The sequence below is a fragment of the Sceloporus occidentalis genome, unplaced genomic scaffold, assembly GCF_023333645.1.
Source record: "Sceloporus occidentalis isolate IW3139 unplaced genomic scaffold, rSceOcc1.0.p SCAF_25, whole genome shotgun sequence".
In the NCBI taxonomy this organism is placed as follows: Eukaryota; Metazoa; Chordata; class Lepidosauria; order Squamata; family Phrynosomatidae; genus Sceloporus; species Sceloporus occidentalis.
Genome location: NW_028317005.1, coordinates 7,427,923 through 7,500,011, shown reverse-complemented (window position 1 = coordinate 7,500,011; position 72,089 = coordinate 7,427,923). Strand labels below are relative to the sequence as shown.

Genomic DNA, 72,089 nt, shown 5'->3' with positions numbered 1-72,089 from the left:
CCCGTTCCTTTTTATTTAATGGAAATAATTACGACACATTTTCAAGCAATCATCCACCAACGATTTTGTAGATTTTACTGTGTATTTGAAGGGAACATTGCTGTTCCAATATAAGATAATAGGTATTATTAAGTAAAGCATGCAGCGAAGGTCTGTAATGACAAATCTTGCATGCAATATTACTTGTCTCTCTGCTATTCAGTTTCCAATATTTACAAGAGACAGATGACTGTATTTGGTGTGTTAAGGAAACTGTAATTATTCATCACAAACATTTCAACAGAGATAAATCATGGGTTATTATTAACACATATAAGTCTCCTGACAGCAAAAAAAATGTCACTGAATAAGTTGAAAAAGCACGGTCATATGGGAAAATGTGGATAGTGGGAGAGAAGTAAAACGGTTACAGCATGGGGGACAGAGCACAACTGGTTAATTATTTTTGCTATAGTACAATATACATGTATGGAATTACAATGCTGTGAAATAGAATGGGTTATATAAATCAATACATAATAATTAAAGGAGATATTTGATGAATCAGCCACATTCGTTACAAACTGGATCAGGAAAATATGCAAAATAACAGAGAAATTGTCTGTATGTAAACTTAAATTGACAGCCCGGTATGTGGCGAAGAAGAAGGGAATGCTGGTACAAAAAGATTGCAAATAAACAGTATGATTATGTTATAACCAACATGTACCCAGCAAGCACACAATGAAGTTTAAAAGTGATTAGTGGTAGTAATGCTTTGTACTAGGATTATATTGTTACTAAGAATGCCGGGCATCAATTCAAAGATGTATCACAAATTCATTTTGAGAATTACTTGGGGACTTCCTAGTTAGTTCCAGAGCCTTTTTAATGCCCACAAAAACCGGTTTAAGGTCTCCTAACAGAAATCATCTCCATTTGAGCCCTTTGTTATCAATGGGATTTTGGCCTCAATTATATTTTTATATAATATATATATTATATTTATCTGAGGATATTTGATTCTTGACATATGACTTCAAATTAAGCTTCAATTATAAATGTCTTTTTCTGCCTACCGGTTTTGTAGCTGTCAACCAGCCTCAGCCATGGTCCTCTTTAGGGCCTCTTATGGTAAATTTGCCGATGGCCCACAGTTGGACTAACAATGTACTATTCATGAAGACGTAGTGAGTTTAAATTTAAACTATGTACTGTAAGTACCTCTGAAAAAGTAGAGTCAGCCCAATTATATGACATCTCTTCAGTCTTTACAATGATGAAGGACTCATTCCCAATGAGGAGGGTCCATCATCCAGGCAACTGCATAATTGATTGCAAAAGGCAGTGATGTACTTTAGCTGTTACCCCTGCTAGCCCACTCCAAAAAGGAACTAGGCTATTGGTATTGTGACCCCACGGAGTCAGTCTGAAACCTACAGAATTTGGTTCAAGATCAGCCGAGGCACTAGAAGCATATTGCTATATAGAGGAAGGAGAGTAGTGGGTTTAACCTTTGAACAATTTGAAATATTTACTTCCTATAAATTGTCTCTTTGGAGACTGGGAGTTTGGTTTGGTTCATCTTTCACTGGAATCGTAATTTCTTAGAAGTCCAGCCATCTGTCCAACCTCTAAAATGTAATTATCAAAATTAAGTTGTGGCCAGCCTCACCAACCCAAACGTATTTCAATAAACAGCCAATATTATGAGAAAATAATGTATCCAGAATGTGGAAAGAATCCAAAGCTTTAAGCAGTCTAACTTTTGCAAAATGAATAGATGAACTACATTATACTGCAAACAAAAACAACCAATACTATTGGTTATCAAAATTAATGAAAAAGGTAAAAAAAATGTGATACCAAAAAAATCTAATAGTGTTTTCTTTCTTTGAGAGAGACGTCTACATAGGGATCCTAGAATTGTGTTTTAAACTAAAATAAAGCATGTTGACTCATTATCTGTACAAAAAGGCGCTCAGTGAGAGAGACAGGGGAAACAGAGGAGTACGTACTCACTGGATACAAATATATCAATCATAAATGAGGAGAAAGTAGAAACATCAGCCAGGATAATAGTCAAAGCAGTTCTTTTCTTTATTTCTGAACACGCCGACCGGTTTCGGCGTGAACAAACGCCCCAATGTAAACATAATTTTTCTGTTTCCTTCAACAATCCTTTTATACGATGATAATATAAGATGATTTATGATTTAAAAATGTCTTGTATGAAAGGGACACAGACCTGTGTTGTCTTTTGCAGGTATATAGGAAGTGAAAAAACAAATAATTCACTAGATGCGCAGCATCTTATCATAACAGTCTCAATAAACTACTAAAATACATCAACACTATGCCTAAAAGAGGTAAAATTATAAAACACCCTGGTCTAGTGAAGGTGGTAGTCACCTGGAAGAGGTTTACCCTTCAATCAAAAGAAGACAATTGATGCCTTAGATGTTTTATTGGGTTTTTGGGTATAAGGTTCATTAGAGGTCTAACTAAGTAGTAAGGGTTACATGATAGGACCCATAACCTCCTTTTTTTTCTAAATATCTGTATGGAAGGGGAGGGATTCTTCAAAAGTCAATGGTGGTCTAGCATGATATGATTGACGGGTCTTTCTCCTTGGTGGATCCCTGCATCTGTGTGAGACACACAGAATCACAGAGCTGCTGGTCACTTTTGGTTTATGGGCTCAAAGGCAGGAGCACCCTAACAGTTTGGAGTTAGTCTTTGCATTTTTTAAATTAACATGGCATGTTACATAATGTATATTTTAAGCATGTTGAAATACTAAAACCGCAATTCATGTTGCCTGTTTATGTAAAGTGCAAAGCAGCCTCTGTCTTTGATGTGAGGAAGATATTGTCTCATGATTGCCATGACCTCAGGGCCGGCCTTTGGGCTGTGCGACCTGTGCGACCGCACAGGGCGCCACACTCCAGGGGGCGCCGCCGCGGGGTCCGAAGCTGGGGTTCATAGTCATACTGGGATTTGGAAAGTCCTCTATGTACGATTTCTTCCAGTTCACTTTAGGAGTTCTTCTGGCACGGTACACATGTAAATAATTCACAGGTAGTTTAATTAATCATATGTTGACATTTCTGTTATTACTGTGTATGAAACTGGAGGAATGAGATATTGACTGATGAACAATGCATGAGGATACAAATGTGTAGACAGGAAATTTACATAGTGAGATCTTTCAGCCAGAGAATATTAAGTTTGGTGACAAGATGTCCCTTTTAACTGCAAAATCTTAAAAAGTAATTTAAGGGAGTTCTGCTTTTCACAGACATCTCCAGAATTCTATCCTACCAACATTACAGCGAATAACCTTCTAAGTGCCGCAGTCCCTGTGTATGAAGGTGCTAGACAATCAGTGTAGCAAAGGAGACCACAATTTCCGTAGGGACTGGTAAGATTAGGGAGCAGAGTTCTCTATTGGGAAAAAGAAGAGGGCTAAAAGGCTTTGGAGGAGGTCGAAATGGCTGAAAAGGCTTGAAAAATGGAAATAAGACAGAGATGAATCATAGTCAGGTTTTACATTATATGTTTGTTTGTGGGACGATGACCAATAACATTAACCTAAATGCAGAGATTTCACAAATCAACGAAAATACAGCATATTCCCAGGGTGGTGAACATCTCTCTTGAATAAACTCAATTCTACAAATCAATTATTTCACCTGGAATATTGATTTCTGTTTCATATATTGGTTGTAAAGGACATGAAGTTCTACTGTATGTCCTGTTTGCAGAAAAGATGTATTTATGTATTTAAATTAATTTAGAATTGATTACTCAAAGTACCACTTCTTTAATCGGATCTATACACTACTAAATATAGCCCTTTTCTAAAGAAATAGGACATCGGAATTAGCATTCATTTTACTTCTGAACTCCTAAGCCTTGTCTTATAGGAGGAGGTATTCATAGGCAAGGCTTTAGTGTAAGTAAATCTTAATTTAACTATCTTAATTTAACAAATGTCCTTGTTTTTGAAAGAAAAGCACATTTTGCCCATTAAAATAACATGAAATAAATCAGAGATACAGTGTAGACATTGTTAATGTTGTTAGTGACTATTGCAGCTGGAAAAGGCAGATTTTTAATGAAATATCATCATAGGCTCTTTATCACTCCTGTGTTCCAATGGCAATGGAAAAGTAGTCTTATCACCATGGCAACCAATTAGCACAACTACTATGTTGGTTGTTCGAAGAATAAGACGATTTTTCAAACCAGAATCACTTTTTAAACACAACTCCCCAATGTTTTCACACAACATTGTCAGAATAATAGGACACACTGCAAAATATTTTATGCCCTCTAGTTAAAAGACAGAGACTATTAAATGCAAAGATAATGACGGTAAACATTTTCAAACTGATTTACGCTCCCGTTTTAAATCTTTTCAGAACCTAATTGATTCCGAAAATGATTCAACTGCAATTATATTTTATCAATCCTCTTTTTAAGAAGCAGATAAAGCTTAGACTTTTTTTTTTAAAGGAGAGATACAATCAATTAGTTCAAACACAAGTCTATGGCACATTTCCCAAGACAGCATTATGGAAACGATGACTTCCGTGCAAGCAGCTCATGTGCGTGACAGCTAATATTAGGCTGTTCTGCTATTTATTTCTCACACTTCGTTCTTGCAGTTGATCTAAACCCATTAAACCTTTAATTAGGAAAAATGCTACTAAAATATTTATGAAACAAAAAATGTTTGTTGCATATTTAAAATTATTTTGTGTCTGTTACTGACAACCCAGCATACACATGCATATATCTATTTATTTTTCCTGGAACAAGCGTGTACAACAGCATAAGAGGAGACAAGAATCAATACGTACGCAAGGCAAGAGAACATCTTGAAAGATCAATATATTTCCCTTAACAAAAGAAAGTAAACTAAAAATATCAACGTAGCCCAGGGGGCATTTACCAAAAGGTAATCCTGTTTATGGAATGAGGGGTTAGGAGCATAATTCTCCTTAAGGCTTTAAATGCAAAGGATAAATACACCTGGGGAGAAAATCACTAAACTATGGCAAGACGATCACTGTGAAATTTTAAAGGGCCAATCGAGATCTTCACTGAAATCCTGGCATGTTTCATTTAAACTAGTGATTGACAGGTGCTCCCAAAAAATCTTCCTTGCCAGGGCTTCCGCATTAGAGGTTCTTAAGTAGACTTGGGCGCCGGCCAACTCGTCGTGTTGCGCCAGGATTTTAAAGGTCCGTACGAGGAACTCCATTGGTTGCCGGCAGGGGCCTTCTCTGCAAGTACACTTCATTGGTTGATGGCAGACGAGCCCCCTGCTGGCGACCAATAGAGTTGCCCATACAGACTTTTAAAATCCTGGTGCCGCAATTGGTTGATGCCAGAGGAGGCCCCTGCAGGCCCGCACGGCCATTTAACTCCTGACGGCTAACCTACGGATTTCCGCTGCCGTTAACCCCTGCGATGCTGCATAATTAAGGTAGGCTAGATGGGGAAGGAACCAAGGAGATTAGTAAACGAAGATGAACACGAAGATTGTTCGGTATTCGGGCTGAACAACGAAAATGAACCCTTCGTGTTCATTTTCATGTCCGCCCGAATACGAATGCACAAGTCTAGTTTTAAGGAACCAACCTATTAGTGCAAAAACACACTTAATGGAATTAGACTGATGATTATTTTTTTTCTAAATATATGCAAATACATTCCATGCAGAGTTCTGTTTTATGCTACATATATAATGAGTAATAATGCAACAGATCGCAGTTCTTGTAATTAGATAACAAAAATCTATTGTGTTATAGTAGACATGACTTCTTTTCTGGATAGAGGTCATAAGAATTAGAATCCAATAACAGCTGAAAGAGGCCTAGCCTATATATGTGGTAATGTTTTCCGAGTAGGAAAATGAAATGAATGTGATATAAAGAATTCTCGTTTTTTAGATTCCTGGTGTAGAACTTGTTTTAGAGCATTTTTAATAACATGTAAAGAATGCCATTTTAGACAGCTTTGTACAGACAGTGCACAGTATTGTGCCCGAGCCAGAACACATGTCGTTTCAACTCAGAACATCTGAGTTTCCATGGGAATCAATGAAAGTATTGATGTACATCTACCACCAAGTCTCAAGACGACAGAACAATGACGCTTTCTAGATCCTGGCATTATTTCAATCCCACCTGAAATGCTCTTAAATCAGCCCCTATATTTGTATGTTTGTGAAGTGTACGTGCCTGAAAGTAACATTCCTTTTGGAATTCCAACAATATTTCTCCAGCAAAGAGGGTAAAGTGTAGGCGGCCTAAAGGACTGTTTGTTACAGTGAATACATAAACCTTTGTTCTTGGAAAATAAAATATAAGGGTTGTCTAAAATATACATGTTTCTACTCTTTCACGCTGATGAAAGGTCTGTCAGAAGTAATTCTCTGATCTCCCCATGAAGTTCATGGCCCAGTGGCCCACGATGGCTACCTGCTATTCCCAATGAAAACAAAACATACAGTACTGGATAGCACAATCAAGCACTTATTCTTGATTCTTTGATTATTTAAAACACGCACCTAATTAGTTTCATGTGCACCCAAAGCAGATATTACATGCATTTAAAGAACTAGCTGTCACCAGGTGTCCACATTATAAATATTGCTGAACATACTGTAATGTAATAGAAAATAAGGGTTGTTAAACCTGATGAAGAGTTCACAAGTATCAAAGAACTAAAAACAAAAAAACACATGAACATGCACAAAAAAACAATGAGAACAAAAACTAACAAGTAAGAAAGCCAGAAGGATTGTTAAAGAGACACCCAGCCATGTTGTCTTCTACACAAAACAACATTTGTGTGCGAGCCAAAAGGCCACATTCCAGCTGCCAACACCCACTTTCTTTTACGTCAACGGTTATTAAAAATGTATTTGGTTGCCAAGGAAATAGGAGTGATTGTAAAGGAACTGCAGGTGTGGGAGTACAAGCTCCATCTTGCTCTGAATGGAACCTCTTAAGGAGGAATCCTAGACAGGCGTATGTTTTTAAGATACTTATTCAGTCTTACACCAAACAGTCAAGCTCCACAAAACTGAAATCACTCTATTGAGGGAGATATTACACGTTTAGTTCGCCAGGGGCCAGCAACACGTAGCAAAACTTGAGTTATAGCAAGTTCTTCTGCTTCTTCAACAGGTATATTACAATACGGCCTCTTTATTCAACTTGTAAGCAAATCTAGTATCTATTTAACATCATGTAAACTAATACAGCATTTTGGTAGGCCTTCATCGGAGCCAAATGGGTATCGACATTTAATAGGTTTTGTCTAAACTGGTAAATCAAAGGATACGTTTGATATAATTGTATAAGGACATTTTTGACAATATTTAGCAATTCTGACATTTATTTACATTTAAAATGTTTGATCCAGCAATGTAATAAAAATTTACAAAGCGTATCTCTTTAGCACAAGAAGATTGTCTTTTGGACTCATGACATAGTTTTTCATTTCTCTAACTCACTTTAATCTCTTCCTCTGAAAAGCATATTTAAAACTGACATCTGCAGCTGACCAAGCCCTTTAGCTGGCAAGACCATATGTGAAGGAAGTTCCCAAGTCTGCCCAGCTGAGAAGCCGCGCAGAAGAGTTAAATAGTTAAAATGCAGATGAGATCACATATCACAGGCTGTCTTTGGCACAATATTCCTAACTTGCCTGGTGGCAAAAATTCCCTGTATACGGGATGCCTTTTTATCCTTATGTATGTTTAAATAAGTATGTTTTTTGGGGGGGCATTATTTTTAAAACGTAAAAAAAAATCAACAGTATGAAAAAATATTACAGAACATTAAAGACTATTAAGCTACAAAAATAACTTTAATTTGTGTTCTTTTATACTTTTAGAAAATGGATTCCCTCGAAGAAAATTGAAAGTATAGATCGGCATTAAAACTTCTGTCAGCAACGTTGTAAATGTCATCTCATGTAGTGTGCTCCCAGTAATTTTTAATGACAGGTAGGGATGAAATACACACCAGTTGAGTTATTAAAGGAGGCCTAATTGCAATCCCCGACCAACACCTATTATGACGTCAGAGGCACTCACCTGCTTCCCAGTGATGCTTTCAGTTTGAGAGCAGCTAAGGTCAACTGGGTAATTACAATGTATGGCACGGCCTGCAGGGAAATGTGTTTACTATCCCATTGCCCAGTTGACCCAATTAAAATCACAGTAGTGTTCACAGGTTCTAGAAAATTACGAAATGCCAAGTAATTGCAGTTTAGAATAACTAACACCTGCCCACAAGAGCAGTATTTTTAAGAATGCACCAAATTGCTTGTAATCTGTAATAGAGTTACAGACTTAATTGCAATGGGGTCTCAAAAAAACCTAGGCAGTCACCCTAAGGGGATGGTGCTTGGATTTTTATATAATTTCCTGAACATATGGTCAAATCGTGATAACCTCTTCAGGAACACAGCAGTTTTCATAACTTTAAAACCTCTGTGTTCCATAAGCAATGTTCACAATAAATGTGGTCAACCAACCATGAAGACATATTTACTGATTTTTAAATCTATACATTGGCACATAACAGAAATATATATTTTTTATTTTATACACAAGTAATGTGATTCTGGTGTGGACTGATCACTCTCCCTTTAGATAGCCCAGGGAAACCAAATCTTCGAGATTAGATACCTTTTCTCCTGTTTAGAAGTGTTTATTTTATTTTACACAGAAGGTGGGTATGTGGAACAGTCTTTCTTCAGAAGTGGTAAAGCCTAATACAGTAAGGGAAATTAGAAATGCATGGAATGGGCATTACCATACCTGGGAACTCTCCCGGTTTGACACACCCAAATCCTGCGGGTCGCGGGAGAGGGGTCTTGACACGCTCCGCTCCCCGCCCATTTTTTCCTTTAAATGGGGGTGTTTCTTATGATGTCAGCAAGAACACCCCCAATGTCAGCGGGAACACCCAGCATTTGTGGCAGGACCATCCACGGACGTCACGTGACCGCACACCAACGTCAATGAGACCACCTGCTGACATCAGTGGGCAGTCCTGCCCGCGTCCCACAAGGGAAGGCTCCGGGTAGCCGGAGCAAAGAAGTTCCCAGGTATGGGCATTACGTCTTTATAGACTAGGTGAGTCAAATGGTTTTCATATGCCGTCAAACTCTGTGTTTCTATTTTGTAAGTAGGACCCTCTCTAACCTTGAGTGTCTGATATTTAAGCCCATTGTCACGCATCAGAGACCTGCCAGCAGCCAAGCTACAGCTAACCAGAGCGAGGTCTCCATGGAGAAGATACTTATATACTTGACAGCGATTTCCTGCGCGGTCACGTCACACTTTACTGGCTGTACTGCCAGAGCTTCCGTGATGCACTAGGGGGTGAATCCGTGACTTGCCGTGGGAGGCAGGCTCTGCGCCGGATTTAAAAATCCAGAACTGCAGTATAGAGGCACCCTAGTGTGGCCTTGATTGTCACAAAGTATTCTCGTTCCTGTCCTTGTTTTCTGGCAAATCTGTATCCTCAAGCTGTGTATGAACCTTGGCTTATTTGGCTACTCTCTGCCTAGAGTTTTTATTTTTATAACTTTCTGCCTGCTCTGTGTACCATACCTGGCTTTCCTGACTACCTGCTCCGTGTACCGACCTTGTCTATGTCTGACTACCAGTTTAATGAACCAAACCTTGGCTGACTACCTGTCCTGTGTACCTGACCTAGCATCCTGTGGCTACCTATCCCGTGCACCTACTTGTGCCATCTCCTACCTACAGGCATCTAGCTCCCCGACAAACGTCTTTGCTATCTCCAACATAGTTCCTAAACATTTTTGCCTCTACCTGAGCCCTCACACTACTGGGATCATCAAAGTCCCAGGTCTTCTATCTTAGGACTCAACCCTTCAGTAAGTTAATCAGGGTGAATAACTTGTGTGTTGTGTGCTCCTGGGTTCTGGCATTTTTACACCCCCATAACTCGAGGGTCTGATTTCAATTTAAATAAATGTATAAAACACCATTGCATTATTGCAAGTAGGTTGCATACATTAAAGTGAGATTTCCAGAATCATAGTAGAATATCGGTGTATTTTTAACCTTCTGTTATAGATTACATAGCTGTTTAATCAGGGCACTCCGCAATTTTTTGTATGTCCAGACTGTTATGTGATGTACCATTTGTTATGTTCTGTTTGTACACTTGGTCTGGAAGTCTAGCGATGCTATGTTAGTTAAGTGTTTTTTCTCACCTCCCAAGATGTGCCTTGTCGAGGCAGGCAAGCTTGTGTGCTTTGGACAAAATCCAGTACTAAAGCTTCATGATTACTTAAAGTAAATTATTATACAGTTGACTGTAGTTTTAAAAGGATTAAAATCAACTTTGCCTCATGCCGCACCCATATAATGACCATGTTCTTATGGGGATACCAATTGTGTCACTGGCTTGAATCATGCCTGAAATAAACAGTGGGAATGTTCTGTATTAAAGGACACCAGGTTGGATCAAGTGTCTTTTTCCTTGAAAGTACCACATACTGAGATACCATGCTAGATGGGGAATTACGAAAGACATTGTGAATAACTTATCAGAAGATGGTCATTGCACGTGACGTTAAAAATGTAATGGGCATTGCGATTTTAAGTAGAAACGAGGGATGACAATGCAACCTTACATTCCACCCCTTGACAGAGACATTTCAGAAACGATGACGGCAGCAGGCGCACAGTCATTGTGTGCAGAGAAACTGGTGGCGTGATTGACACGTCTCATTCTTCAAGCGCAAGGGATTCCTTGTACGCTTAAAGACAGAACCCACAATAACAATTCATGAACATTCCTTTCCATGTAGTATACATATCGCTTCTCTCCCTTTTGCTAAAGCCAAGTGAGCACTTTTGTGAGAAGGAAAGCTTCGTCTCCCTGGCCTTCAGAGTAAAGTAGTAACAAGCCCAAGGTGTGAAGTATACTCCAGCCATAAATGCCATTATGCAGCCAAATCCTAGAAGATTCACCTTCTTATAGTGCGTTAAGCAGTGGTGCCTTTTGGTCCTCATCTCTCTTAAAAGACTTCCGGGTCCCCCTGATAGCACTTTTAAGGGGGACCAAGTATGATGGGGTGGCAAATCCTTTCAGGGAAGAGATATAATTTTGGGGTCTTGTTTACACTTATCAAGCACTTTGTGGACCCCCTTCCACTTCTTCACACGGAAGGCCCCAGCCTTCTAATTAAAAAAAAAATAATGCATGATTTTCTTTTAAAGAGGACAATGCCAATAAATATACCAAGGAAAACACAATACATACACCCTAATATGTTCTAGCACATAATAATGAGAACATTGAGGCAATGCTTCATTTATTTCTATGAGACTTGAGGGAGGCTGGGTTAGCGAATGCCCCTTGTTACTTTCCCAGCATAGAAAGGGAGACCTGACCCAGAGCCCTTAAGATCTTCTGTCTCTGTTTAAATATGTCAGTGAAGCTTCTATATAATTAAAAGGGAGAGAGAAAGAAAAGAAACTTAATGATTCCCTAATATCAAAACATTGCTGAATGTAGCAGTTCATCCCTCTACTGGGAAATAATTCCTGGCAGAGGAAATATTTTAATGCTACACTAATGCAACTGCATGTGGGTTATAAAACCAACCTTAAAAATATTTTTAAATATGCACATATTCTGTAATTAAAATAATAATTCATTCTACATATACATTAACATATGTTGATAAATAGAAAAGTAAATTTTAACACAGATAATTATTTTATTCATCAATTCTATACATGGTAGACATTTTGGCAGCAAACCTCTGGAGCATATGAGTATTTTGTCTGATGTTAAATGTCCCATTCAGCCCCACCAACAAAAAATACATATTAAAGTGCTTTTACCAAACTGGAGCACAATAGATTTTTTAAGTTCCAGGACTCCTTGTTCTTCTTTACACTGAGGATAGTTCTTAATAACTTTGGCTGTATGGGGTCATTGGCATTCTGCAGAATAAATCGAGCAGATGCCTCCCTGATGGTATTGCAAGTATCTGTCTGTACTGGAGGAGACCATTAATTCTGATCAAATCCCCAACCCCAAATGCAGCCCCAGATGTGCAAGGAACCTCCGCCATGCTTCACTGTTGTTTGTAAACACTCATTCTTGTACCACTCTGTAGCCCTCCGGTTATTCCAATCATCATGGAGAACTAACCACAGTTCTCCTGTGGATTTGGCAGCCTCAGATGCTTTTCTCTCCATGTAATCCCATACAGACTCGATGATGTTGAGATCAGGGCTCTGTGGGGGCCATATCATCAGTTCCAGGACTCCATGTTCTTCTTCACACTGAGGATAGTTCTTAATGACTTTGGCTGAATGTTTGGGGTTGTTGTCATTCTGCAGAATAAATCGAGCAGATGCCTCCCTGATAGTAATGCAAGTATCTGTCTGTACTTGAGGAGACCATTAATTCTGACCAAATCCCCAACTCCATTTGCAGAAATGCAGCCCCAGATGTGCAAGGAACCTCCGCCATGCTTCACTGTTGTTTGTAAACATTCATTCTTGTACCACTCTGTATCCCTCAGGCGAACAATCTGCTTTTTCAATATTTAAAATTTTGACTCCTCGGTCCAAAGCACCTGCTGCCATTTTTCTGCACCCCGGTTCCTGTGTTTTGAATTGCTGGACCTTGTTTCCCTATTTTTGGCCGCAAGTCTTCCATGAAGACCACTTATGAAGACCAGACTTCCCAGGAAGGTAGAAGGGTGTACCACGATCCCAATATTTTCTGCTAATGCTGAGCTCATACCACTACTGGATATCTTACAACTGCAAAGGTAAGTATTATGTATCATTCGTCTGCTGCATTAAGTTTCCTTGGCCGATCACTGCTCGTTTCTTTGTATGTCTTCAAAAGAGCTTGAACGGAACACCTGGAAACCCTTGTCTGCTGTGGAGAGACCTTGCTGTGCAGCATAACTACCTTGTGCCTTGTTGCTGTGCTCAGTCTTGCCATGGTGTATGACTTTTGACATTAAACTGTGTTAGTAACCTACACAGCTGTTTCTGTTAATTGAGACCTACCAATTTTGCTTGTTGTGGGCTGAAGGTAGATCCAAGATGTCTTTCGCGTTGTGCAGACAATTTTGCAGTCAAATGGGGAAGAACAAATACAAACAAACCAAGGGTGCCTCATTTGTAAGGCGTTCCATCGATTCTATCCATGTTTGCTCCACCTTTAGAAGGTGCAGATTCGGTACTGTTGTGGATTTCCAGTGCCGGGCAATGAGATGCTTGGCGGTAGTGAGGATATGAAATATAAGACATTTAGTCTTACTGTTATACCCCTTAGGGACAATGTCCAGCAAAGCAATGGTCAAAGATGGTGGGAGGCGGATGCCCAGAAGGGAAGAATTACCTCGCATTGTCACCATATGTGACTCATGTTTCTGAACGCGTCACCGCACCTCCAACAGCAGCTACGACAGTTAGGGCATATTTGCGCTAGCTTAGATGGGACCATATACCACCTTACAGTCTGTCTCCAGATGGTTGCTGGACCTAGAGACTCATATGTAGTTGGTTCTTGCACAATTCCATTCCCTGATGGTAAATTCTTGACTGAGTTCCTTTTTCCATTGCAGTATATATATATATAGAAATTTAAAGCGACAAGAGAATCAAAGTGGCACAAAATTGCACCCTTGGTACTTGTTGAACAAAAGGCTTGATTGATGGTGTGAGAATAATAATGCTGTTTTGAAGGCAAAGGGTGCATTTTTCTTTTGTTCACTCACTTTGCACACTTGGCACAAGAGGCAGACCAAATTGTCAGCCTTACAGAAGCTATGGATTGATGTTTGCCCTTACACATAAAAGCAGATATGTCATTTGGCATAAGCTTTATCCAATGTAGTGTGTTTCAGTTAATAAACTTTATTTACGTTAAAAAATCTGAATTGTACATTGCCATTTCTATTATACTGCTGTCCTTGATGTTAGTTGATGATTTGGTTGAGAAGAATTGCTTCTGAGCACTGCAGTTATTTTCTGCTTAACATCAGTAAGCGAAGATGCCCTGTTCCTTGGTGGATGTGGTGAAGGTATAGCAGGCAAACTTGGCACACTGCTCTGTCTGTGCTTATATGCTTTGTCTCCTACTCCATCTCCAGGTAGGCTCATTGGCTTGGATGTTTTTGATGATGGAAATGGAACACGTTCAACAGTTGATGTGTTAGATGGATGCCTCTCTTTAATTAATCGTTTTTGTGATGATGCAAAGGTTCCACTTGACTGATTTAATTCCAACAGCTGCTCTCTGGCCTGGGTCAAAGCCTCTCTGAGTTCATGGCGCTCTTCACACTCCATACGTACTGTGTCTTTAAGAAATGAGTTCTAAAAGTGGAAACATATTTCATTCATTTTATTTTTATAAATGTAACACATGGAATAACTTTGACTAAATATTAACTGTCACTTATAGATTTTCATTCCCACATTTCCCTGCGATGCAGACCTTTAAGGCCATTGTATTATTTTAAAAAGGGACACAAGGGAAACTGATGATATTGATGATATCAATAGACTGTATGCTATATCTGACTCCAACTGCTCTTATAATATTATTGAAGACTGCATACAGTTATAGCATAGAGAAACTCTACCCTGTATATGTGGTTCCTACTTCTATTTATTAGGTCCCATTTCTTAAAAACAATATTTTATATAGAAATACAGAATCTGCCAGTGCTGTACAAATGAAAGATTACACATATTAAAGAAAAATAACAGTCCTCCCTTTGATTCTCCAAGATTACCCTAAAGGCTTGTGTCCCAGTAAACACAAAAGCCTAATGTTGAGTCAACATGCAGCTATTACCTCTTGCTTTGCATGGTCCAGTTGATGTTTTAACTCTTCCATGTATTGCGTGAGCTCTTTAAGTTGTTCTGACTTTGTATACATATCTTTTCTCATGTCTTCTAAAGCTGATCTACTATTGTTTTGCTCCCTTTGTAACCGAAGTTCTAATTCAGAAATAATTTTTTTCAGGTTTCCAATTTCGCTTTCCTTTGCATGGTCTTTATCAGTAAGTCTTGCCTGAGCATCTTGTAGCTTCTTCTCTAAGACATTTATATCTGTATAAAGTTCAGCACGAGCCTTGGATAACAAGCTGGGTATCTGCGTATTTGTGAGAAAAAAACCCAACAAAAACGTAACATGAAACTCATCCCAGTTAATAATAGCAGAAATAACCGAACGGATGCAGAATAACAAAATAAAATACAGAAAATTGTTTGAGAATTGTTTGAGAAGTTTCCATGGCAACACCCTAAAAGGGATCTGCGATTGCGTCACATGGCCAGTAAGTGTTCCCGGCAAATAATATGAACGAGTCAAAATTTTACATGATTTAAACAATTACTTCTGGGAAGGTTCTGGGCATTCAACAGTGCAAGGAATTATGTGTCTAATACTGCATGTATTTACAAAAGTGTTAAATACAGGAATAGTAAGTGGGTAAGTAGGGCAGCTCTTTTAATAAAGAAGAACATAAAAATACAAATTTGTTTTATATGCAGATTTTTTAATCCAAACAGACACATATTTATAGGGACCTTGAACATGTATTATTGTTTCTGGGATTATTCTAAATTTGCAAATCTCTTTTGTTCAGAAAATGTCACTCTAATAAATCACAGCTTGATTTAGATTTTATCTAAGTGCACAATGTCTTCTGAATGTTCACTCCAGTAGTGATTTTGTTCTGTCATTCAGACTGCTTACTTATCCCTGCTTAAATATTCTCATTTATTTACACACAATACTAGAATACTAAGGAACACTTAGACTTCCTGAGTATCCTTTCCAGTAAAAGCTCAGCACAGCAGTAGATACCCTCTCTCATTTTATGCATATTGTAATTGTATACACTATATCTCCCAAATGTCCCTATTGAGGAGTCCCTTTAGAATGATGTCCATCTTGCTTACACTGTTCACAATGTTCACTGTGTGTCCTAGAGCCTTAAAAGTGACAATAATGTCTACAGAAACAGCAGTTTTAAATTAAATAATAAAATAAAATATTTTTTTTCTTCTTACTCCGTAAGGTCAAAAGTCACAAAAAATATCTTGATAAAGTCTAACCCTCATGTCACAGCGCTAACCCCCTACAAAGAAAAGTGTCCCTTTCTGGCCACTTGACATGTTGAGAGGTATGCAACGCTGCAGGGTCTACTGACAATATGTATAATATATTATAAGAACAATAATACACATACATACCGTGCCAGCAGACCCTGCAGTGTTGTACAATCACAATGTACATACAACGGAGAAACAGTAACACTTAAAATAAATCATATGAAATGTCAATCAATGAAGTTGTCATTATAGTGCTGGACTTTTGTATGCTCGTAGACATTGTGTTCACATAAGTATCCCACAGTGAGCTAATTAAAAAAAATCCAACTAGTTGTTTAGTGCATGCCCTTACTATGGTGATGCTTCCATTGTGCAATGCATCAGTATGGCACCAACATGATTTGAAACTGAGAAACATTTCCATTTGTGGTCTTGTTTCTACTGCCATTTTTATTTTCTTGTTTGCTTTTTTATTATTATTATTATTATTAATTGAAATTAAAGTTATTTTGGGCTCTTCACCAATCCCAGATTTTTGTAAACTAACATGTTGCGTTCAGGACCTTGAGTGAATTGATGAACCTTGAGCTACATGGAAGTGAAGGCTGTGAATGCTACTATACATTAAAACTACTGAACTGTTTTTTACCGAACAGGTGAGCGTTCCTCTTCATTTGGTTAACAACAAACCTGTGACTTCAGTTCCTCTTGTTGTTTTTGTAATTTTCTTATTAATTCTTCATGCTTTTGCCTTTCAATTTCTAGTTCCATCTTTGTCTCTTCCTTAAAATTCTTTTCTATTTCCTCCAGTCTCAGTAAGTATTTCTGGCGTTCGTTTTCAAGCTCATTTTCCAACTATAGTTGTGACAAAAGTACAAAATACGTTTAACATGACTCCATTTTATTATTAGTAGAAGTAGTAGTATCGCCAAGAGATTCTGCACCACAGCATAATGTGTAATAAGAAATATAACCAGGGATGGTCCATGTGGAGTTGTCTGGTTATCAGACCTTGCAATCTAAAGGTTATTACTTCAAAGAAAATCATTCTCAGAGATAAAAGATACAACTTTATTACACTGCTAAGTTATTAACCTGTTAAGTGCTCCCCAGTTAAAAAACAAGCTACAATACAATGATTCCATTCCTGCCCACCCAACAAAACCATACATTTACAGCATGTTCATAAACACAATGGAGATATGTATAAAAGGTGATTCTGATGTAAGCAGAAAGCAGAAACATTGGTTCATATTGTAAAATTACCACTTGCCAAACTTTGAACCAGGAGTACTTTTCATACACACAAGCTGATGTATTAGAACCTGTAAGGGTTCTCCGAAATATCTATGATTTGCTACCTAGCTAAATCTTACATCATTAACATCATCTAAAGTCTGTGTCCTGGATGCCATAACATAATATCGCACATAGTGGCATTTTCAGGCCAAAGGCCTATTACATCTAATTAGGGGGCAATCGTGTTATTATCCTCCCTGGTGCTCCACAGCTTTCAAAGTGCTGGCTGTGAAGATCAAAGATCTCCTTTGAAACAACCCAGTTATACTGAGGAGGACTGTGCTGACATCCACAACTACTAATCCTGGTGTGAAGTAGAGGAGCCCCTAGGTATGGTAGGCCTGGGAGGTGCTGTCTGGGTAATTCCTATAGCAGCAATCCCCATAATCACTGAACACTCTCACAGAAAGTCTATTCTTTATCACGTTGGCGAATAAAGCTTAACCCAATAGAATAACTTTTTCAGACATTTCCCCCCCCAGACAATTTAATTTACCGCTGTAAACCAAATCTTTAAAAGGTCCCTGTGATCTTCTTACATCAAATGCAGTTCAGATGTACACTTATTTGATAAAAAAATAATTCCCAGTGTAAAATCGGATTCTCTCTTGAAACAAGTTTACAAAACATGGCTTGTGGCAGACAAGGTGGAGATAATACCATCCAAAGATGAATAATGTATAAATGAAAAGTAAATTATTAATAATACGGCAGAGAAGTGTTTTTAATACCGTGAGAAATACGTAAGCGTCCAACTCAAATGTGCATATAAAATGGGAAATGATGCATGCTTTGGGATTTTGTTTTAGATAACACACTTGTTTTAGGGAATGGACTGCATACTGAGTAGACCAAGTACTGGAACATGCTGTCCGGAATTCCCAGTAACGTTTGGCAGAAACAAAGTCTAAAACAGTGTCTTCCTGTGCTCTCAGCTAAAAAAAACATTAAAAGAACGGGCATTTTATTTTGCCCAATATTTCTGGTTAATTTTCAATTACAAGTCTATATATTCCAACTTCTACGCATCAGATGGACAATGTTGCTGGATGTATATTCCAACTTCCGTGTTTCAGACGGGCAACGTTGCTGGATGTCCCGTGAAAAAATCATATAGTAAGAAAGATTATGCCCTCAAGGAGGATGATTTAAAACAATTCCTCAAATATACATATGAAATATTCCAAGAATTCCAAGACAGAAAATGAAAAGATGTGTCCTTGCATACAAGTGTTTAGGGAGCGGTAGGTCTGGTCTCTACGGTATTATGTGTGCATTAGAAGGGGTTAGATTTAATATCACAGCTCAGCATGTGTACACCTCCATTACTGGCAAATAGTGTACTTTCCTTACAGATGCATATTATTGCTTTACGCTTGAGTGAAAATCCACATAACCATGATTAATTGCAATATGGACTGATTAAAGACATCTCAAAAATATTTCAAAGCATCTGTAACGCAAAAGGAAATAAACTTAAAGGTCAAAAATACACGCAATGTGAGATATTTCATTCTCCCGTCAACAAAATATGTTAGCATGATTTATTTATAGGATGGGTGGCCATTTTCAGCCATTGTGCTTTACATACTGGTCTGTTTACCAACGTATCCCAGTTTTTATCATCATATGTCATCTTTTGCATTTAGTGCACTTAGAGCTGAGAAGTTTGTTACATACATGTTCACATACATGGTTCAATTCACTAAATAGTTGACAGTCGAGTTTGCAGTAGCAAATGTTCAACTGGCATATTCACAACTAACAGCTCATATAAACACTCTACCGGCAGTGAACACAACTCTGGTCAATTAGATTGTAACCCAGAAACCCCCTAATGATGAAGGACAGTAAGTGCCCTTCCTCTTTACCCACTCTGTGTGCAGCAGGAAACCATCATTTGAGTGCATAGAGCCAAAGTAATCCCCTTTCTGTGAACGGTAGGCTAAATATAATACAAATGTCTATAGGCAGGCATACACTCCTTCCTATAACCTATTGGGATGGAGGTGTAGGATGCATAACGCCCAAAAGCTATCCTTTAAAATGTCTGATTTTCAGCTTTCCATCAGTTTGGCTTCTCAACTGGCATGCATTGTGGTCTACAACATATAACATTCCCATTTTTTAAACTTCCTATTTTAACTGTTAATAATAGAAGCCACACTAATGCGAAGTCATGTCTCCCTAATTGCTCATGAAAAGTCACTCCCCTCAAAATGAATTTCAATATCATTACAACACATTTATAAGGTTGAAGCAGTTATTAACGATATTAATCACAGAAGTACAAAGCCTTATAAAAATCAGCCATGAGAAAAGCCCAGCAGTAAACATGCATAGACAAATACAATTCCAAATATGTCTTTTCAGAAGGAGAGCCTTCTATTTAGTTTTTCTATCAAGGCATTGGTCTCGGGATTCCTAAACAACTTTACTTATCGGGTTAAATTACACATGCGGAATGATCTTCATCAACAAGAGAATTTGGAACGCAGGTGTACAGTAATGTTAAGATGGCACCACTGTACAGGAACCAAAAAAATTTATATTTTTACCTTGGCCTCCCAATTATCATCACTCATTATCCTCTGTTTTAGGGCTACCTCCAGCTCTTCGATTCTGTTCTGATAAGCCATAGTTTTCAGTTCTCTGAAAAAGCACAGATTATTACTAAAATACCTAACAAAAAACACATGAAAATGGTATAAACAAAACACCCTAAGCAATTTTGCATAAATTATTCCATCTAATATTTTCAACTTAAAAAACTGCTCATAAATATCTTATTTCATTAGATTTAATCATTCTACCAGTGTTTTTCCCATGAATAACACTTTAAAAAAAATTTACAAAAAAAAATAAGGGCATCGGAACTCATAATTAGCCCATTTTACAGATTATGATTAAAAGCTGGGAAGCAACATGTAAATAATAAAAATAGTTATGAAAAGACTATATATACAGGAAAGATAAAAAAATGAATACACGTACCAATGCCATGCTGTAATATAAAACTATAAAGTTACCCCTAGGACCTCTACCCACGCACCTTTCATGCTGTAAGGTAGCTACTTCTTCTTGAGTTTGCTTTAACATTTCCTTTATTGTTTTCAGTTCCGTCTCCATGCGCTGAGTTTTTTGTCGACTATATTCTTCTGTTCTTTCCTTTTCAGCAATCACCTCCTGCAATGTTTTGCACTCTTGCTGTAAATGCGCCAATGTGTCCTCTTTATCTTCTAAATCCTTAGCGAGTCTGAGAAATAAAAAGCAAATCATTGTCAACTGCTATTTAGATAGAAAGGAAAATTCAAGGTTTCTAAGTTCAAGGTGCTGTTCCACTTAGACAAAGCCAACCCACCTTAGCCGATGGTTAGTTTTATTCCTATCCTTGAAGGTTTAATCACATAAAAGTAACAGACATTTTTTTAGAATCTTTTCTTTTTAACCGTTCTTGACAGAAATTATGAATAAGGCAAATTTATATTATTAAATTTTTTTTCATGTGCAGGGTTTGGGCATTCAACACTACTACAGCCACACGTATAGGACAGCAAGCTACGGTACTTGCCAAACAGTTACGCTGGTTTATCCCACACCCTGATGTTAAATGAATGGATTATTTACATTTATTTTTGGCTGTGGTATGACACTCTGTTCACATCTCCATAAGAGAGACAGAAATAGGAGAAAAGTATAGTTAAAATAATACCATTTATTGGCTAACTGAGAGTTTCATTGCGAGACCAAGTTGTTAGGTCCCTTCTTCAGGCATTAATTAAGCTAAAACAGAATTTTCTAAATACAAAATCAGCTTGTTATTTGCACCCCCCCACACACTTAAATAGCTAAACTGGATATCAGCTTAACCCTTTCGTGACCAGGAGTTTTACTCCCCTAAGAGACGACTGAAGCTTTTTTTTGCCATTTTTACCATATCTTTGTTCATCCCCTTTCACGTGTTTCGTGTACGCACACATGATATATTGTTTTTTCAAGTGCAGACGAGGCTTTCTCTGTATAGCACCTTTCTGTACAGCATTTCACCAAGTATAAACAATATATCACAAAACAGAAAGACATTAGAATTTTATTTTTTCTACAAATTAATTTCTCCCACAAATTGGGAGCCACCGATACAAATATCCCTGATTTATATCCAGCTACATCTCCTGAGTAGAATAATATCCCATATAAGTAGGTCTTTAATTTAATAAGGGAGCAGAATGCTTCCTTAAATACTACATTTATGCTTATTTGTATTGGTGGCAAAAAAGAGGTTATTTATTAATGTATATTTCTAGTGGGAGGAGTAAGAGGTGTTTAGGCACCTATTTTTACAAAATAAAATAAAACCAGTTTTTTTTTAACGACTATATTTCTGTATACAGCAGAAAATAGTGATATATTTTTTAAAAATATTTTTCCATGGGATAAAACAAGCCAGTAATTAACAAGCCACAAAAACATGGTGACACCTTCGATCTGTGGCAGATCAGGACATAAGGTTCTATGTCTTAATAAAAAAAAGCTCTACCAGAAATATCACTGCCAAACGGTGCTGTCTGTGGCATTCACATAATAACTAAAACAAACACCTCTAAGCAAGCAGAGCAGGTATTCAAAATATATTACAGTATTTTTAATATACCATACATAGTAACAGAAAACATTATATTGTAGTACTTATAGTACTGTCTCGTACACACTGTCAAGCTAATTAAGTGCATTTTGCCTTAGGAGCCTTATAGTCGGCATCTAAAGATAAATGTAACTATTTTTGCTATTTTCCCTAAGCATCTAGTAATCAAATCACACCGTAAAAGCTCAGATATATAGAAAACAAATATAATTTTCCAAGAATTACAAAAAAGAACAATAAAATCTATGTACATTTGCTAACAGATTAGGGCATCGGACTGTGAATATCTGAGGCTCATGCCAGTTCATGAGCATTATTCAGGGGATGGATTTAGTTAGGCGTAAAGAAGTCGTGATCAGACTCATGTTTCTGGGAGCAGAGTTGGGAATAAACATGAATTAATTGGTAGGATATTGCATGATCGCATATTACATATGTGCTCAGGCATCCGTGCATCTGTGGTCACAACGGTTATATGCAAGATACAGAACTATTTGGAATATAGGTGACCTAAAAAAACAACAACTCGTATTCCTGTTAAAATCAATTAAAAATAAAAATAGTTGATTAATTCTTTGTTAGCTTAATAATGAAGTGTGTAGAGTGCATTGTGAGATTGAGTCTCAAATAACACGGTATATTTCTGTTACACAGCTAACATGTAAGGTATTTAAATAAATAAAAGTGATCTTAAAAATATCTATCTATCTATCTATCTATCTATCTATCTATCTATCTATCTATGCCTAATAGGGTTTCACCCAATACATGATTGTCCATGCTGCAGGAGTTCAAAGACTGCTTGAAACTATACATTGCAGGTGGCATTTTGGGCACTGCATCCCTATGCATGTATGGAAAAACAATATTCCATATTTAATTATGGGTAAACAGCTCATTGATCCAAGGAAAAATATGACTGGTTAGTGCAAAATTGGAAAGAGCCAAACTGGGGGGTTTTTTTGCCTTCAACAAATTAACAGATATAGGAAAGGTCCATAATAACACCTGCAGAACTTGATGACAGATTAGAACCATTTGGCCCATGTTTCCTGCTGTAAATACTGTCTGTAAAACCTTAACCAGTCATTGGTCCTGTCATATATTCAGGATAGCCATGTTCCATATCATATGTCAATGACATACATTTAAATATCCAAGAAAAAAGGCAAGAGCCATACCGGGTTGTTTGCTTCTTCTTTACTAAATGAATTGAAACGTCAACCACAAGTTCCTGTCTATGTAAACGGTAGAAACACTTGATTTCTGACTAATAACAAACCAAAGAATAAAAACAACAAAAAAAAACAACCTAGTCTCTGTGCTCTCCTTATCACTCTCCATTCTTCTGAGTTTGCTTAGGAAATCATCAGCTTCCATTGTTTTCATTCTGCAGAAGAAAAAAAGGAAAACATAAGAATACTGTAAGAAATAATTATATAGAGTAATTGTTCTCATAATGTTGATGGTGGAACAATGCATACTCATGAAGATTTATAAGATCACAGTCAGTCTGATTTTATGACCATCATTTTAGCAAATGATGATTAGATAAGAAAGCCAGCCAAGCCATCTGTTAAATGACCACTTTCTTGTAAATACAGGGAGTAGCCCAGTTGCTAACAACACAGACTGTTACATTGAGTCTAAGCAGGGAATCCTCATCGGATTTCCATGCCAGCTTCTTGCATGTCTTAGGCAAGTTTTCCCTGGCACATCTGGCACTCAATACATGCGGTGGTGTTTATAAGGTAATGAATCACTGTACTTTATTAAGCTGTGTCTGTAGTACAGATCATATTAATAAAGTTTCAAAATTACAAAGTTACAAAAAACTGACTTTTGCTGATCCGGCGTGCAATTAAACTGAACATGTGAGATACTACAGTTCAGTATAAATAACGTCCAGATAAAATCACATATGGGAGTTAAGGTGGTAGCACGACAGCTGAAACCGTTTTCTAAAAGTAGTCTCCAAGCCGGCGACCGTCATTACAAGGTGGACCCTGGTAGCTGAAAGGTGATCATCACTTTGTATTGGGTAATGACACTCCCTACAGGAGCTAAAATGTAACTGCTAAGATCTTGTACATGTATTTGTTAATCACAATGAGCTAATTATTAACCACCTAATATATTATATTGTTACATTTGGAATATGTGCTCTCTTTCAAAACATCAGAAGAAACAACAGAAGCATGAATGCACTATACTAGCAGAATGTATCTTTTACAGTAAGCTTTGAAAGCCTCTCCTTCAGTCTCCTTGAACTCCTAGTTTTTCAGACTATGCGATGATGCAAAAAACTGAAAACAATCATAATTTAATGGTTGTGAAACAATATATTGCTCTATCGTTATAACTAAATAGGTCATAATTATATTAAATTAACAAGAAGATGTCACGTGGAGGACAGTTTCCAGTAAAATCAAAAGAGGAATTCAAATAAACTTTAGTAATATCTTTAAAAAAAGTTTGCAAAAATTACAAAAAAGAAAGTTACCTAAACAGGTTTTTCCTCTACATACTGTATATCTGTGTTTTTATCTAAATATTCATGTTATGGTGTTCCTTACCAAATAAGTGGAAGAAACATATATAGTTAAGAAGCAATTACATGCATTGAGGCTTATGTACAGTGTTCCCTCTAAGCTGTGCGCTTGTGCGCGCGCACATAGCTTTAAGAGGGAGCGCACACGAACAAAAATTGTGCGCACAACCAGTAGCGTACCGAACAGGGGGGCGGTCCGCTACTGGTTGTGTGCACAGCACCCCTCCAGAGACTGACAGTAATGTCCGCCGCTAGAGGTGCAGGCTCGGTTAGAGGGAGATCAAGGATCTCCCTCTAACCGTCTTAAAAAAAATCCTGCTCCCTTGCGACGCGCGCGGCAACTGATGTTGTGCTTCGGGATTTGATGTCATATCCCGGCGCACAGCACTGAAGCCATGCCCACCGCCTCCACTGCACTGGAAGAAGAGGACACAGAAGAGGAATAACGAAGAAAAGGAAAAGTGACAGTGACAGAGAAAAGGTAGGAAAACATTCTGTGAGAGTGAATTAGTAAGTGTGTGATAGTGGTGGGTGTAGTTTAAACTGAATGTTTGTGAATGAGTGTGTGTGTGTGTGTGATAGCATGGATGTGTAAGTGTGTGGGGGGGGATAGTATGGCATAGGGAGGCTGTAATCATAATCCTATCATGCTCAGGTTCCAGCATGTACTGGCTGCCTGAGCATGATAGGAGTGAGATTGCTGTTAGCAATTCAATTTTTTTGTTCAATTTTGGTGTGTTAACCACATCTTTATTAAAAGTAAGTAACACACCAAAATTGGAGGGAAAATCCCAGCAATCCCACTCCTGTCATGCCCAAGCAACCAGTACATGCTAGAACCTGGACATGATAGGAGTGTGATTGCTGTTTATCATATATATATATATATATATATATGTTATTGATTTTTTTGTCTAATTTTGGTGTGTTACTTTTAATAAAAGTGTTTTTGTTTTTAAAGGTGTGTGGGGGGGTCATTTTCGGTTTCAGTCAAGTGAATGCTAAATTTTCAGGTCCAGAATTTTCATTTCGGTGCATATATATATATATATATATATATATATATATATATATATATATATACATATAATACTAGGCCAGACACTAAAGTGGTAGGCCTACACCACATCAATGTTTGGCTTAGTATATAGTGATTGGGGTTATGCTGCATTATTGTCAATGTCTGGCTCAATGTATAGTGATAGGTGTTGTGTTGTACCACGGTCAGTGCGTGCGTCAGTATATAGCGATAGATGTTCTGCTGTACCACTGTCATTGTTTGCCTCAGTATATAATGATAGCAGTTATGCTGTACCACTGTCAATGTTTGCCTCACTATATAATGTTAGCAGTTATGCTGTACCACGGTCAATGTTTGCCTTAGTATATAATGATGGCAGTTATGCTGTACCACCGTCAATGTTTGCCTTAGTATATAATGATAGCAGTTATGCTGTAACACGGTCAATGTTTGCCTAACGATAGAAGCTATGCAGTTTTAAAGAGTGTGTGTGTGGGTGTCCCATGTACAGGATCCGCCCCAGGTGCCAAATACTCTAGGTACGCCCCTGCGCACAACAGTTTTTCCCAATTTTTTTTTTATCCTTTATGCGGCCTGGAGCCTCCGCTGGTGATTCGCTCATAATTTACTTATGCAGTGAGAATTTCACCTTTAAAAAAACATTACAGTAAGTAATACTGTTGTGTAACTAACACTACATTATCACACTATAATGTAGTGTTATTAACCATGAGCGAGCTGTACCAAAAATATAGAATAACAATTTAAATTTAACATTTGAAGAAGCATATTGTGCGCACAAAATTTGGGCTCTGGGAAAATTTTTGCACAATAGAAATTTCCTGCGCACACCACCTAAGAAACATTAGAGGGAACATTGCTTATGTATACAACATAAATCTAGTGCAGAGTTTCAGTCTTTTTTTGCCACCGTAATCCCATTAGATCAGAGACAATTTAATAGAACTGGTTGTATTTATTGCTATGTTGGGATAACAGAAGAAAAAAAAGATTTACATGCCAAATTAAAAAAAATATTGGCCACCCTATCCTAAAGTCTTTCATTAGGTTTAAACTCTCTCGTGGTTAATACTATTGTGTTGCCAACGTAGCTGCTGATGATGTACACAGCTGTTGGACCAGGAAATAGCAGTCTAAAAACATAAGTTGTTTGCGGTGCATGGATGCCTCTATGAGCAGGAAACAAACCACATATTCTCTATACATGCTGGAAGACGGAAAGTTTCTGCTCAACTCACAGACTTTAGAGAATTTACACTCAATAAATAGCTATTTCTCTCACACATGCATTTATTTAATTACGTGAAGACAAATAAATTCAGATTCCGATTACCACTGTGTTACAGATTTGATTTGTTACAGGTTGGAACAACATGAAAGGTTGCAGATATTGTATTCTGTCCTGGCATAATTCTACCGTATTTGCTCGATTATAAGACGACCCCCAAAATCTGAATATTAACTTAGGAAAAAAAGAAAAAGCCTGAATATAAGACGACCCTAAAGGAAAAAAGTTTTACCAGTAAATGTTAATTCATGTAAACTATTTTTTTAAATAAAAGCTATGATTGAGAAAAATATTTTTTTTGTTTTTATTTCCTTGTATTTTCCAACCTGTCCCCCAGTTACGCACATCTGCCCCCAGGCTTGCCACACCAATATGGCACTGTGGCCCATGATATGCCTTTTAACCCTCTATATGCCACTGTGCCCCATGGTATGCCTTTTGATCCCCTATGTGCCATTCTGCCTCCAGAAATGCCTTATACCCCTATATCCCATTCTGGCATTTAGGGGGTTAAAATGCATATTATGGGGCAGAGTGGCATATAGGGAGGTATAAGGCATTCCAGGAGGCAGAGTGGCATTAAGGGAGTTAAAAGGCATTGTATAGAGCACTCTGCCTCCAGAAATGCCTTATGCCCCCATTTAACACACACACGCACACACACACACACTTACCGGTGCTTCCAATTTCCTGCTGTATTGCCTGGGCAGCGGGTTGACGTCTCCTTCTGCTGCAGCCGGAAGGAGGTGGAGTTGGCAGCGGGGGTTTGTCTGCGTCCGTCGCGCATACCTTCCCCGGCTGTCAGAGATCAGACTTCCCCGCACCGGTGCGGCATCGGTGTGGGGAACTCTGATCTCTGACAGTCGGGGAAGGTATGCGCAACGGATGCAGACAACCCCTCCTTCCGGCTGCAGCGGACGTTGTCTACGCGCATTGCGTAGACGTCAACCCGCTGCCCCGGCAATACAGCAGGAAGCACCGGTAAGTGTGTGTGGGGGTGTTAAATGGGGGGGGGGAGACAGGAGGATCCAGGTCCCCTGCAGCGGTGCAGGGGATCTGGATCTTAGTCTCATAATCAGACCTCTATTTGAGGTCTGATTAGAAGACGACCCGGATTAGAAGACGAGGGGTATTTTTCCAGAGCATTTGCTCTGAAAAAACCTCGTCTTATAATCGAGCAAATACGGTACTTTACATAGGCATTTGTTATTGAAGCCTGAAGTGCTCTTATTTCCAAAGGAAAATAAAAGGTATGACATCTAAGCGAATTGTGCAAAGTGCAGTGACGAGCCGGAGTAGACTGAGCTTTGGTCTTTTCTGCACAATTCTGCCAAAATGCCTGCAAGAAGCGCAGGGTCTTCAGCTCCACTCACTAGCAATGCTTGGGGAGCCAAAAACCTTTATGAGTCAGAAAGCCAGTGGGAGGCTTGGATCTTCCTTAGGGACCTCATGGAAGCAAATGGCTTTTCTGGCCTTCCTAAGGTCCCAGAATACTTGGAGAGACGTGGTGGTTTGAAGTTCAAAACCAACCATTCCCATAACAAAAGTCTTTATCTTTAGACCAATGGCCCTGGGACTCATGAAATAATCAGTTAATAAAACAGTAAGGCCAGGTAAGGACCCAGTCACAAGGCTAGCATTTTAAAACATCTTTCTACTGTCAAACTAACATGTTGGGGGGAAAAGACACCTCATGCTTAATAACACCCTCAGAGGATTAGTGGATCTCTCTCCTGCCAAAGGGAAATAATACACTTGATTTTAGCAACAAAGGTTGAGACATTTCCAAACATTACTTGGTATATTGCCTAAATACGATGAAAAATTATTTTATCTAATCTTAAAAATATCCATTTAATTTCTCTTTTGCTTTCCCCAGCATAGCTCACTAATGGGTTTGGCAACCCTAAATCCAGTCGCAAGAGAGAGAGAGAGATGAACTGGGAGAATGGAGAATGTCTGGATATGGATGTGTGCAATTCTCAGTGACTATCCACCTAAACATGTGATGTGAGTTCCACTGCTTCTACTGGAGAGCGGGACAAAGCGTCATTTTTAGCAGCAGGAAAGATTTAAGGCAATCCATTAAGGAAGTACATCTTGGACAGTCTACTGCCTTGAATCAAGCACTCACAATTGGTTGCTTGAATTAATCATTGATTAGGAAATACATTACTACCCACATGGGACAGCGCAAGTCAATAGCTGCAAAGAACACCAGACTCCGGGTAATATTCCTATTGTAAACCTTGGTGTATTGTCTACTTCTTGTGCGTTGCTATGGAGAATTTTATGTATTTACACCAACAGTCTCTCCTTATCATATGGCACCTGGGACTGTTGAGTAATATAAAGAGAAAATTAAAATGTAATTGTGGCCAATTCCTATAATATTAAATTGTGACTGTGCAATAACATTGGTGTAATATATGTTTTAATGATGTCTCTGGTTCACATATATCTATTGTATGATTCCCATCTTGAAATATTTTAGGAAATGTTTAGTGGTAGAATGAATAGTACGAAGTGTCTTAGATGCATGTGTGTTTATCATCAACCTTACACTAGATACTTTCAAATAAGGCAGGACTCACCAATTAACAAAGGTGATAGGTGATGAGAAGCAGTGGGAGAGAAGCCAGTTCATGACAAAAGGAAGATTACTTCCAAATGGAGAACAAATAATGGAGTGTTATCAGAAGACATACATTTTATTCCCACTTAAGCTTCGGGGAAGGGGCGTACTTAATACCATTCCAGTGATGTCAGGGAGTTACAGTACTTACAGCTTCCCACCAATCCTCAGGAACAAGCTTTCCGTATCTGAAGATGAAGGTATGCTGCACCTTGGGTCAGTGATGCTACGGGCCAGGCATCCAAAGAAAGACATGCATCATTACTATTTAAGATATAGTTCTTTGTGAACTTAAATATATATATATATATATATATATATATATATATATATATATATACACATACATATATATTCCACTGATCCAGAGAAGCATACCATTGTTTTAATATTGTATATTCTTATTAGTAAAAGTTGACAGATGTTCAGTATATATACATGCAATTAAATATAATTTAGATTCTTTGATTCTTTACATCATTACAGGATTGTGAGCAGATTCTTCCTAAAATACTTTTATGAAAAATGGGATTGTGTGGTATGGACTGTGGATTAATTCTATGTTCTATTTAAGTAGAATCTTGGTCAATGTTTTGGTTTTTTGGCATCACTGTCACTCCTGCCAAAAATGATAAAGTCGCTTGTGTTCAGTAGGGTTTCTCTATTCCAAGTGCTCTTTAGGGCTTCTTTCTGGGATATGGGGCTCCCGCCTGTTTAGCAATTCTGGATTAATTCACTAAGGAGGAATGCTTAAGGACCTGACACGCTATGCACCACTAACTTCAAGCCACTACACTCCCCAGAAAAATAACCCAAAAAACCTGTTTTATTGTTGCCTACTGCCGGTTTTTGCATCACGTGACAATTAGATGTTCGCAACTAACTTTATTTCTGAGAAGGATTTGGGCATTCAAAACTACTAGGAATTTTGGTGGAACAGCACCTTCAACTTGACTTTCCAGGAAGCCAGGAGATGGGCTGTTATACTGCATTATTCCTAACTTTGGAAACTAAAAGAAGATGAAACCAATAAATGTATTGTGCAACTGCAACATTCATATCCTGATCAACAATGACACACAATGACACACAATGACACAGGACTTCGACGACAATGAATGACATTTAAAGTAAATAAAACCGCTGCTATCTACATTATATTCTATCACTTATATAGGTTATAAACACCTATTAATATAACATTTTCAGTACTGTACATAGCAGACGGTTTGCAATTAAATTTAGATTTACTGAGTATAATTTCGTAACCTTATTACGAGTATTTAATCACTAACAAAAATGAGTGAACATCCCTACCTTGAAAAGGATGCATTTATTATTAACATAATGCAATTTGTTTTGCGGTGTAAAATCTAACAATTATACTGGGATTTGAGTAATATAATTTTTGAAAGTTAAATTGAATTTATTATTAACATGCAGTGCATTCATTAAAGGCACTTCCAGCAGAGACTATTAGTTTATCATCATTGTTGCTATGCACTGTAAACATTTGCAGGTTGTAATGTTTCCAGTCTTTCAACTCAGGAATTAGAATGATGAGACGACTCGGTATATGACAAAAGAAACCTTGTTTCAGGCATCCTGGGAATTGTTCAGAAATTGAGAAAAGAATACGGCGGAAGGCATCCACGGACAGGAAACAAAACATAATAAATGAAATACACACAGAACATGCTTTTCAAAGGTGACCTCGACAAATCAAATGTGTGCTTTTTCTTGAAACCAGAGTCAGATGAGTGAGCAATACACAGGAACTAAGAAGTTCTATGGATTGATCTAGCAAAGAATGGTTTCAATGATGAAGCTATACTAAGAACAATACAAGGAGATATATTATCCTGTGGAGAGTGGAATCCGGTGGTAGCAGATTCTAATATGGCTTGCTGGTTGTTTTGGAATATGAATGTATACTCCAGTGCATGAGTGAGATCAAGGGGATCTTTCATTCTTTACCCCTGTATTGACTTAAATGGGACCCTTTCAAGCCAATGGGGCCAATGCGCAGGTAAAATGATTTTTTTACCTACACATTAATACCGGTGAGAGTACCAAAGGGACAATAAGGCAATCCTGCGTATTCTTTTAAACCTATGCTAAAGAGCTTTCAACCCTTGCGTCTATATATCATTATGAGACAAGAATACGTTTCTGGTTTCCAATGTATGGTGAGATATTTGCATGAACTTACATGGAGATTTCCCTATAGTGTTCCAATTCTTTGTTTGCCTTCTGGAAATCGAGTCCTACTGCTTCCAACTGGTGCTGTAAATCTATATAAAATAAACAGTTATAATTAGTGGGTTGGGTTGGATTCTTTAATTACACAATATCATTGCAAACTGGCATCAGTTAGAAACCAGGCTGAAGCTTAACAGTAGAAGGTACCAACGGATTATACTAAGATGAGCAAGCCCTTTAGGAGTTAACATAACAAATGATCACTGGCCTCTCGGAAGGAACCCTTTGTGTGTTCTTTTCAGTTGGGTTCACCAGCTGGGAATTCGCAGAAACGTTGCGTAGGGAGATCGTGTTAATTCTCCACCATATAACTGGCGTGAGTGCCCAACGGAACAGATTCTGCTCCTTGTCGAATGACTCCAGCTGATGATACTAACTGTGTCTGAGCTGTATGGATATCCTGCTAAACATTCCACAGCTGTTACAGCGCAACCCGGCTCGTCTTATTATAATTACACCTACTATCAGCTTTAACAAGGTGGTGTATGTGATACAGAACACTAATTATACACTCATCCTAACTGCGCACTCAGTGATGTTATTATTTGTAAATCCATCCGCATCCATAGAAACAAGACAAGAACACTAATTCAAAGTGAATGTGAATTCCAACTATTATATACTAATACACCGCAAGGCAACATTTCCTTCATATCAGCTGGTCTGGCATTATTCGGAAAATTCTCAGAAAAAAAAGAATATATGCCAAAACACCAAAAGCCTATAATTGCTTACAGTACATTGGTCTCACGAAAACTTAATAAAGAATACACATCCTTAAGGCACATTAAAACAATTCCTAACAGAAACTAGAAATGTGCATATTAAACACTGTGTAAACAAGTGTAAACAAGTATCTTGCTGAGCAAATCAGCAGCACAAATCCCACACCAAACAGTATTTAATCTGGTTCATAAATATGTACTACATTTTTAGGTTACTAATTGTATGATATTTTGATGCAAATACAAAACTATTTTTCTGTATATATGGTAAAGAAGGATAATGAAAAATATATTGTACACGGTGCTAGAATTTTACAATTCAAGGTGCATTATGTATTATGCTTATTTCGGGCGGCATATACCATATATATGGTGGTATATATACATACATATATATATATATATATATATATATATATATATATATATAGAGAGAGAGAGAGAGAGAGAGAGAGAGAGAGAGAGAGATGGTGACAAATAAGCCATGTGTTCGCATCCATAGACAGTTATTGTGTGTCAAAGTTTGACACCAACTCGCCGACGCCAATTCCAGCCAAAAGATATGTATTTAAGCTACTCAAAAGGCGAACCTACTCCATCCTAAAAGGAAGAGATACAATAGGGGGCATCATAACTCAACACAGCCATGCAACACAATTTTAAATAAGAAATGGCTAATGAAGCATGTCACCTGTCAACACCATCTCTGCAAAAATCTACTTCTTGATCTGTAATCTAATGGCTAAGGGGTATAATGCTGAGTTATGTTAACGTGAAGTCCATTTAATGGGTTAAGAGAAGTCTAAAGTATGCAATAACACATGTACTTTTTGCATACCGTTCTCCTTTAATTCCCAATCTCCCAGGGTTAAATGAGGTGATTCGACATGCACAGATGAACACGTTTAACTTATTACAAGCTTTTGGTTAAAGAGGGTCGAGGTTAGAACTAGCCATAATTTAGTTAGACTGATCTATACAGTCTGCCAAGATCAAATGATACATAGCATACAACTATACTATTGTTTTATATAAATTATTATGTGTACTTGAAAGAATTGGAATTGATTTCTATGGACCATATATCTTCAGAGCTATTGTTAAATCAAAAGGGAATGTGGGTGGAATATAGATTAAGTCACCGGTCAATTTCTTTAGAGGGAAATCCTAAAAAACACAAGACATTGTTTTGTTTTTCAAAGAATGATTCACATGACGGCTGCCACAGACACAGATCAGAATACATACGATTATTATTTCCCCCCCCTATTAAATAACATACAGATGTGAGGCGGAATACATGATGAAGTGCGCTGAAGGTAATGCTCATTCATGTGACTTTTTTTTGTTCTTCCTAGAGATTAAGGAGCAAATGATAACAGCAGAGAAAGACAAAATGATCTGATGGTCTTTCTTCAGATGAAAGGAGCTGCTTTCAAAATACTGTCTGAAAGTCATCTGTTTTTCCAGGACATTGTGCAACCATATCTGTGTTTCAAAAGCATTCGTGAAAATGCAAAGCAGAGAGCTTACATAGAAGAAGGACAGACGTGCTTTTGTGGCGGAACATAACAAAGAGAGGGCAATACTTGTTTGCAATCGCAATCTGTGTTTCATCATCAAACAAATTATTCGCAGTCATGACACTTTTGTTGCCTGTTTTATCAAATTGTTACCCCGAACTGTAGAGAAAGATGGATTCTCTCTGATCTGACATCGGTTCGGCAGCTGCAGTCAGATGGTATTTTCTGAAAGCACTATGGGAATTACCGCAGCGTCTTTCAATAAAGAAATGCTTCTTTCGTGAAATCAAAGGCTCATTTGACTGCAGCCATTTCTGAAAAGTACTGATAAATATAGCAGAATATGCCAGTAATTGCTGAAAGAGGACTGGAGCGTGTGCTATTTCTGCATGATGTAGGCTCGCTGGGTATAACTTAAGTGTGTAATTAACTTCTCCAGTCATATATTTACCTATGACTTTGTCTTGAGGGCTCGGAGCCCCAGCTGTTCAGCCACAAAGTGACAATAACCATGTATACACTTTCAGAAGTCATGTGCAGATTTACTAGACCACAAGCAAAAAAAGTTGAAAAAATAAAAAAAATATATTTTGTGTGAGCTGTATATGCCTATATGCACATATGTTTTCCCATTTAGTGAATATTTACTTATGAAGAATGGCTTGTATTTAGTACTTCTGACATTGACACAAATACCTTGACCATCTCACCTGCTTGGCTATTTGCATTTAGATTTTGAGAGAAGAAAGCGTAATTTAATGAACCACAAAATGGGTAGGCTGGTACATTTTATTGGAGGTAGCACTAAGGGCATTGGTTAAGCGTTCTGTATCTGTCAACAATTACTTACAACATTCCCAATGAGATAAGCTGCTGTGTCGGTTATGGAAATAGGTTTTTTTTTACACTGTTCCTTCAACATTTACAATAATATTTTTTGCTTGTATTCTGTTACATGATTATTCTTCGGAATACAACTAACACGTGGGAACCAGGTGAATGTATCCCTTAATCAGAGGTCAGTGCATATAAATATGTATACTCATGCAGGCTATCGTTGACCAATGGCTAGAGCCACCCAGGGGGTGAAAATCATGGGAGTTGAAGATCAGAGAGTGAATGATCCAGCTTAGGTATCGTGTAGATGATAAACACGATGATAAATACACGTTGAAAAAAAATATTCTTTATTGCAACACCTGAACAAAGTGCCTAAACAGGTCCTGCCCCCAAGCTTCCTTACTAGCAATGATTGTAGTTATATTTATTACATACAAATCATTTATTTAATTGTTCCACAAACTTACCCTCCTTGACACTTGTTCAACATCTCATGATCATCTTAAAGGAGAAATAGACTTCATTGCAATATTGGAAATCTCTTGACAGAAGAGGATAATTCAGACATTCTGAATTTCACAAGTTACAGAGGTGTTGTGCAATCATTTTTCAACAATTGCACTTTTTTATGGATACATTCTAGCTCTATCCAGATGTTGGCAGCCCCTATGTTAGCCAGTTCTGGGATAAAAAAAATTTTTATGAATTGTTCCCTGCTCCTATTGGCATAAAAGTATTTGGAAGCACTACCCAAAATATTCCCAGCAGAGGGTGACGTATATCAATCCATTCAATTATTGGTCTACCTTTACTACCAGCCATATCCTAAAGATTTACCATGTCAATTGACAAATCTCTGCAGAGGTTAAGCCACAAAATAAGACTAACATTAGGAATTGGTAGAAATGGGAAGCACAACATAATTAGTTCTCATTGAGTGATACCAATAGGAACATAAGATGCTCATTTGGGACTCAACTTGACAGACTCAATACATATGTTCTTTATTAGATTGGTTGTATAAGAGCAAGAAATAGATTCTCTCATAATGAAACCCGTAAGCAATGGTGCTCATTATGCCGTCATGACAGCAAAAGGTTTTTTGATCTTTTTACCACTACTAGTCATGGTGAACTTACATTTAATTATTTATTTGGCCATTTACCATTTCTTGGGAAAAGGTTCTAAGTGTTAGATGGTTCATAAAAAGGACAGAGGCTATATAAATCTTACCTATTGTTTGCTGTTGCAGCTGATGACATCTGGTTTTCAACTCGTTTTCTATCTGATGTGAAGCTTGGAGTTGCTGTGATGTTAGCACAAAAGAATCTGCCATGGTTTCTAGATCTTTCATCTGATTTAGGAGGGACACATTTTCTGCCAGGGATTTGGCAAGGTGTTCATTAAGCCTGGTTATTTCTAAAGCGATAAATCAATAATTGTTAAAAATCAATAATAAGGCTGAACATAACTTTTTTTCAGGACCCATTTACATTGAACACATTAAATGACATATAAAGTGCTGACTTGGCAGTTTGGGACATTTGAATAACTCTTTTCTTGGACTTTATCACCACACATACTGCAGGGTTGCACTATGTAAAATTTGGAAGAAGTGGGCAACAAAGTGACAGTTTTATCGTCCAAAACAAGCCCTGGACTGGCCTTCTGGTACACTAGAGGAACGCCTGGTGGGCCGTTGACTGAAACTGCCAAATACTCACCTGATCTGCCACTGCAGTTAGATATGCCTGGCCGCACATGCTACATAAACTTAAAACGGTAACATGCAGCAACATATATCCAGCCATTGGCAGCACTTAAATCATCAATTGGCCGATAGCCTTAAAGTGCCAGGGCTGCTCTGTCATCGCCAGTCTGGCCATGGTCCTCAAGATGTGGCGGGTGAGCTTAATTATGCTTTGGCCAATTCATATAACCAAAACCTCTCATTTATATTATGTTTATGTATTTGTTTCCAACTTTATTAGGGTAAGAAGCGCAGACAGTTTTTGTTTTTTGTATACATGGTCCTCAAGATGACAGAGCCAAAGAGAGATAGTTTGGAGGAGTTTTGGTAGATATGAATCTTTTTTCAGGACAGACATCATGTGGATAGACGGTCTGTGTATAAAGCACGTACCCCTAGCATACTGCTGGAGAGTGATACCCCCTTTCGAAGAGGGTTTTTTGAGTTCTCAGGAAGGGCCACCAAAGGTTTTTCACTCTTTGAATGATCAGATAGCAATTCCTCTGCTATGTATATCCCACAGCTCTGGCGCTCAAAGGGTAGCGACTAAACAATATTCTCATACACTGTACAAAAATAGTAAGTGAAGATGTCAGCTCTATAAATACAACAGCGAAGAAGCTATATTCGTCAACTACAGAAGAGCTCAGAGGGAGTATAAAAATGTCATTTTCTATAAACATCCTTGGCAAATATTAAGTATTATTATACGGGACCACTCAATGTTGCCCAAGGCGTGGTATATCCCCTTTAATAAGGGCAGTTGCGTAAAAACACGGCATAGTAGCAGTTGAATTATTTGTAGAATTTGATTCAATGTTATACTTAACCATAGCGATAAAAAGAAAGTTGTCCCTCGAACAAAAGACTTTTTATTCACATTTCCAATACAATTATTAATTAGCTTTTTTGCTTAAAAACAAACAATGGTTCTAAAAAGTCTTCTAGATATCTTTAAGCTGCCTATTTGTTTAAAGGTTCTAGATGATTTTAAAAGTGCATTTAGTTTGTAGATTTGTAGGGCTATTTTAGTTGTAATGGAGCCAATAGTTTATATCATAAGACACCATCTGTAACTGGGCATACCTATAAAAAAGAAATACTGTAGGGCTACTGTGTCTGCTGTTGCCACTAATTAAGTAAAATGTGACAATTTTTAAGCATGTATATGCTTTAGAAAGACCCTGTAAAACATGCATGTAAAACCACACAATGCTTTCCAGCAAAGGTTCTGCTTGCTGAGGCTTGCCATGGATTGTAGGTGTTGTAGTCTTGACTGAAGGTCTGCCAGTAGACAGTATTCATTTAGAGGTCTATTATATAAAATAAAAAGCTGAAAAAGCAGAGTAAATGTTTTGTCTTGTCTACTGCGTTGACTGCTTAGTCAACATTTTCTCTTAACACAGATTATATGCTATTTGCTTTGAAACCGTCCAGCCGTTCGACCTTAAATTTGGGATATTCATCTGTTGCATGTTAATAGATGCCATGCTTGCTCTTGTAGACAACAAAGGTTGCATGAATTTTTCCCTAAGTAATCGTGCAGGCTTGCCCGCAGAAAGGCAAAAGCTAATGTCGAGCAGAGAGTGAGTTAATTATATTCAGCTGTATGTGATGGAGGTAATCCCAACATGAGAGGTCATTCTGGCATGTCTCTAGAGCCAAGCCTGCATGGAACTTAACTTCTACTGACTCCTGAATCAGAATAACACCATCAGTGAAGCAGCTTGTGATATCGTGCTCTTACAGAAGCGGAAAAACATTCTAAAATAGGGATATGGAGAACATGAGTGTTATGCGTAACAATGCGTAACTCGTGGCTTAAGGTTTTCCACTTCTGCTTCGGTTACAATGAGTGATTATACTCTACGGTCAGTTCTGAAGACAAGATGAACTCTGACCTTCAATTTATAGAAACAGTAATGTTACAGTCACAATACAGTACTCTCTATATAACCCGTCACGTGACAAGTACTGACAGGTTCAGCTTTGCTGTAGAAGAGGATGGCATACAAATCTGTCAAATACTGCAATAAGATAGAACACGTAGACATGATGCTAAATGAGGCAAAAGAATGAATGCTCCAATCTGCATGCTGTAAAATTAATTAGATGCAATTTTGGGTGCTGGACTGTCCGTTGAAGAACAATCAACGAATTATTTAGTCTTTAGAGTTAAAAAATGTAGAATTTTGAAGAAGTGACAGATGTGCCTTAAATCAGAAACAGTATTAGCCAACAGTACTGCATCGAGTCAACAATTTCTTGACCCTACAGTGAAACATTCCCTTCCCCAACTTCAGAATTTTTCAATTCAGTACACCAAGCAAGTCTGCATTGGTGTTTACAGATTACAATAAACAATATATACATATTAAACATCAAGTGTGTGTCTATACCTATGGAAAAGGGTACCTTAACTTCTTGTTGACAGGATTTGTATGAAAACCATTATTCACAACCATTAAGTTATTTTCCTCCCTTTACTAAATCTTACATTATCGAGGGGATGGATTTGATTTCTTATACTGAGTAAAAGTTCCCAGTACAAACACCTCCCATGAGAATAACCCTTACAAATATACATTTTCCACTAAACGCAACATCTCTAAAATAGTCCAGATGTTCAAACCAAATATTCCCAGAACAATTACACTAGTTGGAAAAAAACACACGTTATATGCAGCTTTAATAAATTAGTTAATTTATGCTAATAACTATGTATGTTACAATTAAACACACTTTGCTAACATATTAGCATCAACATTTAAGTTTTAATAGTTATAATGCTGTATTTTAATTATATATGCATTAAAACGTATTTATTTGTCTCAGGCTCTCATTGTTTACAATAGTGGACTAATATGTCTATATATTAAAAAAATCTAAAAATTATCGATCACACCAGACCAGGTTTTTTTTTTTAAAACAAAACTAGGAATTAGTAATTGATGTCATTCTCTGATTACTTTTGTGTCCCAACAAAGTCAAGTGTGTTGAGAATTATGTGGTGAATTTATAGCAAAGGAGCAAAGTTGTAGGAACCCAAGTAATGGTTTCTATTCTAGAGTAATGTACCTTCAGCCCCTGAGATTCTGAAACATCACAACTACACAATAGTACGCAGCAATCATTTACACAACTCATTTGGTGAGTATAATTGCTTCATTGATTAATTCAACTGCATTAGATTGACAGCTTGTGAGACAACAGCAGCCTCCAGGACTGGTTGGGGAGATCACGGATCTCCCTAACCAGCTGAACAGGGCCCCTGATGATGATAAAAAAACAATAGCGATTTTATAGGGGAGGGGGCATTCCTATGGGGCCGGCATCAGGCACAGGTGCTGAACATTAAAAACCCCTGGAACCTGATAATCAGGGAGACTGTTGGGGGAAGAGGAAGTTTCCCTGAGCTCCCAAGGGCAAGGAGAGGTCCTGAAGAAGACCATCCCTGAGCCAAGTGAGGCAATACCTGCCTGGACCTGTGTTTGCTGTCTGGGGGAGGTTTTCCAGAGCCTGGCTTAGCTGGGTCTTGCGGGGAGGTCAAGTTAGTGGGTGATTAGGCTGGTCAGTCGGGGCCAGCATCGTACAGTTAGAGAGGGCTCCAATTGCGAGCTAGGTTTTGGGGTTTGAGTTAAAATAAAGCACTGTTTTGCAACAAGCTGCTGTTCCTGACTCTGATTGCCCTAGATGACAGTGCTTAGGACCCCTAAATGTGACATTTATGGCCCTCATGCTACAGGGTTTGTCACAGTGTATATACGTGTTAATGGGCAATATATGTGTATATGCGTATTAATGCGCAGTCGTGTGTAAGAGCAGTGTATATGTGTGTGTATGGGCAGTCGTGTGTGAGGGCAGTGTATGCGTATATGCGTGTTAATGGGCAGGTCTGTGTAAAGGCAGCGTGTATGTGTGTTTATGGACAGGTGTGTGTAAAGCAGTGTGTAAGGGCACTGTATGTGTATATGCGTATTAATGGGCAGGTGTGTGTAAGGGCAGTGTATGCGTATACACTGGGGGGGCACAATTTTCCATTCTTGCCTCGGGTGCAAAAGGAGCTAGCTACGGCTCTGGACAACACATTGAATACAATAGATAAGCGTTTATGAAACCGATGTCAGAGATAAAAGTCATGTGAATGAGTTCTTCAGAAGTGAGCGTGGTGGGATTCTAGGGAAATGAAACTAATATAACTGGTTTGAGAAAACACAAACTGACAAGGTGTAAAAGCAAAACTGTACTCTGACTGCAGACAAATAGAAATATATTGCTTTCCAGATATATATAAAAAACTTGGGTGGACTGGTAATTTTTTTTATGTATATTCTCACACAATCAGAATTCATTTTGTGCTAGTGGATTTAGATCTGCATTTCCTTCTATATCTAAGTGTCCTTATGAGAAGAAAAGACTACCATATTGTTTGTTAATGGCACTTTACAATGAGATCCAATAATAAAAGCTATCTGAAATATTTAATGCATTACAAGTACAAAGAATCAGAGAATTTGACGGCCATCTAGTCTGTCTGTTTTTTTACTGACTTAGACTCAAACCTTAAATAGTCGTTGGGCTCATCTTAAGACTCAGGATAACGATATGCCTGTTAAAATTCCCTCATTGTGTTAACAACTACCACATTGCTGTTCCAGCTGTGTACCACCCTCTCAAAAGAGTAAAACTTCCTAACGTTACACCTCACACACATTCATTTAATAAAAAATACAGTACAGAGTAGAAAATTGGGGCACATTTGGCTTCAGATTCTGCCTTCTTTTTCTTTTTTTCGTGGAGTTACAAGTCAATAAGGAAGAATGCCTGCCTTTTAACCAGACTGTCTCTGTATAAATATTTACCTTATATTACAATTCTGGCAACCTAGCCAGAACACACGTATGATTTAATTACATCTGCATTTTAGAGTTTTATTTTAGGGATATTCTCAAAAAAGACCAGTCTGTCTAAACTCCTCCTGCAAATCCTGAAGACAAAATTTATATTGTTTTAAAGTTTACCCAACCATCCTAAAATTATTGTCCACCATTAAAGTAAATCTATCAGTGTGAAAATGGGCAGGTATATCTAATGGCATAGATCATCGTAATCTAGGAAGGCTAGAGAGACAGAAGGCCTCATTTGTCCTAAATATTATATTTTAAAATTCAGTATACTAAATGAATTTATGGAGTTTTCAGATTAGAACAAATGCAACAGACGTATTACAAACCAATTTCCTGTGTGTTTTCCCGGAGTAACCTTTTTAACTTCCTCTGTTACTGTTGCCTTTAGTGTTAGCTGTGTTTTTATGAGTCGGGTGAGGAGAAACAAATTAATATTTTATGGCTGCTACCTTTTATATAGATTTTCACGTTCATAATTTTTAACTGTACTTTACCTTTAAAGTAAATATATTGGAAATGGTTAATATAACTGACAAACAAAAAAATACAAGCTATATGTCATTTTAGTAAATCAATTTAGTTATGTTACACGTTGTGAACGTGTCAGTTCCCATTTAATGAAACATATGAGTAAATTACCATTTTATGTCACCTACTGACAATGATATGATAAAAAGCTTTTGAATGTAGCCATATGTCTCATATATTTGTTTTTACTTATTAAATAAAATAAAAAAGTGTCTAATTCATCAATACTGTCTAGTCAAAATGTGTATTTTACCTCAATTTGAAAAGCTTCAAAACGAAAACTAGATTATGAAAGATGTCCTTGCAACTATATAGCTCTATGCTGAGCAGTCAGTGTTTGTACAACAGAAGTTATCATGTTCCACTGTTATCATGGAATACGAAGGCAGACATTATCTTTGTCCTGTAGGCAGTTGTGTACACTGGCATGGGCCTACACAGGCAGGTAGGTGTGGAATGGAGGTATACTCTTTGTTCCAAAACTGGGGGCAAGTCACCCTAATCTGTGATAAAGTTACCAGGTGCACCACTGCTTAATGAGTTGGTTACAAAGAATAGCTCTGATCCAAACTAGCACAGCCTCCTTAGCATGTACACTATTTGACCAAAAGTATGTGGACACATATGCTTGTTGAACATTCCATCCCAAAACCATGGGTATTACTATGAAGTTAGATTGCCCTTTGTGGCCATAACAGCCTCCACTCTTCTGGGAAGGCTATCCACAAGGTTTTGGGGTGTGTATTTGGGAATGTGTGCCCATTCAGCCAAAAGAGCATTTCTACGGTCAGGCAATTATGTTGTTTCGAGAAGGCCTGGCTTAGTTCTAATTCACTCCAAATGTGTTCAGTGGGGTTAAGTTCAGCGCTCTGTGCAGGCCACTCAAGTTCCTCCAAAACAAACCTGTCAAACCATGTCTTTATGGACCTTGCTTTGCACATAGTTATCTTTGGCTTGTGTGCAGCGGCCTGATCTTGAAGCTCCTGACACACAGTGATTGTGCTGATGTTTCTAGAGGCAGTTTGGAACTCGGCGTCATGCTCTTTAGCACTCAGCAGTCTGACCCTGTGAGCTTGTATCGTCTACCACCTCATGGCTGAGCTGTTTTTACTCCTAGATGCTTCCACTTCTCAATAATAGCACTTACAGTGGACCAGGGCAGCAATTTCACAGACTGACTTGTGGCACCTAAGTATGACTTATTCCACTGTCAATGTCTATGGAGATGACGTGGTTGATGGATGTGGCTGAAATACCTAAATTTAATAATTAGGAGGGGTGTCCACATACTTTTGGCCATACGATGTTCCTGTAGCTAGTACCGCACATACTTCTTTGGGGGAGCACTGGGATATGCTGTCATATGTCAGCACTCAGTTGAGTGGAGACAGATTGCAGAAATAGGCCCTCAGACACTGCCTGGGGCCAGGCATTCAAACAAATTACATTACATTACCTATAGGACATAGAAGGAACCCTGACACTGCCAACCCTCATCAAGTCATTTGTAGAAATGCTTAAAAGTATAGCATATTGTGTAACGGAGAATGGGTGACATTACAAATCCTGTTGTCAATGGCTAACTGAGAAGGAGATAGCGTGATTCCTTTTTTTTAATTATTTAGGAAACCAATTCAAAGAAATCTAATATTCTAACCATGGGAACCTACCTGTTGAAAATGCTTTGAAGGTCCCTTCCACTTGGGTGCTAAGATGTGTTTTTAGAGTTATGAAGCTCTCCAACATCGACCTGACATCATATTTAACAGCTGCCTGTTCTGACTGCAGACATTTCAGCAGTGACACTGTCTTCATTAATTTTTCATGCTGCTTATTTTCTTTTTCTCTGCAAAAAAAACCCCAAAACAAAACAAAAACATTTAAATAAATGTAAACAATTTTCCTGATTGTGTGCTTAATCTTAATATGTAATTTGGTTAAATCCTGTCATATTCTACCTTAAATATAAAACTGTACTTATGTACTTTTTCTAGAGATTATATGTAATTATTTTCACCAACAGTATCATTATAGCTAAATAATATTTTCAGTGCATGCCAGATATTACACACTAACAGAGTCAAAACGTCTCAGTTGGATTTTCAAAGCTGTCACAGGCAGAAGAGAGCAGAGTTGCTCCACATCACTAAAAGACCTTTATTAAGGTTCTACTGATGGATTGAGAGTGATCGATCTTTCAGACAAACTGTCACCAACTAGAGTCATTGCTTCTTTTTGATTATTTTAGCAGCAATGAAAGAAGTACTCACATAACTTAATAGAAAAATGTCATAACTCATGAAAACCTGCCTCCATTAGACCCCTGGAACTCTTGCGTTGCCAGTTCTGGAGTTGTCTGGCAGTGAGCATCTACAATGAAGCAGGGGCTCCGAGAGCGAAAATCCAGCTGGCTGGTAACCCTAATCTTAAACTTTAATACTATATAAGTAACACGTCATGTTACTGATATGTAAGTAACGTAACCTGGAGCATTGCTAGACCCTATACACACTGCAAAACTAGATACCTTGCTCAATGTACACATGTATTACGAACCCTATACATAGCAACATCTCTAGAAAAACAGCAAGAGTATGCGATAAACTACGCAATGTTATTTACAATCATGTATCTAATACCAGTTGTCATGCTTGCACATTAACATTTATTCATGCACTAACCTAGTGAAGCCATATATCACATGGCAAGCAACTCAAAATCCCAGTGGGGTCTTTACAAGAGTTTATTATACAACAAAAAGGAAAATAAATGTCTGCTATGAATCTTTAACATAGTACTAGTACATTCCAGACAGTGTTATTTTCCCTTACAACAGTGACCTGTCAATTATATATATATATATATATGCATTGGTATATATATCAATGCAGTTCAGCATTAATGCTCTCCAAATTCACTAGCAACACTAACTACTAACGGCTTATAACGGTCCATAAACCATATTTTACAATTGTCCTGGGGCTTTCGTACAAAGTATTTGAGTATATAAAGCACTTCACACGCAAATCAGCAGAAAAAAATGAGTGTCCATGTGGCAGGAAGCCATCAACAAAAAGAGGCCATGTGGACACCAGATGAACTGATGTCTAATGTAGGCCATCCCTGGCTGTTTTTGACAGAAATACATATCTCTATTGCATTTGAAGCTTTTAAAAACTAATTCCAGCCTGTCGCTCATTTATACAAATACACTGCGCTCATAGATTGTTCATTACCAGAAGGATATGTTAACACGAGAATGATCTTCAACTTTTTTGCTATATTTATTCCAAAAATTATTGAGAACCACAAATCTTGCCTTTTGGGTGAAAATTAATGTGTTGGAAGTTTCCATTATATCTGCAGAAAATAAAATATACACACAGCTAAAATTGTCAAAAAAGAGAAATAAATACAAATCCAGGGTGGAAGAAGTCCATCCAATATTATTACATGAATAGGGAGGAGAAGGAGTTAGCAAGCATGTTTTATATAATTATTTTGGTGACTATGTGACCTATGTTATAACCCATCCTGCCACTAGTGAAATCCAAATGTTTAACCTCTTCTAACAAAATAATCACACAAAGACTTAAGAGATCCAACAAAATGACTTCCAATTGAATGGAAGAGAGTTACAAATGTGCAATAGTATGTACGTGCTCCCCTGTAGTGTTCCCCAGACAAAAATCTGGGAAAAAAAATAGTTTCAAAGATATGGGGATTATTATAACATCACAAGTGAAAGAAAATATTAAACGTGTGTGTAAAGATAGGATTCCAGGATAACAGTTGGCAAACAGACATCACCGAGGACAAAAAATACCGTACATAATATACGGTACCAATAATGTGCTGTGGAAAACCTTTTTACAATAGAACAGCTTTAATAAATCATGAAGTGGTCTTTTTTTCTTGTAATTCCAAGCCTATCCAACTTGGACTTTAGTGAAGATATTAAGTGAGAAGCCACAAAGATCTGGACACGAATAGGTCCTTCAGAAAGACCTAGGCTTTAAATTGCTTCAGAGTCTCATTTGGGTTAAAATGTGGTGCAGTCCCACTAAACATTATACAGGGCTCGCCAAACTTGGGGTGCTTTGACGTAGCAGGGGGATAAGCAATATATAGGCATATAGTGCGCAGAATCGGCAATATTTATTTATTTATGAAGTGTATATTTGAAGGTTCTGACCAAACCTTAGGATTGAGCAGCCCCTCCAGTTGCACAGGTGTCTCATTAATGGCATTTAAGAGACAGTTTTAAATTGCTTGAAAGTCTTATTTGGGTTAAAATGCATTGCAGTCCCACTGATTCAGCTCCTTGGTAAGCATTATAGCCATGAAAAATTAGATAGGACTCACCAAACTTGGGGGTACTAGTGGTGGGATACGCAATATATGGCCATATAGTGTGATGGAATATTTACGCTTTATGTGTTAATAGTATTCACTGGGAATTCTTGTACACTTTTCAGATCCTTAGTAGTGGCTCAGTTTCAAGAAAAAGTACTCAAGACTTCACTCCCACAGATGTTGATGGAAGTTTCTGCTGCATCTGCTTCAAATTGTGGTTTCTCATATGAACACCTGTAGGACCATCTCAGGTGTAGATACTGCCATATCTATATTTACTATACTATTATCTGAGCCATCACATTTAAGCGAGAATTTTAACTTTAAGACTCTATTAACAAAAAGGCCCTGTTTGGAAGCTCATGTGGAATCAGATCAATGTATGATATTATCAGCTTCAGGCAATGTGGCCACGAGGACACCCATAGCAAAACACATTAACCCCTTACCACGGGGCTTGTAGAAATGCATGTGATGTACTAATGGTATTTCAGCCGTGGTTCATTATTACAACTTATCAATTAACAAGAAATTGCTTAAAGTTCTTGTGAACACCAAAAATGAAGCAGATCTGTTTAAGTAAACAAAAGTTTGGTCTAGTGTTGCTCTTGTAACAGGACTGTTCCGCAGAACAAGACCAAGGACTGTGCTTCGCAAACAGACTTGAAAAACACGACGTAAATACTTTTTTGCAATCATCTCGTAGATGACAATTCACCTTTAATTATTGTTAATGTTAGAGGACCCAGAAAACTGCTGGCTCAGTGATAACACCCCCACCTAAAATAATCCATATAGTGCTCTGTATATATATATATATAGTGCAAATTACAGTAAAACTATATAAAGATAAGCTATTTCTGCCAAATCTCTATAGCATTGTGTGTTAATAAATCCATGAAATGCTGAAATAAGCCTATAGCAACTTTTTAATAGTCTTTTCCTATACATGTCTCCTGTAACATATGGATTAAAATTGAACTATAAATATTGGATTTTTTTTTTGCCCCAAAAAAGAAATAAAACATTTCACTATTGACAGGGTCTCCCATAACAGTAAAATATTGCGCCAGTTGATAAATCTCATTTTGTAGTACAAAGAAAACCCCTTTAAGCAAGTCTGAAAAAGTTCTGCTATAAACTAGCCAAACATTGACTTGCAGCTATATGGAAACCATTAGGGGGTGCATGCGTATAATCTATTTTATGATATAAAAACTATAACATTTCTTTGACTGCTTGCTTTTCACTCGTGACTGGCATTCCACATGCACACTTCATTATTTCTTTTACAAAAGTCATGGGCGTTGTTACCCAATCTGTTTTGTAAATTAAAACAGACTTCTCTTCGTGCGCTTTAAACTCTGATCAAATACACTCTTAGAGAAACAGGTCAAGAGTTTCTCAACTGGGATCATACAACTTAGTCTCTTTCCTGGAGAACAGTGTGGGGGGGGGGGTTTCTCTCCAGATCAGAGGCTGTAACGTTCAGGGGATAAAAATAAAGTTATCACTGGAAAGAAAGTAGTGACATTTCGGAATAAAATAAAAATAATGGTAAAATGTTCTCTGCAAAAAAACATGGTTTCTTTGTTGTAAGTTTTATCTTTTTAAAAAAAGTAATGTTATGTACAAAAAGTGATTCTGCTATACAGTGAAAAGTGATTTTATGACCATAGCAACCAACGGAGATGAACTATAATAACTCGGTATAATAGAAAGGATGCAATCAGTCAAATATTTTAGACCAAACTGTATTGTTTTCAGCACGCACCAAAGCAATAGACCTAAGAGACAGTCTAATGTCCCTGACACCCCTGTTATAGAAGAATGCGTATTAAAGTACTCACTGTGAGCGCTTTGATTTACATTCATCTCATATAAAAAAAAAGAAAAAGAAAGCACACAGAATATGCAGTCATGGTGCAGAAAGTGTAGACATGAGTACTGGAGTATAGACTGGAGGTGAGTGCATCTCCAACAAGACATTTAGCTGGGGCGTAGGGAAAGAGGCAAATGCATTTGGGGGGGATTCTACAGGAACACGGGGGGTTATGACTTGCAATAGCGTTTGCAACATCATGTTGCATTACGCATGTTTCATATACCTCCTTGCTATATAATTATGGTTGGAATAGGGTTAAAAATCAGCCCTAACACTTAATAAATACCATAAATGCGATTGCCTGCTGGATACGCAGACACATGCTACGGTCTTACAGTTTTGCTGCTTGTGGCTATGTGTATACACTAAATGACAGGCACTCTCATACGAGCGGCAATACTTGAGAGGTGCCACGGTGCACTGGTCCAAGCAGATATATGCTTGGTTTGTCCTATGGCTAGTCCGGGTCTGTATATAACTAACAAAATTTGCCAGTTGCAGTCAATACCATATTCAAATCATGCTTCACTTAGATCTTGGCAAAACCATGGTCGTATTAACATCACTCACCGAAACAGCTGCTGCTGGCCATGTGCAACCGCTAGCTCTTGCTCACAGCATCTAAACCGTTCAGTAAAGAGCTCCAGCTCATGATCTTTCTCCTTCAGACTTAATGCCATAATCTGCAGCCTGGGAAAGGACACAAATATCATGAACAATCAACAGTCACACTGTAACCATGTTATTGATTTGTATTGCAAAATACATCACAACAATTACCATAGAACAGACAAAGATAACATAAAAAAGAATATAAGCTCAGAAGAACAGGGTCCTCTTTACACGGTATTATACATTTTGTATATTGTAACGTTTTCATTTTCACTCTCCTTTATTGTAATAATCCTACAGAACTTGCTTGAGCTCTATTAATAAGAAAGCAATGTAATGTAAAAAAAAACTATACCTTTCTACTTCTTGGAGATATTTAAAGGCCCCCAGAAACTCTCCTTGCCCCAGGCCCAGCAAACCATGCGGGCAGCCCCGACACATTAATTATTGTGATACACAGAGCTCTCCCGGGTCTTTGCTTTACAATTCAGAAAAACGCTAATTAAAAAAACAATTACCCTGCGTCGCATAACCCTGCAAGGCCCTCCAGCTCAGGCTAAATAAATATGTTTTCCATTGGACATGCCACAAATATTTCAAAAAGTTTCTTAGTACTCAAAGCATATGCCGAGTGGTAGGCATTACCTTCAAGTCTTAACCTTGTGCCTGAAGGAATGTGAAGGAACAGAAAACATACCGCACATATTTTTCTTTAGAGAAAGACTGATTCTGAATAGCAACATGATATATCTTTCAGACAGTACAACGGAAGGACTCCTTTGCGTTTAGCATGGGGAAGCGACCTTTCAAGGCCATCAAAATGTATAATGTTACAAAAGTAACCTTTTACGGTTTTCAACCTTTTTTGGGGGCAAAGTGTTTGATAACCCATAAAGGAAAAACTTTAAATTACAAATCTGGAACTAGTATTTTGGTTAAAAGGGGTTAAAGTTAGAGCAATTTCGATCTTCCTAGATTTTATTGGTGCATGATAGGAGTACCCCTTGTATGTAAATCTGAGAGTGGCATCTTGCACAATTAGTATGACTATGGGGGCAAAAAGGTGACAAAAGCAGAAGCAAAATAAAATACACAGTATGTATTACCTTACAAATTTTCATTCAAGCACTGCTCACATCAAGGTATTAAGGTGAATGAATGAACACAGCTCAGACCAGCGTTGTGGTGTAACATTGCATATTCTGCATTGTACTTTGCATTTCACGTTTATGCTACGGCTTAATCCATGTCTCATTTCATAGCTATTTAAGTCTTTGTATCATGTTTTGAAACTTGTATTCAGAGAGGATATAATAAATATGTGCCCCCAAGGTTGAAATATTTTGTTACAAGCTCATTGTAGCTTGTTCATGTTAATATTACATATGATACGTTGATTTTTTTTGGGGGGGGGTGGCTCAGCTGCTTTCATTATTCTTCACAGCAGGAAGAGGATAGCTAACAATGCAAGTGTTGAATGCTGTAAAAATTATGTATTGTTTAAACCCACAGTGGTCTTAGGTACTGGGAACACAGTAATGCAGAACTGCAGAACTGAATGTTTAGCTTTCATGACAGGAGACAAAAAAAACATATTTGAAACCAAAGTGCTTTCTTAAATGAAAAGATTCAGTTTGCTGAAAACCAAAATAACAAGTCATAAAAAAATTTCTTAGGAAGTCAGGACTTTGTGAAGCTGCTTTATGTTAAGGGTACTAAGGTAAAATACCAACTTACCCAAGTTACCGTATTGGCTCGGATATAGGCCGCCCCCGTATATAGGCCGCACCCTAAAAGTTTGGTGCTTTTTTAAAGAAAAAGTTTTTTTCTTTAAAAAAGCACCAAAAAAACATGCTGCCACTCTGCCCCCCCCCCGAGATATGCTGCCACTGTCCTCCTCCCTCCCCGAGATATGCTGCCACTGTCCTCCTCTGCCCCCCGACTTACCGGAGCTGACTCCCGGGTGTCTTGCGAGGCCGGCGGGGGACATCTACGCAATACGCGTATACAACTTCCGGTGCCGGATGTGCCGGCACCGGAAGTTGTATACGCGTATTGCGTAGATGTCCCCCGCTGGCCCCGCAAGACACCCGGGAGTCTGCTCCGGTAAGTCAGGCGGGGGGCCAGAGGTAAAACGCATCGTGCGGTTAGACAACCGCACGATGCGCTTAGACAACCTCCCGTGCCGGCACCCCCCCCCGTGGGAAGTGCTGGCAGGGGAGGCTGTCTGAGCGTATCGGGGAGTAGGATGCAGGTCCCCTGCACCGCTGCGGGGGATCTGTATCCTAACCCCGCTGCCTGCCCGGCGCCCGGGACTGCATGTCCCGGGCGTCGGGCGCTAGACCCCGAATATAGGCCGCACCCCCACTTTAAAGACTTAAAGTGGGGAAAAAAAGTGCGGCCTATATCCGAGCCAATACGGTATATAAATAGTCCGATGATCAGTGCTTATTTGAACTTTTCTCTGCAACTCTTAAAGAGAGTGCTCCTAATCTCAGCTTGTTACCTGTATAAAAGAGCCCTGTCCACAGAAGCAATCAATCAGATTCCAAACTTTCCCCCATGACCAAGACCAAAGAGCTGTCCAAGGATGTCAGGGACAAGATTGTAGACCTACACAAGGCTGGAATGGGTTACATGACCATTGCCAAGCAGCTTGGTGAGAAGGTGATTATTCGCAAATGGAAGAAAAACAAAATAACTGTCAATCTGCCTCGGTCTGGGGCTCAATGCAAGATCTCAACTTGTGGAGTTTCAATGATCATGAGAACGGCGAGGAATCCGCCCAGAACTACACAGGAGAATCTTGTCAGTGATCTCAAGGCAGCTGGGACTATAGTCACCAAGAAAACAACTGGAAACACACTACACTATGAAGGACTGAAATCCTGCAGCTCCTGCAAGGTCCCCCTGCTCAAGAAAGCACATGTACAGGCCCGTCTGAAGTCTGCCAGTGAACATCTGAAAGATTCAGAAGAGAACTGGGTAAAAAAGTGTTGTGGTCAGATGAGACCAAATCGAGCTATTTGGCATCAACTCACTGTGTTTGGAGGAGGAGGAATGCTGACACCCAAGAACACCATCCCCGTCAAACATGGAGGTGGAAACATTATGCTTTGGGGGTGTTTCTCTGCTAAGGGGACAGGACAACTTCAGCGCATCAAAGGGACAATGGGTGTGGCCATGTACCGTCAAATCTTGGGTGAGAACCTCCTTCCCTCGGCCAGGGCATTGAAAATGGGTTGTGGATGGGTATTCCAGCATGACAATCAACCAAAACACACGGCCAAGGAAACAAAGGAGTGGCTCAAGAAGAAGCACATTAAGGTCCTGGCGTGGCCTAGCCAGTCTCCAGACCTTAATCTCATAGAAAATCTGTGGAGGAAGTGGCTAAACATCAGCCTCAAAACCTTATTAACTTGGAGAGGATCTGCAAAGAGGAGTGGGACAAAATCCCTCCTGAGATGTGTGCAAAACTACAAGAAACGTCTGACCTCTGTGATTGCCAGCAAGGGTTTTGCCACCAAGTACAAAGTCATGTTTTGCAAAGGGGTCAAATACTTATTTCACTGAGTAAATCAATTTAGAACTAATTTGAAATGCATTGTTTTGGATTTTTTTGTTATTATTCTGTCTCTCACTGTTCAAATAAACCTAACATTAAAATTATAGACTGATCATGTCTTTGTCAGTGGGCAAACTTACAAAATCAGCAGGGGATCAAATCATTTTTTCCTTCACTGTAAGCAGAGAATTTACTCTTACCACCCATGAAACGGTATGCACAAAAATACACTTCCCATAGCCGAAGTAGAAATTATAGTTTTGCCCCAGTTTTTTCTTTACTAAGCCATAACTATGTGTCAGTGTGAGGCACATATAGAATGTATTTGGGGTTATATTTAAAAAAAGTGACTCTAATGCAAAATAGTACAAAAAGTATAATCAACATAGCAACTAATTAAACATTCTTGATGATTGAAAAAACACTTTGCTCCAACATTGATATACCTTTATATGTTGTATTATTATCCTGTACGTTAATTAGGCTGATTATATGTGTATCATCTTAAATTGGAAAAAGCAATAAACTTATTTTAGTTTTTCCGTTTTGTTTTATGGCAATAGACACTTTAATGCAACATGCCTGTTAGGCAAATTTTCAGCTCTATTGATATATACGAAAATAAAATGTTTTCCATCAATAAGTGGTAACTTCATTATGTATTGAAAAGTGCCCATTGTGTTAGAAACACTTTATTGCACTTACCATGGTGTACCCTGGCACTGACATAGAAAATAAGGAACATAACCAAAACAGTGTGTTCTGTTTTTGTCCCTCTTTGTTCCAAATTTACGGATGGAGAGAACTGCAGGAAGCCAAGCAGACCTAGAACAGCCGCAAAGATCTGTCTTATCAGAAATTTAATCCGAGCCAGATATTTGGGAGGGTGAATCGGTACAATACAGTCAGTACCGGGAAATGTAATCACAGACTGTGCACCACAACCCTTCAATGAGTGCATCCGAGCTGCTACTATTTTTCTTAAGTATAATGCTCGGGGCGAAAAAGAAGGATAAAGGGTCGAAATATATGAAGAGTTTCTGTACAAATGCTGCTGGTTCTCAAGAAGAACCTGAACATGTAGGAAACACAAGCCATAACAAAATGCTGTTCTTCCTTTTCTTAAGTTCCTGTTTGTGAACATTTGTTTTGTAAAAAGTTCTGTGTACTTTTTGGTCGTTTGTATCATTAAATGCAAAAAAATAAAAAAAAAATAGTTTTGCAAAATTAGTTGGTGAGTAAATGATTTTCTTCTATAGGCTTTTCGTGGTCAGGGAACCTTATGGAGAACATTGCTTTGAAATGGGCTACAGCAACTGGATTGTGTCCTTGTGTCTGTTTTGTTTGAGAGCATGACTAAACTATGCATTATCAAGTGGCTGCTCTGAGTGGTTATGAAGGACGAAGTCCTGCATTATGCATGGTTACATTTGTGAGATGTCTTCAAATATTTAACAATGCATATTCCGGGTCCAGCTCAGCTATTACTGCAGAATTCATTTAGGTTGGGCCATGTGGAGTTGGGGAAATTTCAACTAATCTCAACTAACCTCGATTGTATTAATGATTAAACTTGCAAGAACAAAATGCTTGTGTACCTGCAAAAGGCATAACTGTCTTCAAGGTGGGTCAAAAGAGGACCTGGGTCCAGGCTTACCATTTTGGCCAACAGCAGCTGTTGCTGGGTGCCCATGGGACCAAAGGACCAAAGCATATTGAGTGAAGTATCAACAATGGCAGAGCTGCTGGCATCAGGTAGAATGGAGCTAGAGGGGCAGTAGGGTGGCTTGCCCAGAACCTCATTATAATTAAAGATGACCATACATAGCATGAGTGAATGGTAATTAAATACAACATACAGAATGCCATTACACTTTTAACCCGAATAAAGCAAATGCCTCTTTTGCCTTTGGTTTGTAGTACTCAAATCCTTTGTTTTTAGTACAAATTGGTATTTTAAGAGGGATGTGTTTATGGTTTTGGGCTTAAACTGAGGTGAGTATATATAGATGTAATTGGATACACATAGATGTCTATAATTAAGTGCCTGTGTTTGGAGCAGAGTGGGTTAGACAATCTATTTTTCAGGAACCCTGTCCCACTTTTGAACCTCGCAAAACAGATCAACAAAGCTGAACATGTTGTGCATCTGTCATCGTATGCTTTATGGCGTTTGGCGTATATGTAAAGTATTTCTTCCCTCAGCGTCTCTGTGATGTAACTTCAAGTTACTTCCTCAACATAAATCTGGTTTGAGAATGTGATCAAAGAACAGAACCATTTAGTGATATGCAGTTATACTCGTGTACCACAATATTTCACATGGTTAATGAGGTGACAACAGATGGGGCCCCAGGTAAAACCCTATGCATTTCCAAGACGGTTAGTTAGGGAGGGAACCGTTAGAAGCAGGAAATTATGGTGTGTGGTTTCAGCATGTGACTGTGTGAACACGGCTAATCTTTGTGACCTTGTGAAGTCTGAAAATGAGGATCAAAACAGTTAGCAGTGCCTATCACTCTGTGATAGTAATTTACAGTCTGCGAGGGACATTACAGTATCGCCAAACAATTCTTACTGAGGGCATGCTGTGTACTGATAAGATATGAATGTTGTGGCTTCTATAAACCAGCTTGCTATACTGAGCTGTACAAGATTACCACACAGGGAAACAGAGCTAGAACATCTACATCATATCTATATTACATAACATAGTAAGAGGCACTGTTAAGAGCATGCAATAGGTTACATAAGGTAAATGCCAACCCATTTGAAGAGACTTACAGGCAATTACATTACAGAATAACATGACGTGATACTTATTGGGAGATAAGAAGATAACTTGGATACTGTTATTTTCCATAATGCTACCTTTTTTTTTGCTTTAATAACAAAAAATGGTAGTATTTCTCGGGATTAAAGAAACACTCTTTTCTAATGTGAATAACATTGGCTTGAAACCATGTGCATTCTCAAACTGACAAAGCGGATTTTGACTAGTTCCTCGTGCACGCGTTTTAAGGGAACATGTCTATACTTCCACATTATAATAGGAAGCAATATTACTAAAAGAGGAACTCTCACTCATTTTTATATCACTAGTATGAGATTAAAAATACAGTTTCAAAACTCGGGTGCTGTTTTCTTTTACTAAAACAATTCTAGTTTTTACATTACATAATGCCACACACTGTCACCTTATCGTACTGTCTGTGAAAAACAATGCAATGGCTCAGTCTTAATCACCAAGTTGGACACTTTGACAAATGTCTGTGGAGGAACAGACTTCGTTATCATTGCCATAAAGTATCAGCTCAGTGTGGTGTTTGAGCAGGGAATGTCTCCCAAAAATATGACTAACCACAAGAGCCTCGAGGTCTGGAAATAACGGAAGTTTATTGAAACCTACATAACTGTATACAGCACTCTGTATTATGCTCAGTTGGCTTAATTCACTAAAGGGAGCATTTGCAAGAGAGCTGTGATTTATCTAGCCAGTGTCTGCACTTCATAACGATTAGTGAAGAGAATCCACACCCTAATGAAAACCTTCTTTTTTCCATTGGAGTTCCCATTTAAAGGAGCACTCCAGCCCTGTTTTAATGTTTAATGCTTACTGGATTCCATGTTTCATACACATCCCATCCCCACTATCATACCCTCTTGAAGAAGAGCTTGATGTGTCTCAAAAAGATATCAAGTTAATTCTATTGATTCTTTGTCCTAAGGCATGTGAGTGAAATGACATTTTCCAGGGTTTGATAGATACCTATATTTTCAAAAGAAAGTCCACAAAGCATTGTCACCCCTGATTTTATTTCTTAACACTCGTCTCAATGGCTTGGCATGTGCCTTTCACTTTCCAAGTTGTTTGGGTGAACTTGCTGGATATTCCAAAAATGTTGAATCTGGATTTCGGATAACACAGTGTGTTTATCACAGTTGTGCTAGACATAATAGTGATGGGCTACACATTCTAAGCAAATCAAACATTTTCATGCAATTAATTCAACCAATTACTTAATTGAGCAAAGCCCTCATGTTGGATTATTAAAAAAAATATTAATTTAAAAGTGCATCATTTCATTTGGTAAAACCAAACTATGTATTTTATGTTTCTTTACCTAATAGACCTTTTTAACGTTTGGTTTATTGGTGAGAACATCTAAACATTAAAACTGAAGGGCTGCTATGATACATTAAGAAAAAAAAGAAAAAGTTGGATTTTAACTACATAAACAAGAAAAGCTTATTTCATGGAGATGACGGTGAGACAGAAACTACTTTTTTTTAACTCTCCTTAGGTCATATCTGCACCTGTTGCTCGGAACAAATGTGTTATTTTACATTCCACATATTTTTAGCGGATCATTGTGTACCGGTCCCCCTTGATGTCTGGAATGCATTTTGAGACTGGCATAGGATGTTTTGTGCCTAGAATAAGGTAGAAGTATTATTTGAGTTGGATGGTTCCTTATGCCGAGAACTTCATAAATGAGCTAATCAACCCGTAAATAATCCATCACAAATTTCCACCTGTATTCACCAAATGGTAGTAATGGCAGTCCTTATGGAAACCCTAACTTGCGCCTAACTCAGATGCCTGTATTTAAGGATTTCAACTATGACTTTAACAACTGTGAGGCTCCAAGTCAATGTCAAATTTAAAAGAGTCAGATGCCCAGTCTTGTTTTATCCTCAGAATATGCCCAAGGTCCTAAGTAAGAAATGTGAGGATTTATCCCTTAACCCAGATATTCTAGGTCAGAAATGAAAACCTATCATGATTATGTTATCTGGAGGGTGATTTCAGATCAATCTGTGCATGGACCTAGCTTGTTCATCACCACAGCTGGCATAGCTACTTCCACTACAACTTTGGATCCTGTTATAGATGCATATTATGGACACATACATCTGAAGAAGGGATGAGTGAAGTCATGAAAGCACACAAGACTATACTGTTTTCTACAAAGTGTGGTTTTCTAAAATGGCATTACAAACTGCTGTGGACACTATCTTCACTGAAATAGTCTATACAAGTCTCAGACTGCAGAAGAGCCGAAATTAAGCAAATTGAAAGAAGCAAGAAACTTGCACATAACTAACCTGCAAGCTGCTTGCAAGTGGCAAAAATAAGCATATTTCACCTCACACCTCCGGGAGGATGCAAGGTGATATGCCAGTGCCGGCCAACAGTTTCAACCTACATAATCAAATAAAAAAATAGAACACCTATAATTAAGAGTGGCTCAAAGATCATTCCGCCTTATAATATAAACCTCGAAGTTAGGAACCCGGTATACCCTATCCTCTTCATACCACCCCATCGCCCTAATTCCTGAAATACTCTTGAGGGGCACCTATAGATATATTCAAGTTGAGGTTTTATTATACATTAATCCCCAAGCCCCTAAGTAGTGAATGGGGCTGCAGTGTATATCTAGGCCCCATATCCACGTCAAAGTTTATTTTCTTTCTCCTGCCCCAATACACTCAGGATTGGAACATCATCTCCCCTGGTTAGCAGAGGTCCGTTGTTTTTCTTCTTCCTTGTTTTGTCATTTTTTTCATTAAAACACATAGGGGTTGATGTTTTAACTAAACTTTGCAAGTGAACCTCGCAAAATTTAAAGTCACAGGCATTCCCATAATAGTGAAATCTGGTCAATTAAATTAACTTGAACGAACACTCAACTTCTTAGTGAATAGACCTAAAAAGGCTGAATTGGCCAGACATAATGAGTAGCTAAATTGATGGGAAGACTTTCAAGAATGCGCCCCACATTCATTACGCAGACTTGAGATCCTTTAAATGTTCAAGTGTAAACTTCCCTATTTAGTGAATACATTTCTGTGACTTGTCACAGAATGGTGATGTATGTCACATGCCTCTCAGTGTCAATTATTGGTACAAACAACTTTAATATGCTTTTTTCTAAAGCATGAGGGTAATGTTTATTATGTTACCCATTACAAGTGATTACCTGAAAAGGGCACATTTTTATTTACTTCTTAATGTAAGTAAATCCATTACAGTGCTGTCTTATCCAGTATGAGAAGACTTGCATGAAACCCTTTAGGACAGCTATCAATGTCTATCTTTCAGCATCAAAATATTGTTTACATGCAAGGGGCATCCTCTGGGAAAATTCTCATCTCATTTAAAGTGGAAAGCTCTCCACGTACCCTGAGTGGTGTCATGCCAAGCACAGCGTGTCACTGCCATTTCACAGGAGATATTGATGAGCTGCCAACTGAGGCATGGCAAAGACACACACCATTCTAGCTCTTGGACAATTATGTGCGCATTCAGCTCACCTACGTGTTCCCAAACTGTTTTATTCTGTTTTCCATAAAACAAAAAAATATGTCAGATGTTTTTGAATTACACTGCTTTTTCCCAACATCGCTATTAGCAGTTTTATTCCTTCAAAAAAAATGTGGATGTAAAGCCATGAAAATAATGTCATTCTTGACCCACCAAGAGGCAGGCTGCCAGTATTTCTGCCATGGTCTATAACAGTGGACAGTGTCATGTGTTGGGAGCTAAGTATTTGGTATGACAGGAGAATAATGGACCTGCCACTACAAAGCCTTTTAGAGCTTGGTGTCTTCAAACACCAATCATAGCTTCCTAACCTGGTCACAGGGAAGTCTGTTTCTCCGCAGCAAAAGACTTCTCTGACACTTAGCTACACACCCCTGTAACAAGATACTTGCTATCAGTTCCAACCTGGTCAGGGGAGAGTACCACAAGATGGCTGTCCCTACTATTGTGCCAACAGGCCAAAAATGTGGGCACTGTGCAAATAAGGTACTTTGTTGACGCATTACTGAGATAAAACATGACATCACCTCAGTCTGACATGGGTAAAACATGATGTCACAACTGCAATTTCTACTACATCTAGTCTATGGAGAAATAGAAAAACATGGCATTTGATCTTCAGGGGAAAGCTTCTTAAAAATCTGTTTTTTACAGTAATATCAAACATTTACACCTTTTACTTGTTCAATATATCCTACCTTTAATTAACCTCTGTGACATGCAAGCTCTCATTTCACTTAAGCAATACTTTTCTATCGTTTTCCTTTGTCCCACACTCACATATTGCGTGGAATGCCTTAATATTTTTGCTACCTACATTTTTACACTCGAGAATTACATCTCTATGCTGATTACCTATATTTAATCATGCAAACCATCTGCTTTTTTTTTTTACTGTCATAGAGAACCGAGCGTCTATTATCATTGGTTGGCTGGCAACCTGATTTCTATTCACAAAATTGAATTTAAAATAATTCTGCCTTCTATAACACCAGGATTAAATAGTACCATATGTGTGCACATTTTTAGGGTTTTAAAACTGAAAAAAAAATTGTGATCATACTTGGTCTTGCGCTAGCATCTGAACACAGATGATGTAAGTTCACGTGATTACTTGTAGCATCACATTGTCAACCTGCATTAGTCACGTTTACATTTTCAAAATTTTCCAATTATGTTCCACTTCTTTAAATCTAACATCTTCTTTCCACTGGCATAAATTAGATATTAATCTTAATTACTTGAGGCAAATGATTTGGCAGGGAAATGTGTTCTTCTAAGGGAAACAACCTTCTTAAAGATAGTATATTAAGTAGCAATGATTTATACCAATGAACTATCATAGCAAAGAGATGCTTCAGTTTCGTCTTGTTTTTAAGCACCGATATAATTCTTTATTGAACTGAAAAATGGAAAGAGGAGAAGGTAAAATGAGGCAGGGGAATGGGTGGGAACACGCAACAGATGCTTGTGGAAGGGAAACTGAAACATGAAATTGGGTCAGATAGATCCGTGGATTAATACACATACTTGCATCTGTATTTGTATATGTGCTTGAAATATCACATGAAATACACTATCATTCAAGGACATTTCTAGCTGTGCAGCATAATTGCAAAAAGTTTCTCTAATGATCAAGTAGCCTTTTAGATTTAAATTCAGATTAGGCAACACAACGTGCCATTGGAACACAGTTGTGATGGTTGCTTATAAAGAGCCCCTGTGAGCCTATGATGATATCCCATTAAAAATCAGCGGTTTCCAGATACAATAGTCATTTACAACATTAACAACTGTATTTCTGACCCATTCCGTGCTATTTTATTGGACAAAACTTAATTTTCTTCCAAAAACAAGGAACTTTTTTAGTGACCCCTAACGTTAGAACGGTAGTGTATGTTTTGACCTACCAGCAATATTACCCTGTGGGGGTCATGCATACCTGTAAAACTGTACAGAATTTATGTCCTTTTAGGAAGTCAGACTTTTGAAATAAGCATAACTATTAAGAACATATGCAAAATGTTATTTTTTTGAGGTTTACCATGTCATCATGCCTAAAACAAAACCAAGGACATATTAAGGTTTGAGTCTATAGTCTAGTCATCAGAGTCTATATACTTCTATACAAAGCATGATTAGGTACAGTGTGGCCACTATAAAATATTTATAGGGGTTTGAATTAATAGAAAAAAAAGAAAATTGCTCAACAGTGTCCTGGCAAACTTGGTCGAAAACATTGAAAACTGACGCAGCAAGGGTTAAAATAGAATTCCATATTAAAACATAATAAAAGGTAAATAAATGTCACTGTCATTTTACCACTTGTCTTGGTTACACAATCAGCATTACCGGATTATAATGCTTGAGATCCGGGATTACGTAAAGCCACAAAGAAAAGACTCTTCCAATGTACTGTTAAGAGAACATGTCCCGTTTTATCTAGAGCAACAAATAAATATATGTAAACTGCACTGATTAAACAACCACACGTATATTACTGTACATGAACAATAAGGGTATATTCCAAAACTGAAAAACTAACATGTTAAATCATAGTGAAGAATCTATCATATGCCCTATTATCCAAAAGTTTATGGTCATTTAGAAATGCCCTTATTTTTGAAAGTACAGAAAATTTTGTCCGTTAAAATAACATGAAATGGATGAGAAATCCAGCGCAGACGGTGTTAATGTCGTAAATGACTATTGTAGCTGCAAACAGCTGACTTTTAATGGAATATCTTTATAGGCGTGTAGAAGCTCTTTATTGCCAATCATCACTCAAGTGTTCTGATGTAAGGTTTTGTTCGCTGATCCAAGTTTATGTTTAAAAAGGTTAATTGATCATTAGAAAAACATTCTGCAATTATGCTACGCAGCTAGAAATGTCTACGTATTCTATAAAATCAGCTGCCCCCAAACCTTTGAACGATAGTGTATGTGTAGAAATTGTTAAATCAGTAAAATGCCTTATCATTTGCTCCAACAAGGAGATGTCTCTGCATGAGCGAGGGGCCATATAATGTCACCTGTATTTACCTGCACGCAGATTACCATATCTTCATACTATTGCATAAGCACATACTTGGTGTTCACACACTCTCCGCTAGCCTGCGGGCTACGCACAGAAAGTTGTGTAGCATTTATGCAAGCACAGTCACACACACTGTAGTCACAAAATCATCATAACAATCATTGAATCTGGCCCAATTTCTTGCCCCACTTGTAAATGGAAGCAATGATAAAACAGAAGCAGAAGGTATTAGCCCCTGTGTGGTGCCTAAAACTGGTACAAAATAATAATAATAATAATCATAATATTTTGTACAGAAGCAGAAGGGGTCTTGTGAGCGTACCAAGGATGATCATTTTTTATGTTCAAAATCATGGATGATTTCAGTGTATCTATTTATTACACAGTACTATATCACAGTCAATAAAGCAATACTGAATTTGTTTTTTTATTCTCTTTGCCATTTTAATGGCTTTATCCCAAGTAGGAACCAGTGACCTTTTCTCACATACAACACCACAGCTAAATTGTGCTTCCAACTGCGTGAGAAGTATAGACTAGCCTGGGAGGAACGGATGATATAAAGATTTAATTAACAGACTTACATTTATTCAGCTGTAGGCCCAATGTGACATAGCCTACTTTTGGCAGGATTGCAAGACCTATTTTTCCACATTTCAGCTTTGAACTTCATTAATGAGTGTATTAAAATTAAAAAAACGAAAAAAAACGGATAGTACTTTCTGACCTTTCCGCTCCAGACTCTCTGTCAGTCTTGCTTTGTTCAAGCTCTTGGCTAAGACGCCGAAGTTCTTCTTGTAGCGTTTTCTCTCGTTCTACGCTACCTTGATAAAATTTCAGTTCTTTTTCCATTGCTTTGAGTTTGTCTTCTAAAAGCTTGAACTCGTGAAGGATTAAGTAGCTGACTCCACAATATTTGCAAACTGTCTGGTCACGCGGCATCTGGGAGAATTAGAGAATGCGCCCAAAATTATACATTTACAGCAATACTCTAATAACTCGAATGCTTGTTCATGCTTGTATATGGGCAAATTGGTTTAAGCAGGGATTAAACTATATATGATAGAATTATTTATATAATTTGTATATCTATTAGGGGAAAACTGAGTAGAATAGTTTATTTGAGGCAATAACAAAAGAAAAAAAAATGCATGCTGAGAAACAAAGAATAGATTGCAGCTGAGATATTCAAGGATTCCTTTCAGTTCATTTCTGGAGTACTAACCTAATAAAAAAAATTGAGTGCATTCCATTTAAATTTTAGTGCATTGTAAAAACTTTAGTTTTTGCTTAATATAGTGTTTTCCGGCAGCTGAATATTAGTCGTTGTACATGATCTAGCTTTGTCTCTGTGACAGAGAATAAAATGGCTCAGTCTTAATCACCGTGTGGGGGTCTATTCACTAAAAGGAGAGTAGTTGTCAGGAGACTTTGTACGTTATGAAGGTCCAACCCCAGTGCTGGTTCTGTATAATTTATACTTAAATCAGTGAGATTTTTCCCAAGTATCCTCACCCATGAAATCATGCATTACGCATGACCAGCTCAGTCCTTCTTGCTCAAAAAAAAATGGAAAAAGTAGTGAATCAAGTGAGTTGAAACCACAACTCTCCTGGAAATTAACCCTACGGACACTGATTAGTCTATAGTGGAACAGACTTCATTAGCATTGCCATAAAGAAACAGTTCAGTGTGGTGCTTGATCAGGGAAAGGCACCCAAAAAAGGCAGCCTCCAGGTCTACAGATTAAGGATGCTATTTGGAAGAAAATTAAATAAAATCATTTTTTTTGTGCTAAACTACATTATTGGTTTTTCCTTGGCACTGCCTTGAAAAACAATATCTTCAAAGCAATAACCTCCTGATGAACCAGTTTACTGTCATGCTTCAGGCACGGCTATATCTACTCTATATGTACATATAGTATATGAAAATGTAATAACTGAGCCCATATCAAGAAATAATGAAAAGTAAATAGAAATAGAGAATACCAGAGTTAGGCAAGACAACAAAATGTATTTCAACCCAAAATAGGATGACTTCATAAATAAAGCACAAGCAACATTGCTTCAGAGTTTTAATACGGAACAGAGGGGATTGATATATTTAGTGTAAAGTAATTTATGAAATACTTATGTTCCGATAACCTTCAATTCAAATATTTTGTTCCCAGACAGGGTAAAAGGTCCCATTTAACATTGTTAGTCAAATACCACAGCCCCTCTTTTTTTCACAAATTTGATTCTGACAAATATGTTACCGGCCTAATTGCCAAAAATCTCTAAATATTCGTTATCTATTTGTTTGTCAGTTTTGCCGGACAGAGAGAGAGAGAGAGAAAGAATATTGCATCAGATTTGGTTTTGAAAACAGAAAGCTCAGGAAATGAAAATTGTTTTCCGTAAACAAAGGAAGCAAACAACGAAACCAAAGATTTCTCTGAATCCGTTTAGACCAATTCACAGTAACCTTGAAAACATGTAAAACAAAAAATAATTATTTGCCATAACCCCAATATCAGATTACAATTAACTGTTAATTATTTTGAGGGCTTTCTAGTTCCTCCTTGCAACCTTAAAACCTACGGGCATCGAGCGAATATACTGATATTCCGTAAAAAAAAATCCAAAATGTACGCCGCAGGCTCCGACTTGAATACCGCTGTTGACTTTCAGAAAGTGGGGACAACATGAGCCATTACGTGAGGTTTCATTAGAAGAACACTGTGTTCATACACCAACCACTTTTTCAAATAAGAACTTTTCTACTGAACTGTGCGTTCCTGAATTTATAATCCTACTCACTGATCCAAAAGCTGAAATTAAATTTAACACTATGCGGTCTGCCCTCCTTCATTGTACTCAATAATCCAGGCATCACATCACTCTTTGTCTCCAAAACAAATTTTGCTAAAGAACTGTACATTTTGCTCTGTGCTTACTTTGATTGCTTTGCAGACAAAATTGTAATTTTTGTGGCTATTCTTTATTATAGAGTTATAGAGTTCTTCTTTTGTTGTGAGTTTAACACTTCAATAAACTCTTGGTACCAAAGGATAATAATAATAATAAATTCCCATTATTGACCTTTTTTAATTTAATAAATCACCATTATTTAAGCTATACCAAGAAGAAATCACCTCTTGAAAACTGTGCTCTATAACCCTAGCAATTGTATTTAAAGTCACCATGAATTTTCTGCTAAATAAGAAGAAAAATCTTAATTTCTGCATTATATATATATATATATATATATATATATATATAATATCTGATTCTGATGGGCTAGAAAAAAAGGACATTAGGGGATGAAACTGTTCATCCTGTATAGGGACATTTGAAGAGATATGATCTATAGACACAACCACCATACCGTTTGGATTTCTTCAGGCAATGGATGCTCTGGAACATGTTTCTCCATTTCCTCCAGAAATTCTGGATGTGGATCATTAAGGAACAACGTGGATACTGGGGAGAAAAAATAACCAGCTAAAAACTACTATATTATGAATATAATACATTGATTTTATATGAATTTATTTAATGTTTATTTTTTCCATGGAAAAATACACATAACAATATTGGACAGTTTTCTTTTTTTTCATGAAATGTATTTTGCAACTAAAGTGTACACTGTGAGTAAAATGTCCGTCTTACCACAGCCTGACATAGGCACCAATAACAAATCCTTATGACACTGCATTGTGGAAAACAAAAATATGCTTAAACTCCTACGAGATTTATCTGACTTATGAAGATCTATGTGGAAAGGACTTCCAAGGTTCTGCCATAAAGCAAAACACTAGTGCAGTACAGGGAGAGGGAGGGGCACCTAAATAGTCCATGAAACTTGCCAATGATAACAAAAATTCAAATTACATTTAAATAAAATGAAAAAAAAAATACCTCTCACTTCTAGTAATTGAAACAAACTATATTTCTTGTACATCATTGCATTTGTATTTTGTTTATTTGTATTCTATAGACACTGACTGAATGCCAAAGGGCTTTTGCATTTCAATAAAATAAGGTGACATGGCCAGATATACACAACACAAATGTGAAAGACGGATCAATAAATGAATTCCAAATTTTTAACCATCTTGAGGAGATAGGAAAGAATAATCTAATCATTAAATTCAGAAAGAACAAGTACAATAATTCCCAATGAGTGCATGTATATCGATATAAAGAAGAGTTAGTATCAAATTTCCTCCTTTAAAAGCTCCTATCCATGATTTATCTTGCCCCCCCCCACACACAATGTATTATTTATATTTGTATTTTATTTTACATGCATTTGTATTTCTTTAGAATATTATATTTTTTTAAAGGGGAAAGATGTTGAATTTTTTTATACTGACTTAGAAAACCTGATTGTTAAGGTACAGTTCTCAATTTCCTCATAAATTTGCAATGCTGTATTGTTGTATATTGTTTAATATATGTATTTTATACTTTTTTTATGAACCCAAAGTTCACATAGACAACCTTTATCTGCCCTGCTATAATTGATGGCTTCTTACACTTTAATACAGCTTTCAACACAAGACAATCATATGCTCGCATTACACGGTATATTTAGCCGTTAAAATTTGCAAAACCTATGAAAATCACGGTTTATTTATTAATCAGCATAACTGAAAGCATCTCTAAATAAACCAAAAGGCAATTTTATTCTGAATCATGTGAAAACTGGGCAAATAATTGTGTGGTTTATCTAAAATACCCATACTTCCTGTCACTTTACAGGGTCAGAAAGTGCATTATTCAGCACACACAAAAAAAAAAAAAAAGATTTTTTTTTTTACATTGCCACATAAAAGCTCCAGCACTGCTAACTCCCTTCTTTAACTTGAACTATGGAATTTAAAGCGCTGAGACCTATGAAGAAAAGACACAGACCATAAAGCAGTCATACAATGGGTTCGTAAGTTTAATAAATCTTTTATGTGAAGGAAATATACATGTCGCCTGGTTCTGATTCAATACCCTGTAAAGCCTAGTATCAGAGGTCCTGTTAGTAAAAATGCATCTGAAAATAAACAAAAAAATAAAAAACATAGTTAAAAATAACCAAGTGTTATGAAAAGCCATCCTAGTAACTTATTGTTATAATAAAAAATATTTATGTACAAAAATGTAATATATCACTATATATATATATATATATATAGATAGATAGATAGATAGATAGATAGATAGATAGATAGATAGATAAACACACATCACAGTTTTGACCAATTATGAAATCCAGTTAGAACATTGAATGCTCTGTGGAAAGGATATTCAAAGTGTTGATAAATAATAAATATCTAAATAAAATTGAAAACAACTTAATACAATAAACTAAATATACAGTCCCGACAAGTGAATCTCACTTGGCTAAAGGGACTCTCCAACCATCATTATGTGCTGATAATGCTTTTTAAACACATGTACAGTAATTGTTGTAGTCAGGCTCCCGTCTGCCAATATTAAAGTGATAAAAATATATTAAAAACATGCAATTCCCGGAAACTCAGTCTATTTCTGAAATATTTCAATCTGTCACGCATGCGCATCAAAGTGTTGCACTAGTATGCCAGATGGCCGGAATATGAATGTATTAAAAAACACAAGTGTATGTCATAGAAGGGACCTTTTTTATTTTCAGATATTTTATGTTTACATATATATATATATATATATATATATATATATATATATATACGGTATATATATATATATATATATATATATTTAGTGAGGCAGTGTTCTACTATGACATCATATAGACTATGACATCATGTATTTCAGTCATATCAATTCTCTGCCATCTTTCACTTTGAGATTTCCTAATGCTAGTTATTATTAAGGATGATGATGATGACGATGATGACTATTATAATTCAGTAAACATGAAGATGGGGTCTCCAGTACTACACACAGTAATATGTCTGCAGCAAATGACCGCAACAACTTTTGATTCGCCCCATTTTGTGTACCATAACAGCTACCGTACTTCATACAGGATTAAATAAATAAATACATGTTAATATATTAATATTTAGTTTTCCACAAACATTTCCTTAATGCATTGACAGGGAGAAAACTGTGCCACAGAACTACTGGGCGATTGATTTTGACATAGTGACAAGTAATTGTGTCCCCTTCACACAATTAAACACAGTTTAATCCGGAAACCAAATAGTTAAATAAAACAGGGCATCTCTGGATAGTAATGAGCGCATACATACAGTATCGCTCGGTTACACCGATTGTCGGTAAGTCAGTGACTGGGATCTCTCTGCTTTCGTCTTTCGTCGTTTTCCTTTCTCTTAGGCGTTATGCGTTGCTACGGCAACGCGACGTTGCCAAGAGTTCTACCCACTTCGCTACTGGGACGGAGCGTCACTTGGTTGGCGAACACGTTGAAGTACATGGATGGCGGAAGTGACGCTTAGTCACTTGCTGGCCAGGGAGTAAATGAAAGGAGAAACAATCGTAATTTCGGTGCGCTAGCAGAAAAGCAAGATTTATGCGTAGCGAAAAATGAATAAAAAGTATAATATAAATGTATCTATAGAGCTCAACTTTTTAATATACTTATACAATGTGTTTTCTTACGCAATTTGACGTAATTCTCACAATATTTTCTCTGTAACTGTCTGGTCCATAAATGATTCCTTTGTACAGCTGGTTCGTGACACTAGCCTGAAAGGCCTAAAATATCCTAAAGGTGCTACAACCAGTGTGGAAAGGATATTGAAAGTGTTGACAAATATATACCTAAACAAAAGAAAACAAAATTGAAAACAACTTAATCCAATAATCATTCTCTTGGTGTTAAGGTACTCTCCAGCCTTCATGTGTAGTTTAATGCATATGATAGCTGTGCAGACCCCTGCGCATGTATGGGGGGATTTTGCAGAATGATTGTGTCAGGGAACCAAGAAAACCAGAGGGAAACAGGAGATGCTGATAGAAAACACCTTTTATTAAAAAATAGAAAAATAGCAAAAGTAAATGTAAGCACAATCCAGAATAGTAGTCAAAAACACAAGCCAGGGGTCAAAGCCAAAACAGGTAGTCAGACGAGTCCGGTCAGGAACCAGGAGAATCAGCAAGCCAGGTCAGGATCATATGCAGGAATGCACAAGGTCTGAAACCACTCAAGTGCAGTGAGGGACTGAACTTTGCTGCTTAGATAGCCAGAACACAGGGAAAAGGGGCTGGCTAATCAACAAGTGTTCGGGTAGAGGTGAGAACCTGTTTACTAAGGTGAAAGCAAGCGGGGGAAGGGTGAGAACCCTGACAGTTTGCCCCTTACCCCTCTCCTACAGAAGGTGTATTTGCCCCAACTCAACCACGTTGTAGTCTTCTTAGTCGAGTGCTGCAAGGTAGCTCTTTGGGGAAAGTGGGTAGGTGGCCTTGCCTCTGATCCCACCCGTAGCCCTACCTCATCCACCTCTATAATTGCTTCTTTCATTTTTTTTAATATTGCCCCCTCACCCCTCACCATTAGATTTCTTAAAATGAAGCAGTCAGAATCAAAAAAGAAAGTGAAATGCGCAGGCAGGGCAACCGGGATTGCAGAATTGCAAGGGCCCTGCTGCTTTCCTGTGGGTTTCTTGCACAGCAGTCAGTGTCTTTTGTACCGCACACGCGAAGCAGAGTCACGTGAATTTATGTCACATAACATGACTCTGCTCCATTCCTGCTTCTGCTGTTTGACACAAGAGAAGTTGCTTGTGAGCTACACAGTGGGAAGCAGCAGCCCCTGCGTAAGTCTGCGAGTGAGAGATCTGCAGTGCAGGTAAGAGAGTGGCGGTGGGGTTGTATGCGTGATTGAGGGAATGAATCTGAATGAATGAGTGTATGTGTGATAGCATGGATGTGTAAGTGGGGGGGCATGGCACAGGGAGCCAGGTTTCAGCATGTATTGCTGACTTGGAATGATAGGAGTGTGATTGCTAACATGTTAACAATCACACTCCTATCATGCCAAATCAGCCAGTACACGCTGGCACTTTGGTATTACTTACAGCAATCACAGTCCTATCATGCCCAGGTTCCAGCATTTACTGGTTACCTGGGCATGATAAGAGTGTGATTGCTGTTAGCAATGATATATATATATATTATTATTGTTATTGTATTTTATTGTCCAGTTTTGGTGTAATAACACCACACTTTTATTAAAAGTAAGTAACACACCAAAATTGGACAAAAATACAATAACAATATAAATTTATATATGATTATTAACAGCAATCACTCTCCTATCATGCCCAGGCAACCGTACATGCTGGAATTTGTGTGTGCTGTTAACAATCATATACATATATATATATATAATTATATTTTTATTTAATTTGCACAATTTTGGTGTGTTACTTTTACTAAAAGTGTGTTTTTTAAATGTTATTGTATTTTAAAAGATTTTCTGTTTCGATCCAGGATTTTCATTTTGGTGCATCCCTAGAATAAATAGAACTATTTATTTTTTATGTATCCAGAGATAAAATGCCCTCCTGAATTTGTAGTCACATCAGAGGACAAAACTTTCTAGGCCCAAAAATCAGTAAGAGGCATTTTAAAGGATTTTTGTGTCATTTACTTTATTTCAATCAGCATGTCTTATTAAAGGCCGTTTTTTCTCTCAGTGAAAAATGAGTGCAGCCCCCGAACATATACATTTCTGATGAGGTGGCCCGCTGCAGGAAATACTTGGCACCCCTGGCCTAGAAAGTCTCTGCTTGTTCTCGAGCAGTCTGTTACATTAGGACCAGGGTTCTTAACCTGTGGGGTACACCTCCCCGGGGTGGTTTGGACCAACTCCAGCGGAGGTGTGAGTAGCCTCTCAACTATAAATTTTTTAATGCAAGCTTATCCTGCCTAAGCCTATATTTTGGGCCGTTAAAACATGAGAGGTGGGAGTCATAAGATTTTTGGGGGTGAAACCAAAAAGGTTAAGAACCACTGAATTAGAAGAAGCTTATTCAAGTTCTAAAGGCAATAATATAACAGACCTCATAGTAACATTCTCCAGGATAGAGTAGTAAGAAGAGGTAATCAGGTTCCAATGCTGTTCTGCCAAAGCAGGCAATGATGATGAGACAAATGATAACCATGTCTATTCAGGGAGAACCTGGCGTGGAGGACTTCTTTCAAAAATAAAGGAAATCTGTTTCATTTCATTCTATTCCTTGAGATTCCTGGAGTGTCTTTGATGAATAGTGGCAGAAATTCCAAACACCTGCTCAAACATACACATACAAAGGGGAATATTACAAGTCACAAATAAATGAAGCAACAAGCAGAGGTAAATACACTGCTGGTAGGAATACCGTCTGTATTTAAAACTTCCGTCCATCTGGCACTCAAGGAGCTTGTAGGAAATTGTAGAACCCAAGTATCTATTGACATTTACACTCCTAAATATGCAAATGACATCATGTACACATGTATCTTTGTCTTAAGCATTAATATCTTCAACATGAGTGTGATGTGAGCTGTAAGCAACGGAAGGTGTGGGCCACAAAGATTTTTTAGCAGTTCACGAGGTATCTGAGTTTATTCATATGTACAGTAATGCATATGATAGCTATGTGGCCCCTTTACATTTTCATGTTGACTGCTTTGCGAGTGCACAAGGGTATTCTGCAGGATCCCCCATATACATTTGGCTGCATCTGATACTCACCTCCAGTGTGCAAAGTGCCTGCAAGAAATGTCAGGCCATGGAGGAGGAGGTCAGGTGCTGCATCAAAACCGCAATTTCTAGTTCAGGTAAATGTGTTGGGTTTTATTTTCAAGCATATTAAAGTGCTCACATTCTTCTAGAGTGGGGGTGTCAAAGACACTAAACTGTCCATTTAATAAAATAAGGTTCCCTGCTTGGAAGCAAAGGATAATATTGGTCTACACATTAAGACATATGGGCCTTAGGCAAATTATATGGATTTGGATAGAAATACACTGCTCAAAATAATAAAGGGGACACTTAAACAACACAATGTAACTCAAAGTCAATCACACTTCTGTGATATCACACTGTCCACTGATGGACAGGGGAGGGCTGGCAGCCCAAGGCCTGGGGGGCAATTCTAGTCAACTGGCCCATTGCGCCACCAAAGCGGCTGCGAGCGACATTGAAAGCGGCTGTCGTGTGGCAGTCACT

The 72,089-nt window shown here is 37.8% G+C and overlaps 1 protein-coding gene across 1 annotated transcript; it reads right to left on the bottom strand.

The window, feature by feature from the left end:
• Positions 1-13,981: 13,981 nt before the first annotated feature.
• On the bottom strand, positions 13,982-65,345 carry LOC149300347 (uncharacterized). The gene is made up of 15 exons (XM_089485305.1): positions 65,298-65,345; positions 62,653-62,867; positions 60,933-60,945; positions 57,708-57,763; positions 53,263-53,382; positions 48,951-49,070; positions 43,810-43,985; positions 36,188-36,373; positions 31,817-31,898; positions 23,401-23,478; positions 20,499-20,702; positions 20,005-20,098; positions 16,838-17,002; positions 14,883-15,182; positions 13,982-14,398 (listed from the first exon to the last, which is right to left on the bottom strand). Exons 1-15 carry the CDS (start codon positions 65,343-65,345, stop codon positions 13,982-13,984), a joined length of 2,274 nt encoding a protein of 757 aa, XP_089341431.1.
• Between the last annotated feature and the right edge of the window lie 6,744 nt (positions 65,346-72,089).

Excerpts from the sequence above, each read along its gene's own strand:
- LOC149300347 (XM_089485305.1), bottom strand. The coding sequence starts at position 65,345 with ATGGAGAAACATGTTCCAGAGCATCCATTGCCTGAAGAAATCCAAACG. Across the intron at positions 23,479-31,816 it reads CACTATAGGGAAATCTCCAT|AATGAAAACAATGGAAGCTG; the intron begins GTAAGTTCATGC and ends TTTCTTCTGCAG. Across the intron at positions 20,099-20,498 it reads GCTACCTTACAGCATGAAAG|AGAACTGAAAACTATGGCTT; the intron begins GTGCGTGGGTAG and ends GTGCTTTTTCAG.